At 39.1% G+C, this 61,638-nt stretch overlaps 1 protein-coding gene across 1 annotated transcript; it reads left to right on the top strand.

The window, feature by feature from the left end:
• The first annotated feature begins 14,943 nt into the window (after positions 1 to 14,943).
• Positions 14,944 to 47,919, top strand: SLC15A1 (solute carrier family 15 member 1). Its single transcript, XM_074974709.1, has 23 exons — positions 14,944 to 15,004; positions 16,428 to 16,456; positions 20,535 to 20,619; positions 20,706 to 20,847; positions 23,569 to 23,688; positions 25,097 to 25,196; positions 25,484 to 25,574; positions 26,902 to 26,985; positions 28,643 to 28,725; positions 29,797 to 29,883; positions 31,436 to 31,525; positions 32,176 to 32,220; positions 32,330 to 32,362; positions 32,486 to 32,574; positions 34,935 to 35,016; positions 36,278 to 36,403; positions 40,424 to 40,570; positions 42,483 to 42,532; positions 42,919 to 43,026; positions 43,171 to 43,267; positions 43,749 to 43,895; positions 44,954 to 45,061; positions 47,725 to 47,919. The coding sequence occupies exons 1-23, from the start codon at positions 14,944 to 14,946 to the stop codon at positions 47,917 to 47,919; spliced, it is 2,199 nt and encodes a 732-aa protein (XP_074830810.1).
• Positions 47,920 to 61,638: the final 13,719 nt, after the last annotated feature.

Below are 61,638 nucleotides of genomic sequence, written 5' to 3'. Positions count from 1 at the left end.
GCTAGTCTGTATTGCATTAAATAAAGCTCAAGGCAGATTCCACTTTGCTATTTTATGCTATTTGCTGCAATAGCGCCCTTTTTAATAACTATGCAAGCTAACTCCCACTGGCTCTGGTAACCTTGTGCATGTCTTGCAAAGAACAAAATGCAAACTAATTTTATGGTAGTGGATGACCATAGAAGAGTCCATTGTATCTTCTTTTCTAGTTGTAGTAAAATAATGTTCCCACTCTTTGCTGAATGCATCAGTTGTACTAGAAAGGGTGTCCATTATGTGTAAGGCTTTGTTGGACAAATCACTTAATTTCTCTCTTCTGCTGTTTCCTATCTGTAAAATGGTGACAATAACACTTATGAGGATAAATCCATAAATGCTTGGGGGTGGAGGCTGTTCAGTTATTGCAGTGATGGGGGCCATAGAAATACTTGTATAGATATCCATCGTCACTGCCTATAATGGGATTAGCTCACTGTCCAAATCAGCTATTTAAACAAATATCCTTTCTCTTACAGCACAGCAAAGTGATTTGTCAAACCAGCTATTGCTTACAAAGATAAAAATTAGAAAAGAATCCAGGAAACCACAAGCATTCCCCTACCTCTGTTTGTTCTCAGAACTTACATCAGATCTTGCAAGTGCACCTTACCAATTTACCCCACTCCTTGCCTTGACATTTACAGACCTGGTGTTTTCTCTGTGCTTATTATTGTCAGTTTTTAATCTAAAATGCTAAGTCATAAAACAACTACAGAATCTTTTAAAAAAAATGGAACATATTCTAAAATTATAAGTGAAAACATTACTAACATTACTATCCTCATTTCCTGTAATACTCTTGGATTTATACTGGGACTGACTTGGTCCACCTTAAAATGAGTCAGTCCTTGAACAATAATTAGCACATTTAAAAAAAAAAAAACACTTTACAGATTAACCCCCTCCTCTCTGAAATGTTAAAGTTCCTTCCTGTGATGAGACATGAAAACAGAGAACAATCTTACTGACTTCAATAAATGTTAAAACTGAGTGATATTTTATGGCACCTAATTTAATGACAAACTGAAGTAACCCATCAGTGAAAATTTCCACCCTGCATGGGATTCTGCTTCTCTTTGGTGCTAGCATTCAAAAGTCCTCTCCCAACCTGGGGAGTCATTTCAGAAAAATCTGAGGGACGGGGAGGGCCAAAGATGTGATAGCATCACTGCTTCCACCTCCCCACTGAGTCCGTGGCTGCTTGGGGGTGGGGTGGTTAAGAGGTTGGTCCCATTCTGGAGGGAGGCAGGGAGTTGGCATGCCAGCTAGGGGTAGGGAGAAGTGATGGGCCAGGAAGGGGGGTGTCTAACCGATGGTTGGCCCCTGGTAGGGATTGGGGCCTGGCTCAATTCACTCCATCCCAGGCCACCACTGCTGCTTCATGTCTGGCTTGTGGGACCAAGGGAGTGACCCTGTCCACACAATGAGTAGGAGTCCTGGCACAGCCCAGGCTGCCCCACAGGCCTAGGGAAGACACTGTAGTGCCAGCAGGCAAGCAGCTATGAAAATTCGGGGGTAGGGAGAGCAACTTCCTCCTCCGACACACACCTTATAGCAAATGACACCCTACTCACAACCTTGAAAATGCCCTGCTTTTCTTGGTGTCAGGGTCAAGGCAGGACAAAGTAAAGTTGCTTCCACAATTTTTTTTAATTGAAAACTACTTTTAACAGTATTGGTACACAGTACACCTCTTTGACTGTGTTAAAGGAGCCAAAGTGGGAAATGTAAATCCTTTTAGACCATATTCTGCTCTCACTGAAACTGACATAAATACAAATTAGCTTAGCTCCACAGATGTCAATAGAATTACTTCACAGCTACACCAGCGTAACTGAGAGCACAATTTGATCCATTGTCTGTATAAATCCTACAGCTGTAAGGATCTCATGAAAAAGGGAGTTCTCGGTGTTCAAAGATATCATGAACAGCAGCCCAATGCTCTTAAATTATTAACCAAAAATTGATTTCCCCCAACTCCCACTTTCATTTTCCATAGTTACCTAGCACTTTCAGAAACAAATATCTGAGGAGCTATTGGTTTCTTTGCTTTTCCATAAATTGTATCTAACCAGATGAACCTGGGGTTCCGTACTTCCTATTCTAGTGTGCTTAGAGCCTGATAGAAAATAGTAACAATTATTACTCACCCTTGTTCACATGGAAGAGTAAGTGGCCATATCTAATGGCTGGAGAGAAATTGCATTCCTGATTGCATGCTATTTTTTCTTTAATTTCTCAGAAATGGTACATGATAAATTATTTCTGTATGTGGGTGAGCCTTTAGAGTCTTGGGCATCTCACTTAGTTGGTTGCTTGTTTTGCTGGCTTAGTCAACAAGGCCATGTTAGAAAGAAGTCCTATATATTTTGTTTTCAGTCCACATGTTGCATGAAGCTGTGTCACTTGAAGTGCTCGTGTGTTCTGGCTGCTTTAGATGTAGAAGGAGCCATGTACTGCTCAAATTCTCAGGACTATATTAAATTAGTTTGGGTTTTTATTTTTGAATGCTTTTTCCAGGGATGCATGATATAAACGTCCCATCACTATGCATTCATTCTTTAAGTCTTAATCTGCAAGGTTTTATAAAATGGGTTTGTAAGAGCCCTAGACTGATTGCTTAGGTCATTCAAATGACCATGTGGGTAATTAACATTATGACGGAGTTCAGAGTTTCCTTTCAAGTAGATTACCTCCACACAAACACATGGAGCAATCCATCAGAACCAGTTGAATTAAATCAAGGGTGGGCCTGTACATTGTAGCTCTATACTGTAGCTCACAGTAGCACTCATCTGTAATACCGAGGTGCGTTCTGTAGTTATTGCAGCTTGCAACATACAAATACTCTGTTGATCCAAGTGGTTTGAGACGTGTAATCATCACAGGCTGAATCACCATATTAAAAATGACTGCAGTCTCCTTACTTTATGCTAATTGGGAGTAGCCTTTAGGCTCTTGGCAAGTTGCCTTTGACTGAATAGCTCGCAAGAAACAAACAACTTATTCAAAAGTCAAATAAGAATTATTAAATCCATTCTGCATGAGGGGAAGGTGTGTGTGTCATGCAGAGTTCATAAACTCCACTAGGTTGCAGCCCCACCATGCAGGCCTTCCTAGCCTCAAATGGCAGTTGCCTCCTCCTTCATGAAAATCTAGCACAACATAATCTCTCAGTGGCTCTGTTTCTGTAATCCTTCTAAACACCTTCAGAGTTTAAGGGCCAGGGTAGTCATATGCTGCTTCCCCAGCCTGCTCCTGGTGCTAGCACTACTGTTCAGTGGCTTAGCTCTTGCTAGCAACTTAAGCACATGGTTATTTTTTAAAATATCCTTATCTTCTAGGGTCATGTCTATACATTAGTTGTATTTGGCTTTGCAGTACACATCAGGATATCATATATTTCTATACTAATCTCAACATTCCCACAGAATTACGTTGATTTGCTTCCCTTAAAACTAACTAGCAGTTTATAGATGAGGCTATAGAAGCAGCAGTAACTCACAACCACAAATTGTATCTATAGATATGTCATCATTAAAGACCACAAGCATCAGCAGCCACTAACATGTTTTCATTATTCTTCAGCTCAATACTCAAAGACATTAGCTCAATGCAAACTCCATAGCTATTGTTGAGTGCCAGGAAACTAAAGTAGTTGCAAGTGAGTTAATGTTTTTTTGCACATCTTTCATAAGAACAACATAAGACCGGTCTTATTGGGTCTGACCAATAGCCCAGTATCCTGTCTTCTGACAATGGCTAGGCCAGGTGCTCCAGAGGGAATGAACAAAACAGGCAATCATATCCCCTGTTGTCCACTCCCAGCTTCTGGAGGTCAGAGGCTAGGGACACCCAGAGCATGGGGTTGTGTCCTTGACTATCTTGGTTAATAGCCATTGATGGACCTATCGTCCATGAACTTACCTAATTCGTTTTTTAACCCTGGTATAGTTTTGGCCTTCACAACATTCCCTTTCAATGTGATCCACATTGCATTGTGTGAAGAAGTACTTATATTCTTAATTGACACTATTCATTTTTCAACTGAGAAAAGGGTTAATTTTTTTTAAATGGCCATGATTTTCAAAAGTGACTACTACTTTGGACACCTCAGTTTTTGGGTGGCCATACTGAGACACCTTAAAGAGGCCTGATTTTCAGAGGTTGTGTGATCAGCATTTTCTGAAAATCAAGCCTGTTTCAAGTGTCTCATATTGGGTACCCCTAAATTGAGGCACCCAATCTTGGCCATATATGCCTAATATCAGAGGAAACAGTACAGAAGTGAAATAGTTAACACTTGGGAAAGAGGAGAAGGTTGGGAAAAACAAAACAAAACAAAAAACATCATCATCAATCTCTGGTGCCAGTTTACCCAGGATAAATTAATACTAGGACAAAAAGAACATATCTCTACCTTCCTAGCCTGAGGTCTCTAACTATGGCCAGATTGTGACACCCTTACTATTTTTAATAGTACCTTACACCACAAGTAACTCCACTGAAGTAAAAAGTGCTACTTGTGAAGTATAGTTATGGTACTATTCTGTGGAATTAAGGTTATTGCAGACTGGCTGTTAGTTTTCATATTTCACTATTCAAATGTCATGGTTTAAGCTTTAAAAAGTGAATAGATGCTGGAAGAGAAAGATAGAAAGATTGTGACCAACTGTCTCAGCACTTTCAGATTGAGTTATGCTAATTAAAAGTTAGCTGAGTCAAAAGGACAAAATCAAAGGCAGGTAGAGCAATAACTTTTTAAAAGATAAGACTAACCAAAAGAATATTCAGAAGTGAATGTGTCTCTGTTGTCAAACTAAAGCATAATCTACTCAAATACACATTTTATATTTTCTAGTTCCAATTTCAAAACTGGCCAGGTTGTTGGCACAGGAACTGTTTGTGTTTGCATTTTCTAACCAGGACTGAGCCCCAACATAGTCCCAGTGATCAGTCAACAAGCATAGTACAAAGAAATGTATGTCACTGAATGTGTGTGTGTGTGTGCGCGCGTGTGTGCATGCGTGTATGTGTGTTGTGCATGTACATATGTACATTTGACATCAAACTTTTCATAAATTAAAAAGAATGACTACTTACAGGCTCCCATGTTTGTACTTCCTTTTGTCTGCCAACTCTCCCTTTTTTCTTATTTTCTTGCCAATTTTTTTCAGCGTCTATGTTTTCACTCAGACAAATTTTTGGTTTGTACCATAAAAAAGGTTTAGAGTGTTTTTATCTGCCACCCTAAAATTGTTCCTCTCTCATGTTTCTTCAAGACAGATTTTATTTTGCTTGCAATGTTATTGTAGCCATGTTGGTCCCAGGATATGAGAGAGACAAGGTGGGTGAGGTAATATCTTTTATTGGACCAACCTCTGTTGGTGGAAGAGACCAGCTTTCAAGTTACACAGAGCCATTCTTTACATATAGAAATAGGTCTGACTTTTTCCAGACCTGAAGAGCTCTGTGTAGCTAGAAAGTTTGTCTCTTCCACCAGCGGAAATTGGTCCAGTATATTACCTCACCCACTTTGTCTCACTCAAATGATGTTTTGTAATTCTGCTTCCTCCCTCCTTCTCTTTCTCTCACATGATTATTTTTTCACATTTGAATCCCTCACTTCACTGTTAGTCCCTCTTCCTTTATCTGTCTCCCCCTCTCTATCCGGTTCCCTTTTCACATACACCCGCCTCATCTCTCGTCCTTTCTTCTTGTTCTGTGGCAATATTTCTCCAACCCCTCAACTGCACCAACAGTTCAACCTTTCCACTGCTCTATCCATTTCTCCCTCCTATCCATTATTTCTCCCCATTCCCCACACCCAGCTTTCTATCCCCCTTCATTCCCTCTCTATAGTCTCTCACATTGCCCCTTGATTTGTGTATCCATGTCCCCCCATCTCTCTCATTACTGCTGGGGCTTCTTTTCATTCCTCCTCTTCCTCTAAGGGTCTTCCCCCCACTCCCAACCCTGGGGGTCATTCTCTACCCTTAAAAATATTCGCTTAACCTAATCTTAAGAAGGCCCTAATGTCTGCTCCAGTCTTCTGTGCTTCCCGTTTCCCTTCAGCTGAAGGGACAGAATAAGGGACACTCTCAAAGCTTTACTCTTCCCTAAGCGTTTCCACACTGGTCTGGTGCAGAGTCCTGCCCCCGGCCCTGAGGCTCTGAGTGACTCCTCCCGCCTGGCTCGCTGCTGTGGAGAGACACTGCTTGTACCTCTGCCGCTCCTGCCCAGGTCCTTGGGTAGGGCTTGGCGTCCGGCCAAGCAGAACACTTTTAAAGAAAAGCCCTCGCCATCGCCTCCTTCCCATACCGCACAGGACTTTCCCAGTCAGGAGAGCAGCTGCAGCAGCGCGGGAGCCCCAATGGGTAGGTGGTGGGGGCGGGAGCTCCACAGAACTGGGAGATGAGGAAGGTTGCTGGGGCAGGTGGGCTGGAGGCTCTGCGGGGAATTAGGGTGCAGGGTTATGGGGGAGAAAGAGCCAAAGTCATCCTTGGTGTAGCCCCTACGGACTGGAGTGGGGGCTTTGGGAGGCATTCTGCAGGTTAGTGGCCGCTGCATGTCTCTGCTCTTGGGGGTGCAGGGTTGGGGAGGCGCAGGGGCTATAGAGCGCTGCTCTTGGAGCGGGGGTGCCGGGTTGGGGAGGCGCAGGGGCTATAGAGCGCTGCTCTTGGAGCGGGGGTGTCGGGTTGGGGAGGCGCAGGGGCTATAGAGCGCTGCTCTTGGAGCGGGGGTGCCGGGTTGGGGAGGCGCAGAGGCTATAGAGCGCTGCTCTTGGAGCGGGGGTGTCGGGTTGGGGAGGCGCAGGGGCTATAGAGCGCTGCTCTTGGAGCGGGGGTGTCGGGTTGGGGAGGCGCAGGGGCTATAGAGCGCTGCTCTTGGAGCGGGGTGCCGGGTTGGGGAGGCGCAGGGGCTATAGAGCGCTGCACTTGGGGGATCAGGTTTCTGCTTGGGGATAGTTGCTCTTCCTCCTCCTCGCTGGGCTTGTTCTCCGCCAGCAGCGTCCGACTGCTCAAGCAGTTTATTCTTGTGTGACCCCACTTTGTGACTCCAGTGCCGGCCCCCACAGCGCGCGGCGGGGTGCCCCTGGCAGCCGCACGTGTGCGGCTGTAACACAGCTGTGGCCGGGCTGCTCAGGGAACCAGAGCGCGCCCTGGCAAGGTACCGCCCTAGCCTTTGCTTCACCTGCTGCTTTCAGGCAGCCAGCAGGGAGGCGGGGTGGTGCTCGGACACCCACTGAGGAAAGCTGTGCGAGCGCCCAGGCCCGGCGCTAGTTATTCCAGCCGGGTGGGGATGGAGCCGCCTGGCCTGCTGCTCTCGGTCCTGCCCACGCCAGGTCTTTCGGGTCACAGGGCCACCAGTGATGCAACTCCAAGGTGCCCGCCTTCGGATTCCTGCGGGCGATGCAGGAGGACCCAGGGCTTTCCACAAGCGCAAGGCTGGGTAGAATCATAGGACTGGAAGGGACCTCAAGAGGTCATCCAGTCCGGTCCCCTGCCCTCATGGCAGTGAGTAATAGGGCGCGTGTGTGCCTGGCTGCAGCCAGGGAAAGGCAGACTGAAATTTGACTAAAGAGGAAATCCCTTGGGGCCGCTGTTCGCTCAGTGCTTGTGGCGGGACTGGGGCACAGTCAGCTTTTGCAAGAAGGCTCCTTGCTTCATCGCTCTCCCCTACTTTGTTTAGTCCGCTGGAAGCTCCTGAGGCTGGGCGTGCGGAAAGCTGTGGAGGAAACCCAGCCAGCGCTGCTTGGTACTCCGGGGCACCGGCCCCCCACTGAAGGGCCTAGAGGGAGCTCCGTAGGGTGTGGTGGGGGTGGATTGGAGCTCGCCGAAACTGGGGACCTTGTCTCAATGCAAGGGTAGCTGCTCCTCTTAATATAGTGGCTAAGCTTTCATACCTTGACCAGTCCCTTTCAGAACTAATACAACACAATCAGCAGGGAAAAAATCATAAAAAAATAAAATAAGTGGCAAAGAAATTGAATAAAGAAGTTAATTAAAAATCTCAGCCAACCTATACTGTGCAAATCAGAGAGGGAAATTTTCTGGGGAAATATACTGATGATTTCTTTTTGCTTTTACGACCTAGTCCAGAGCATCCCCGGTGCATCATCTACAATTGGGTGTGTTACCTATACAAAACTACTAAAATAATCCGGAATCTGACCAATCCTTCCCCTCCCCAAGATTTATGTGTTAGGGCTGTGGCTCTTTAATGCAACCGATTGTGTTCAGGTAGTGTAATATGGTAGTAATTTCAGAATGGTTGATGATTTTGCATGTTAATGTATTGCAAAGTTTGGAGCCAATAGGGAAAATTAAAGGACACCGTTTTATTAATTTTTACATAATTTAGATAATTCCTTACAATAATATACATCAACAACTGCTATAGCAATCCTTAGATAGGTATTAGGATGAAAGATCCCATTTTTCTTCTTAATTAAAATGACCTATTGTCTGGCTAAATTAGAATTAATCGCCAAAGAAGAGAAATATTATTCACCTTGACCCAGTCACCTATTAGCTGCATCTGGATCTGAAAAAGATTTCCCAGAAGAAAAGGGTCTTCAGAGAAACATGAAGTTCAAATACCCCAAATGTACAAATTATATTGAAATTTGACTAAAGAATAAGCACTCCTAAACCAGTAATATTAAACTGATCTAATTGTAATTCTGATTATTATTTTTTTTTTACCATTTACTTAGCATTGAAAGCTATAGACACAATACTGAAGATTGCAGGTTCCTTTGCCATAAGCCCCTTCTTTCACATGCTCATAACTTTCTGAAAACTTCACCTTTTCAGATGAACTTTCTTTGTCTGATCTTGACTAAAGGTAGTTTTCTAAAGACAATTTGAGCAAAATATTTTCAGGCATTGTTTAGGTGAGCTTTAAAAAACAAGCAAGCAAAAAACCCGTTTCATATAAAAAACACATATAAATGTAAAGACACATGAATGTTGAATCTTGGCATGTAAATAGTGCTAAATGGGCACTTTATTAAATTTGGGGAAAAAATTAACAAAGTTTGAAAATTAAGTACTGAGCTTTCACAGTGGGAAATCTCATTAAGCCTAGAGGTAGTTTCCTTTAGAAGAAGAGCACTGTGTTTGCATGTATAATTCACGCAGTAGGTGTTTTTTCATAAAAAGTTATTTATCTGCTGTCTCTTAACCTGAAAGCTCCTGAACCCATATACCGCCCACCCACCCCCCACCCCCCGGCCCCAGTGTTGTGTTTGTGTGGTCATTAGATCACACATTCAGGTCAGATTTCTCAGGCTTCCAGGTTTTGCAACTCAAAATGCATTTGGGCCTCCAGACTCCAGGAAATTTAAGTAAAGGATTGGGGAGCAGTTCCTAGGAACCAAGTCATTAATCTGACCACCTCACCTTTCTGACCCTAGTAGGGAAAAGAGTAGTCATTATGCGTTTTGGCCCCCAGCCCTGCTGAGTGAGGGCATCAAGTCTACCTTGCACATGTATTATTGGAACAATTGAAGGTGTGCTCTTTTGTCTACAGTATGAAAATTATCCATAACTGGCACTGATGTTGCTAAACCAGTAACATAGTTTAGCTGAAAGTGAGCAAAAGACAAACCATGTTCATCTCTTGTTATAGAAATCAGCTGAACACAAACTGAACACAATTTCTCCTTGGCTACAAAACTAGGAAATTTAAATTAAAAAAAAAGAGATTACATTAAGGTTTTATAGTCCAAATTTCAAAAAGGTTCACACAGCACTGCTAACTCCCACCTTATATTTATGTGGTACTATTTCTGTTTTTCTTGCTAAATTGGTATGCTGTACCACAAAACATTTGCTGTGGGATGTGCCATGTGCCTGAGTTAATATTTGTTTAAAAACCTTAACTTTCCTTGACTTTTATGTAATCAGTGCAATCTTAATGTTGTACTAGCAGTTTTTTATTTAATTATAGAAAAAAAAATTCAAATCAGGGTCCTCTGCCCCAGCAGTTGTGTATCCAATAGGTATTTCATAGTCAACAAAAACCTACTTTTCCCTATCTAAATTGATTAATACTTTAGGGGGGAAATTATTGTCACCTCATCTAAATCAAATAAATTTAAATTTTCAGTAATTTCAAAGATTTTCTTCTGAGAAGAGCTGCCCATTTCAAATTTGGGATCATGTGATCACTTTGCTCCAAATACCTTCCTTTCTTCCTTGATATATTTTCACTAAGAATTTGTCTCGGCCCTAGATATGTTTAAGAGTTACCATGAGAGTGTAGGGACATGACATCTGTTTCTGATTTGAGTTTTTAATCGTTGGCCCAGAGATTCTAGAAACTTTGCACATTTCTAAAGCAGGACCTAACTTTTTCTTGGGATTGGTCTCATTGAGCCAGAGTACAATGGTCACATTAATGCTAATGGGAGTTGGAATTTTCATGCTTTCCACCAGCCTGGTATTGAATGGTATTGAATGTTAAATGGATACTCCAAGCAGATGCTTGGATGGTGTGTTTTTCTCAAAGGATTAATCCATCTGTAATTAACCAATTCAGACAGATTCAATGCTTAACTAGAAGATTAAAGATATTTCATGTCTTTTTGCTTTAAATAGGTATTATTTGTCTAATATGTTAAAAATATTTTGGCAATGATGAGGTGAAAGTAGTATAGATTGCTCTTTGGGAAATATTCCGTTACAGTGAAAATAAGTTAGTCATGCAGTTCATGTTGCAGAAAATGTGGGAAAAAATTATAGCCACATCGCCATTAAAATAATACATTCCTTTAGCATATTTTACAAGACAGAATCAAGGATGATGATACAAACTGGAAATACTTTCTGGCCTCTTTGGGTCTGACCTTACTGAAAAAATGCCCAATGAGGGGAAAATTTTAAATAGTTAATGAACTTCTTCACACCAAAAGCCAGAGAATCCCTCACCCTGAAAGTAATACTCTGTGCCAGATGAACTGTCATTCATGTCCCCAACAGTTCTGGAAAAGATGGATACACAGTCAGTTTAAAGGAAGTTAGTCTTAAAAACAAGTTAAAGTAAACATTTTTAAAGTCAAGGACAGTGAGGGCTCCATAAAACAAAAACTGATGCCACCAACACATAAGGTGATTTTTTTTTAAAGTGCTGAGCTGCCACTGAAGTCAATGGGACTGCTGGGTGCTGCTCAACACTTTGGAAAATCAGGCCAGTTATTTAGGTGCCTAAATATGGACTTAGTAGCACAACGTTAGGCTCTCATTTTGAAAATCTTTGCTCTGGTGCATTCAAGAACTTGATCAGCTTCCCTGGTGAAGGAGAGTGAATCCCTGAGACTTAGTTTAGAAATGGTCAAGAAGTAAGTCAGAGCCATAAACATTAGTGTTGACTGATTTCCAGAGGTACCACCATGGCCCAGGAAATTCTGCCAGTTTATCTCATGGAGTTTTCCTGACAGCCTTCCCTCAAATGAGGCTTAGGGACTCCACAGGGGATGCAAGGATGGTAGCCTTTCAGGCTTGCAGCTCCCTAGAATCTATAAAGACGGGAATCCCCGTATGGTTCCATAGCAGTAGTCACAGAGAAGACTCAGCAGCCTTATGCTGTCTCCAGCAGAGTGGTCAGCAGACAAAAAGGCCATGGAGAGTGAATTACTGGTCCTGTGCTCCATCCCCCCCTTGCATCCACTGGTTATATACTAGAATTATTTTACCTTTTACGCTTTTGAATTTGAAAGCTAAGGCCTCCTTTCAGTGCCTGTAGAATTCAGAGAGCTACACTTCTTTTATTGTTCTTTTTTCTTCCTATTTAGGTCAAAATATCACAAACATAAATACATATGTTTAAAAGAATAATCATTGCTGGAGATATGGTATAGCAAATAACACAATGCTGCAGGTGTTCTGGAAACATCAACATGTAAAAATATTCAGGGATAATATTATGGACAGACGTAATCTTTAGCATGGATACCTTGATATCCACTTATGTTTCTCTTTGTTTGAATTGCATAAGCGACATTTTTGTTAATTTCAGATATAGCAAGTAAGGGTATATATCCTGAAAGTATCATTAAAACAGCTTTTGGTATAGTTTATACTTATTTATTTTTATAAAGAAAAAATATATCCATGATTTTCATGTGTTGATTTTCCTTACTTTCCATATTCGTTTTATCTGTGTGGCATAATTATTCTATTTGTCAAAATAGATTAAATCTTACCAAAAAACCCTTAAAAATATACTTGTTAGTACATTGTGCAATCAGTGCTAACATTTAGAGAGTGTCCATAGGGCTCTTTGTTTTCAGGTTTTATTTTATTTAATTTTTCCCAGGAATTTATCAGTATTTAACAATAACAGTATTTAACATAACAATAAAAACAGGTGAAAATCAGTGCAAAAACTATTAATAATTTTTCTGGGTAAATATCAGGCTTTATTTTGTTGGATGGAAAGACGGGGGGGGAAGTATTCAGTAGATTAATGCTTTGAATTCTGTTCATCAATGTGGTTTGCTGCAGAACTAAAACAGATTTCAAAACACAATGCCACCTCTGAGTTTAAGAATACAGTAAAAAGAAAAGGAATACTTGTGGCACCTTAGAGACTAACAAATGTATTTGAGCATAAGCTTTCGTGAGCTACGGCTCATTTCATCGGATGCATTCAGTGGAAAATACAGTGGGGAGATTTATATACACAGAGAACATGAAACAGTGGGTGTTACCATACACACTGTAAGGAGAGTGATCAGGTAAGGTGAGCTATTACCAGTGGGGGGAGGGGGGGAGCGGGGGGGGGACCTTTCGTAGTGATAATCAAGGTGGGCCATTTCCAGCAGTTGACAAGAACATCTGAGGAACAGCAGGGTGTATCCAATGTAGCGCAAGTAGAGTAGGGGCATTAGGGGACAAGAGCTGGACACAAATAAGACACAAATGGACACAAATCAGATGTCAAGAATTGTAACATTCAAAAACCAGTCTGAGAACACTTCAATCTCTCTGGTCACTCAATTACAGACGTAAAAGTGGCAATTCTTCAACAAAAAAATTTCAGAAACAGACTCCAATGAGAGATTGCTGAATTGGAATTAATTTGCAAACTGGATACAATTAACTTAGGCTTGAATAAAGACTGGGAGTGGATGGGTCATTACACAAAGTAAAACTATTTCCCCATATTTATTCCACACCCCCCCCCCCGCTGTTCCTCAGACATTCTTGTCAACTGCTGGAAATGGCCCACCTTGATTATCACTACAAAAGATTCCCCACCGGCCCCGCCCCTCTCCTGCTGGTAATAGCTCACCTTACCTGATCACTCTGGTTACAGTGTGTATGGTAACACCCATTGTTTCATGTTCTCTGTGTATATAAATCTCCCCACTGTATTTTCCACTGAATGCTCACGAAAGCTTATGCTCAAATAAATTTGTTAGTCTCTAAGGTGCCACAAGTACTCCTTTTCTTTTTGTGGATACAGACTAACACGGCTGTTACTCTGAAACTTAAGAAACCTAAGAATACAGTATATCTTTAATCCCCAAATAAACATTTGAATAAACAGTTTACTGTTGTAGACTTAAAACTATTAGCCTATAAATATTTACATTTAATAATTGGGATACACCATTTGCAGCGCATACGCTCAACTTCATCCTTTTCTCCTGTTTTTGTTTTTTTTAAACTTTCAAATATTCCTTGTGTTCTGAAATGTATTCTCATATAGATTTTCATTTTCTTCCCATTTTACTGTGTCAAATCTTTAAATTGTTATCTGCTAACAGCTTGAAATGTGTACGTGCTGGGCGTGAGATTCCTCTGTACATTCAGATGCACACGCACTTCAGAGCTCGTGTGCCTGTTTGTTTATTCTGTGTATCTTCTAGACCAGGGGTTCTCAAAGTTCATTGCACCACTGCCCCCTTCTGACAACAAAAATTACTTCATGACCCCAGGAGGGGGGAACCGAAGCCTGAGCCCACCCAAGCCCCACATAGTGGGGCCAAAGGCCAAGCCCCACCACTCTGGACAGGGGGGCCAAAACTGAAGATCAAGGACTTCAGCCCCAGGTAGGGGGCCTGCAACCTGAGCCCTACTGCCAAGGGCTGAAGCCCTCAGGCTTTTGCTTCTGCCCTGGGCAGTGGGACTCAGGCTTTGGCCCTGAGCCCCAGCAAGTCTAAGCCAGCCCTGGCGACCCCATTCAAAGGGGGTCCCGACCCACATTGGGGTCCCGACACACAGTCTGAGAACCGCTGTTCTAGACCAGCAGTTCTCAACCTACGGCTCATGGGCCACAGCTACGGCCCATGTGATATCCTCAGGGCCATGTAGGTGGTATATATATTGTGTGGATGAGGCCCACATAACACAGAGAGAGCTGCATATGCGGCCCACAATGGTAAATAGGTTGAGAACCACTGTTCTAGACTAATATATAGCCTTACTTCAATAGGCAGCTTTGTATATACACACAGACTAATGTATTATCACAATACATATATCTCATGCAGTGTATTGTATTTTCCTAATAAATAAGTTATTTTTATATATTTGAATGATATAAAAGTTGAGTAAAAATTTAAAAAATGAATACTTTTTGTAAAACCTGGGAATTTTTCAGTAAAAACTGATTTTGAACTGAAAGGAAGGGGCTTTTCACAGTTGTTGTCAATACGCTGTGTACATGTGTACGCACACACGGTGAACTATGAACTAGATGCTACTAAAGTAAGCAGAAATATCATTTCTTTTCATAATGGCAATCTGTTATCATTTTGTTTAGTTTGCAAACCAGGATTTCAAAGTACACATCACTGCTGAACTTGAGCTTTATCTTCAAGATACTGAACTTTAACATAAGAAATGCTGACGTCCATTACATTTTTGCATGAACATTTCTTTATCAGAGATGGCAGGATGTCTGTCAGCAAAACTTACTTTGGAAAAACATGCTTCAGAGGCCTGCAGAGGTAGTGAAACCACTCTGGGCCCTGAGCATCAAGGAGTCCAGTCCAGCAAAGAATTTAAACATTTCCCACTGATTTCAGTGAGACTGCTCACATGTTTAAAGTTAGGAACAAGCTTAAGTGTTTTACTGAATCAGGCTGTAGTGCTCAGTATCTTGCAGGAGCAAGCACTGTGAACTACAGAATCAAGCTGAATGGCATTTGCCTTTATCTTGTCTCTACTTCTTACTTTTGCCCTGTCTGTAAAGCAAGCTATAAAGGTAGTGCACCCAGAGCTTAATTTGAAGCAGAACACTACTTTGGGGCTGTTTGATAGTTTGGTGTCACCTGGATTAGTGATGATTTTATGGTCTGAACAAGCTTTACTGTATGTGTGATGCTGTCTTGTGTTGTTCATGATTGTTTTCCATTTGAGCTATGTATGAATCGTGGGACTCCTACATTCTTGTGTATTTCTTAGCTCTCCCCATCTTACTAGTAAACTGAAATATTAGTATTTGTTCCCTGCTGGCTGAAAGCATATTTTAAATTTTTTTTCAGTCTGTACAAAATATCATAATTTTCTTTTTAGAACTTGTTTTCAATTTCATATTCCTTTGCACTGGACTAAGTATCCAAACGATGCCAAATATGAATCTGTGCCAATTACAGAAGTATTTCACTTCTCTCTATTAAACAGATAAATAAAAGGCAACCAAACTTCAAACACTAGGATGATCTGAAGTAAATTCAAATATTATGGATAGTTTCCTATGTAGATACATTAAAACACCTAAGCATACAGACTGCAGCATGGCAAATATTATTCAGAGCTAGTTTTTACAATGAGACTTTCTACAAATAGTAAACAATAAATTTGTGTCTCTATAGTTTCTATTTAATAGGGAGGATGCTTTAGTATGTACTCAAACTTTGCTTAATATTTTTGTTTTCTATTTTTTTTAAATTTCTTATTCAGTTTACTGCCTGCACTTATATTTTCAAAACCCTTCCTTGTTCAAGTTTTTGTATATAGTTAATGCCTCTTAATTGATACATAACCTAAATATCTTAGAGTTTACTAATTATGGTATGGGACTTTAGATAAATATAACTTCCAAGCTGCAATTGCTCTACTATAGATACACAATACAAAAACAATTTCATTTAATTTTGAAACAAGTGTTTCAGAGTATAAAAAGCCACATATAGAGGTCTGAAAGTTTACTTACCCTGTACATACATTTTATCTGTAAAAATGCTTATGGCTAATGAATACTACCAAGTTTATAGTGAATTATTTACAGTTTAAATTAATTAAGATTATTTTTCTTAATAAGAGTATTGTGTTTATTATTTAGATAAGATTATTGTGTTTTCCATTGTCTTGGTAAGAAATGTGATTTCCTAGTTTACATAAATTTGTTTCTCTCTTTTTTTTTAATAGCGAAAAATAAGATGGAAAGAAAACATGGGGTTAGTATTTATTTTTTTAACTCTGAAAAGTGTTTGTTTGTTGTACTCAAGTAACGTTCCCATTGTTCCTAACATAGTACATAGACATGCTGAGACAAAATCTCTGCTGATGTGAATGGACATAACCCCAACTGAAGTCAATTGTGTTGTACCCATTTACATCAGCAGAGAATCTGACTCACTGCCTTAGAGCCTGATCCAATGTCCATTGAGGTCAATGGGAGTCTTTTGACTTACTTCAGTGGGTATTAGGTCAGGCCTTGACTCCCAGCCATTGCATACACCTAAATGTGAGCTAAGAAGAGCAGGGTGGTCTGTGAAGAATCCTAGTACCTGACACTGTGTCACATTTGTTTCAGTTAAAGTGAGAATGTTTCAGTGAGACAAAGTTTGTTTATCAGCAAACAAAGACATATGTATTTATATACGTCATGCAGTTTGTAACCAAGTCTAACACACCTTACGGATTTGGCTTTTCTCATGTTCAAACTGACCTAAATCCGCTTGCTTTCAGCACTGCTTGAAAAAGAGTATCCCAACCTCCCCGGGCCAGACAGAGTGTGCAGACATTTATCTCTACTCCTGATTCCATTCTACTGAGATCAGAGCTCACTTTCTTTCTTTCTGAAGCTCCCAACAATATCTAATTGCAATTTCCTTTAAATCTCAATATCCAATTCAGTTACCAAAAAAGTCAAGTTTTGTGGCCAAGGATAAAAAATAAAGAGAAAATCCTGAAATAAAAATGAAGCAGAATGTAAACACAGCAAATACCTTCACTACAAAAAGTGTAGCTACTGACACATAGTTATGTGATGTAGTTAAGCAGGACGAGAGCTTTACATATTAGGAAGACCTTTGTTCATCTGACTGCTCTGGTATGTCTGCAGAAGGGGTGGTCTGTCTCATTTTTCTCTTATAGAACCCTAATAAGCAAATATATTCTTATGCTCATTTGTTGAAGATTTTATGCAATGTAATACAACAAAGTTTGTCAAGAAACTGTAAAACAAAAAACAAATTGCCTAGAGTAAGTTTGCATGTATTCTTTCCCATCCGTGTGTTTTATCATTTTTTATTATTTCTCTCTCAGTTGTAATCTTTACAGGAATACTTATTTCCATGAAGCACAAGGTTTCTCACTCCCAGCCCATGGACTGCCCTTACTGTATCTTCCATCAGTGTAGTCTCTTGGAAGAATGTCTCATTACCATGCAAGTGTAACTAGCTCTGAACTCAAGATCAGTGTTACAAAATGTCTCAGAACATACCCATCACTGCAGCAGATGTAATTCATAACAGTTGACAAGATACTGACCATCATACTGAGTTGTGTTTTTGTGAATGCCGTGGATTCAAATGTAGTATCACTTTAATATGATAGATAAAAGACACTAGTTTATACTTCCAATGTGTTGGACTCAATAAGTCTTTCCATATCTAGCTTCCTTAATAATTGAGCAAATTGGTGGGAATTTCATTTGAGCTATGTTTAGAGGTTCCACTATTGACCAAAGCTTCTCAATTCACTAACTGCAGGCAGGATTTCCATTGTACAACTTCTTTCAATTGGACCTTTGGGGCTGTTTTTCTTTGCATTGAATTGGATCTGAATTATTAACATTATTGCAATAGTCTAAATATAAAAATTACTGAAATCTCATAACATGAGATCAAACAATATCAAATGCCACTTTTCAACAACAATTAATTCCAGAAAAACTTGACCTCTGGAACAATTGATTTTTTAAACCTCAAACTAAATTATCTCTTATATTTAGCCTGCATATTAATATTGATTGTTTTTTAAAGCCACTATTTGATAATCTTTTTCACTTTAACTAACTGTAGCTGACATACACAATTATGTTAATCTGTGTTCAAAGATCCTTCTGTACTTGATCTTTTGCCACAAGGGTTATATGGCTTAGTATCAAGATTTCCTGTGATTCCTATACTAGCTAGCCTCACAAGACTGTAATGTCCCAGTTTAAGAAGTCTGAACTATGCGATATCCAAAACAAGTTGTAATTTATGAAATTCTTCTCAGAAGTTAGGTAATTTCTTATTGTACACACTAAAGTTTTCCAAGTTTTTTAAAAAGCAAGGTATTAATCACAGAATTGACTAAAGTCTAAGGACCAGATCCTCAGTAGGTGTAAATTAGCATAGCTCCATTGAAATCAAATGAAGATTTTCTTAAGATTTGATTCTGTAAGCTGCAGAACTAATAGCACCCTGCATCTTGCAGGATCAGGCCCATAAACAGTAAGCTATGAATAGTCATGGCATAAATATGAAAGGCCTAGAGCATTCTCCTATTCCCTTTCTTGTTTCTCCACAGAAAACTCATTTTAAAATATAATTTGTGACACTGTTTCAGCTTTTCTATTTTCAAGGCACTGTAGCTGTCTTGTAGTATTCAGTAACAAAAGCTGTACTGCTCTGATAAATTATGATTTATAGCAGAGATGCCCACATTTTGAGACACAAAGGACTGTACTGAAAACTGGTTGGTACCTGACCATCATTCATACATGTAAATCATGTTATCAAAATTAAAATGTCATCCTATCTGCATCTACATTAGAACTCCTAGATAGATTAAGAGAAATTGCATGTTCATTGTCACCAGCAATAAAAACCTACCGCTGATCAGTTTTATCCTTGCCCTGTAGTTATGGCAAGAGGACAAGATGCATTCTATTGAGACATTTTCAAAGTGCCCGTCACATTAGCCTTTAGGTTCCATGTGGGATGCTTTAGGTTGTGTTTTGGCCTTGCATGCAATGTACTGTCTCCTGTTCCTACAGGTTTGGATTCAAACACCTTTTGTTATCCATCTGTTTTCCATTCCCCATTGGAATCCTTTTCTCTTAATTTGGTAGATAGAAAGATTCCTATATTTATAGCTAAAAATCCAGATCTTGTATATTTTTTTCAGTTAGCCCATATTTTAGATCTGTACTATATTTGTGGGACTGTACTGACACTGAGAAGGCCGGAGTTAAGATATGGCCCAGTAGTTTGTGAAGCTAGTGTGCTGTTGCTGCTGAGATGTAGATGTATCTGTTATGATTCATACTACTCTATTATCCTGTAGAGGTACAAAACAACATTTTAGGTGATGGCACAGAGGTACTTGTCAAAGTCACAGTGAAAATATACTAGATAGCATTTCAGTTTGTGTATAAAAGAGCTTACAGGTTCCAGTTTCAGGGCAGATAAAACAATAATGATTATTGGCTCAAAAACGTTAACCATTATGCAGAGCATTTTAGCAAACAAAAGGTTTTTAAAGATCTGTGCACATCTATTGGTTGTATTTGCCTAATTTTGTACTCTGTTGCTCTCACCTCAGTGCTCAGCATGCAACTCAATAATTCATGAATCATCAACTCTTATGGCTTAAAAGATCCAGCATGCAAATACTCACAGTAATATACTCATATATTTGCATGCCTAAACTTTACCTTCACTGGGTGGAAATACTGGGTTCTACAGGGCTCTTTAATCTAGTGGGAAAAGGTACATGAGAACCAATATCTGGAAGTTAAAGCAGACAAATTCAAATCAGAAATCAGGCACAAATGTTAACAGTGAGGGTGTTTAACCACTGGAACAAACTACCAAGGGAAGTGGAGGATTCTGTTTCTCTTCTTGATGATTTCATATCAAGACTGCTTGTCTTTCTGGAAGATTTGCTTTAGTCCAACGCTAAAGGTTCATCATTTGCACCTGACAAGAGAGCTCTAAAAATGTCACTAGATTTTAATATAAAACTGTAATTGAATAATAACAATGTTTTGCATATTTTGGGATACTAGTCAGAACTACTCTAGACATTAGAAGCCTAGCATCCCAAATATGCAATATATGAAGTTTTTATTCAATTACAGTTTTGCCTAGCTCCATTGCAGTCAATAGATCTAACTACACTGGTATGCGATAACTGACCTGTAACTGGTAACATTTGTACTGACTCGGGCTAGAATTACGGATTGTGGCCAGATAATGATCCTCTTTATACATTTCATGGCTTTGTTGGAATTCACATTGTACCATTGTTCCCCTTCAGCCAAGTTGCCTTGGTTTTCCACTCAGCATCTTCTTCATTGTCATCAATGAGTTCTGTGAAAGATTCTCCTACTATGGAATGCGAGGTAACTTCCTTTTCAATCTTCACCTACTTTTGGTTTCAGTTACTGATTATCACCTCCCTAACAGATTGTTTTGTTCCCCCTTCTAGCTGTGCTTGTTCTGTACTTCAAATTTTTTCTCCGCTGGGATGATAACCTATCTACAGCCATCTACCACTCATTTGTTGCTCTGTGCTATTTGACTCCAATCCTTGGAGCAATCATTGCTGACTCCTGGCTGGGAAAGTTCATGTGAGTGCTTATTTAAAAAGCAAAACAATCAAATGAAGGCATGACTGAAAAAAACAATGACATTCCAACTGTTGCTTTAGGGAAAGAGTGTTTTAAACCACCCTCGGGATTCAAGAATACTCTGTCAGGAGCTGGTGTTCATGAATTCAGATTTGTAGAGAGGCTTCAAGTCTTAGTAGGTTTCACTCAGAACTGGAAGTGAGGAAAAGCTTGAGTCACTGACAGAAATATTCATTGGGACAGAGAGAATGTGAGAATGATTCAGGTAGGGCACTCACCAGGGAAGTGGGAGACCCAAGTTCTAATTCTTTTGCTGAATATTTAATTATTTATACACAGTAGAACAGCTTCAACAGGAGAGATCTGCCCCACACTACTACATAGCCCAGTGGTTAGGACACTCAGCTTGGAGTGGAAAACCCACATTCAAATTCTCTCTCTGCCTCAGGCAGAGGTTAGATTTGAACCTGGGTTTCCAAGGTCCTGGGTGGGTGTGCTAACCACTAAACTAAAGGTTATAAAGGGTGAGGGCATCTCTGTTGTCCATGTCTTTTGTGGGGGTTTAGGTGTGCTTTGCGCATGCCTACCTGATCAGGCCCTGAAGGCAAGATAGTCCAGCAATGCATAGTTTCTGGTCCCACTGAAGCTTAGAAGTTAGTTAGGCACCAATCTTCTGGTTGGTGTCAAGATTTAGTCAGCTGTGTGCATGCCCAGCCACTGAAATGTAGGCTCTTTGAAGACTTTAATGGGGGAAACATAGGCATCTATAGGGTTATGTGGCAGCCAAGCAGGAGGTTGTGATTGCCCGTTGCACCTAAATGTTAGACTTAGAGGTCTAAAGTAACACACTGTTTAAATCCCTGATCTTGCAAAGGCTTACTATGAGTTCAATTGGATTACTCCATTGGAACCTGGAACTCGAGTCTTGGCAAGTGGGAATAATATAAAACTTTTGATTTACTTCTAAAATATGCTTTTGTGTCATTTTAAAGCAAAAAACTACTGTAAAATTCATGAGGAACGTTAACAGACAGGACTGTGTGGAGGTTAGCCAAAGTACTAATAATTATAGCATTAATATCATGGTGGGTCAATCCTCAAGTAACCCATCCACTGTACCTGTACACTATCTCTGTGTGGGAGTACCCTCAGGGACTTCCTCCATACTTTGTTGGACAGGGAGCTCTAGTCTGTGGAAGAGGATACATAGCATTTTTGAAATGTGCTGTACATACAAGTAAACTATACAGAACCAATGGCATTAATCAGGAGTGGCCAAACCATGGCTTGTGAGCGGTATGCGGCTCTTTTACAGTTAAAATGCAGCTCGTGGAGCCCCCGAGGTACCCTCCCATTCTCCACCTACCAGATTCAGGGGTGGGGGGAGCTCAGGACCTCTATCTTGAAGTGGGGTGCTAGGGTCGGGGTTTCTGCCCAACAGGAAGGGGTGGGGATCTCAGGGCTTCAGACCTGTGGGGTATGTCTGCTGGGGCTCAGGCTTCAGCAGGAGTGGGGCTGAAGCCCTGAACCCCAGCAGGTGTGCTCCAGCTCTCAAACTTCTGAAGACTGTCATGTGCAGCTCAGAGGGTCAGTAAGCTTGGCCACCCCTGGCATAAATTGTCTCTCTATTGCTTATATAGTCCTCATCACTGTAGTATCTGAGCCTCCCAAATAAAGAACAGCAACAAGATTTTCTCACTGTCAGCTCAGACAAAGTCTCGCTCCTATCTGAAATGTTTTTCCCATTGTCGTTAAAACTAATACCTAAAATTATTATAACTGACAGAGATTAGAGACAAATGTAGGTGTCTGTGGATTTGTACTAAGAAAACATTCAGCAAAACATTTAATCACATGCTTAACTTTAATCACATGTTTAAGTCCCATTGAAGTTAAAGTAAAGAACACGTTTAAGGGCTTTGTGAAACAAGAATGGACATAAGTTTAAAGTTATGAGTTTCTTGATCACACTACAATATGCACACTCAGTTGCCCAATGCAATGGCAAGAGAGAAAGTCATGTTTGGTGCTCGCAGTCGGCACTACGGTCCTGATGCTAGTCTTATATTTTAGTCTTTCATAGATGAATACACTTTAATCTAAGTGAACCAGCTAATGGGCTATTCTCATTATGTGTAGTTTTCATTATTTTCCCACTTCAGTTTCAATGAAGAAAATTAGAAAACTATAAATAGTTATGTACCCAGAGCATAGGTTGAATATTGTAGGTAGAATGCATATACAATTTAAATTTCACAATATATTCCATTTAAATTTCACAATATTACTTTTTTCCTCACTTGGTTATTAAAGAGGAAATCACTGAAGCACTGGTAGATGGTGCAATCACAATATGTAGATGTTAAATAACATGCCTGAATACACACCTTTTTTCTAATATATTTTGTCTCATTACCTTACTTTAATTTAATTAAGTAATATAATTAAATTATTTATTTTGCTTAAGAGGAGATTACTTTTAAAATAAAGTATCAAAAGTATAACTGGTATGGGATAAATTGTTTATTATTCAGGAAATGTATTGATATATTTACAGTATCTTGTGATAAGATTCTCATAGCTATTTCATGGTGGATTTATTCATCCTGTTTATTCTAACCAATTATCTTTCTGCCTGAAACATTCTTGTGAACTAGAAAGAAATCTGAGTTAGCTGTGCAGCTAAAAAAACATGTTTTCTGTCTTCTTCCTTTACAACAGGACCATTGTCTCCCTGTCCATTGTTTATACCATTGGACAGGCGGTCATGGCAGTAAGTTCCATAAATGACTTGACAGACTATAACAGGGATGGAATTCCTGATAACATTCCATTACACATGTAAGTTGCATTACACATTTCTGTCTTCCAGATTAATGCATGATGGAATAATTTAGTTCTTTAATTTACTGTACTTGTTACTTAAATTGTCTAATGATCAGCCTCTCCTTATTTACTGCTACTTTTATAAGGAAGCTGTCATATCCATGTTGTTATATGACCCCTATAATGTGGCAAAGACCACTGAAATTTATATTGATCTGCTGCTTAAAAACCTGCCCTAGAGCAGCTTGAATTTACACAATCAATTTCCCCAAGATTGCACAGTCTTAGAGAAGAGAACCTATGAAGTTCACTACTTAAACAGTTTCTCCCTTTTATTTTTATGCACCTGAAAAGTTTCACAGTATGTGTGCAAAATTCAAATACTGATTTCACTTAATGTAAGTGAGGCAGTCATTTACCTTAAGGCAGACCTCTTTCATTCAAATGTTATTTTAAATCTGAACTCTGTAAGAGAATGATTACAAAGGCAGACTAACTCTATATTGAGTATGAAGTATACATGTTGTGAGTTTTGCTAGTCAGACTACAGATTTTCATCACTGCACAAGGTCTGTGCAAAATAGATTCTCTGAAACTGTGTAGTTAATAAAATATCCTATTTTACTTTCATCTGATTTTGGAGCTGGAATTTTAACATCTAGAAATATATTATGCAACATACGACACCATTCACATTGCTTCATAAAATTACATCTTGATTTCCAAGGAAAGTATATCAGACTCCTGAATAAAATAGAGTATTTCTCCCAGATAAATGAGCCAAGAAAAATATCTTAAGAACAAGCTAAAGTTCATTACTTTATCTTTGCTTTCTGGCACAGCAGAATATCATGTGCTAGAGACTGTCCTGCACTTCCAGCACAGAAAGCACAGGCCAGGATGAGCGGGGGAAAAGATGGTTTTATGCCACCTTTCTACTGCCTGCATTCTGGGCTGCTGCAGGGCCTGAAATGGCCCCGGTATAAGGTAGCCCAGCCCCAAGAGCTGCTTTAACTTACTGCAGCTTTGGGTGAGCTGCCTATAGGCTCTCTGAAGTCCAGAATCCCCATAGTGCTTAGTGCTACAATTGTACCTCCATCCCTAATGCACCACCTTGTGTCCCTGGCCCCAGCATGCCCTCCAAGCTGGTGCATCTAATTGGGGCAGTGTAGGGCTGCTTAACTCAGCCCTATGCTGTTCCTACACTGGGGTAATTCTTCTCCAGCCCATTACATTTCCTTCAAGCCACCCCAGTGGCATATATAGACCAGAAACTGGTCAATGACATTTTTGAATGTTAGGACACAGTTAAGAATTTCTTTGTTTAATGCTCTTGCTATTAGCAAGCATGGGCATTTCTCCTTGTGTGATGTTCCTTTACCTATACTAAAGTAAACCGAGTGACATTTTCCCCCTTCCCCAGTGGTCTGTCTATGATTGGTCTGATCTTAATTGCCTTTGGTACTGGTGGAATCAAGCCCTGTGTATCAGCATTTGGTGGAGATCAGTTTGAAGAGGAACAGGTAACAATATTTTTCAAACATAGTTGGGCTCATATTTCATTTTTTAATAATAATAAATATACATCTTCAGATGGTGCCCATTGCTCTGGTACTTGGGTGTCCAAAAGAAGAACTAGATCCTACTACTGTGTTCTCTACAAATACATACACTGTGTCATCAGTACTAATTATTGAGCTGACTCCAATCCTACATTGTAATTTAGGCCAGCAAAGTCTGATCAACATAATACTGACTAACCATGTTCTAAATAGTTCTTTTAAAATTTATTTTCTTACTCTCACTGCAGGAAAAACAAAGAAGTAAATTCTTTTCTCTATTTTATTTGTCTGTTAATGCTGGAAGTCTCCTCTCTACTATAATCACTCCAGTTCTCAGAGGTAAACTTGCACTGATGTTGTCTACAAAGTGGTTAAACAGCAGAGCAAAAAGAATAAGGCAGCGGGGCTGGATCACTTATTGGATTAGTACTGGATAAGGGTATTTTAGTTTTAGGCAATTACTTTGAGTCCACCCAGAAGTCATTACCATCTGATGGCTTATGAGACATGTTTATAGTTTCAGCTTATTTCTAATGTAGAAATGTCAGTATCGTAAAACCTCACTGTCATAGTTGATGCTAATTGGCATCTTTCTTTGCAGTCTCAGAGAGGCTAAAAGTTGAATGACCATGGAGACTGCACTACTTTCACACCCGATAGGAAGGTGGGGAAGCCAGCACCGTGACTCTTTTGTAGCTCAAAGAAGGCTTTGTTCTACAGTGATATTTAACACAGCATCTTTTAAATCACCACTAAAATCACAAAAAAAGGAGAGGAAAAGAGTATCATTAGATTTCTCTTTTGTGGGGGGGAGGGAGGGGGAAGAAGAAAGGGAGCTTTTTATTCAGAGGCTTAAGGGTATTATAAAAGATGCACACATACATAATATATAGACACATACACACTTAAAATATACAACAAATTAAGTCAAAATTTTACTACTATCAAAATGGAAGTTTTTATGTGTTCTAATTAGGAAGGTCTCTGTGATTTTTTTTTTAATGGAAGTGACATCCTCCTAAATGTAAAGCAAATTCTAAATTCCCAGTATCTGGGTTCATTCCTTAATAAACTGTACATGATTAAATATACTTGTTTTTCTGTCCTTCCTTCCTATGTTTAACTCTGATTATATAGTGTAGTGACTATTCAGACATGCACACGCATACATATGTAAGTGGAGTATGTGTTTTGCTGTATGATGGATTATAGGTTTTATTGTCATGACTTTGGAATGGCTGCTTTCTCAAGAATGGCAAAGCCACAAGTGAATTATACAAATGATCCCAAATAAGCGTAGCTCAGACTTGGACCTTTTGATTTTTGGCATTCTATTCCAGTTCATTGCTGTCATGCTATTATTAGTTAACACAATTTCCTATCCTTCCTAGGATAGATGGCAGATGAGCATATGAAAAAATATACAAGACTCTTCTTTGCTGATATACCATTGAAAATGCCTTCTGCGGTTTGAACAGAAAGAGTCAACCAAAGGAAGAAAGATAGGACTTTATATAATGGTTTGACTAGAAAGCTGACTGAACTGTCAGAGCAAGACAGATTAGTTGCTAGCAGGCTAGTATACTCCTAGGTAAATTTTATAGCTTCAATGTTAGCTGACACTAGTATACAAAACTCCTGTCTAACACTGTTTTGTTTCCTTCAGGTGAAGAATGTGGAATTCACACCAAGCAACAGTGTTACCCACTGGCCTTTGGAGTGCCTGCCGCACTTATGGCTGTTTCATTGGGTATGTTGCATGTTTTCCATTTTATTTACTGCATAAATTATCTTTATTATATTGGCCACTTTTTATACGAGAAGGGCAAATAAGACTATTTGCTTAGAAATGTGGAGTTAAAGGGGGAGGCTGCCTTATTCTTTATAATCCAAAGTTCCTGATGTAGCATTTGCATTACTGCAGATTAACACCATACAGATGAATATATTTGCATGGTAGAGAGCTCCATGTGTTGTAATTGCTTGGGTGTGCTGCTGCAGTCTAGAAAGGGAAAGTATAAACATACATTTATGTACCAACGATCAGGGGTTACATAGCATTATGGACAAGGTTCAAACTATGGCAGAAATATTAAAGTAGAAAATTGATGGAGTACATCTCCTCAGGTTACTAGTCCTGACTCCATCACAACATCCCAAAACCTGATCAGGGGGTAAGAGAGATCTCGTATTAGAGGCACAAATGAAGGGTTAGGCTTGGTACCTTTGCTCTGGAAATAGCAGTCAAATCAAAATCTGACAATTAAGGAGAAATTGTCTAATAAAAATAGTTTTACTATTAAGGGTCAAATTGTGGCCTGGCCTGCGTGGCAGTGCCAGGACTTAAGGGAGTGCAAGATGTGTCTCCATGTGCCCCTGCACCAGCTACCCACATCATGGGTGATTGCACCAGAGGAGAAGCAAGATCCACAGATCTATTACATCCCTCTTCATGCACGTGGATGGGAGTGGACAGACCCTTGTTTCCACCCCCCACAATGTACATTGCTGTGCCAGCATCTCAGGGAGCCTGCTCTGTTCCTGCTATAGACCTGGTGCAGTTTATTCCCTCCCTGGAACAGCGGGGGAACTTCCATGAGAGCAGCTCCAGAGGCAGCACAAGAACATACTGCCCCTTATCTGTGTTCATGACAAAACCTCAAATAAACCCTAAACGTTCTGCATTACACAGTTTGCTTTAGTTTATGTGGTACTATCAGGAGCATTCATGGGCAGTAAATAAATGTGAAAGCTTTAAATAAGGGAGGTTTTTCAAAGCTTTCATCAAATATCCAAAATTAAGATGAGCACAGAATAGAAATAGAATAGAAATATATTAATCAGTAATTGCAGATGCACTGGTGAAATATTGCATTGTCCTTCTATATCTAACCATTTACTTGATTATGAAAAACCACTGCATTTTACCAGCTGCACTGCTCAATGAGCATTGCAGTCCAAAGACCAAGGAATTATTTTGTTATAAGAAGCCTTTCAGAGTTCCATAGAGGATAAAATAGCTGCACTATCCAATACACTTGCTTTTCCAAAATTACATCTTTAATTAGAGGTTGTATTAGTAAAATACAGCAGACCCAGACCTAAGGCCCTATGTGTTTTGTTTTGTTTTTGTCCTTACTCAGGCAAACTTCCTATCCACTGAAGACAACAGATATTTGCCTGAATAAGGACTGCATAAGAATCTGTTTACAAATCTGATAAAGTATATTAGATTGATTAAAAATTAATTGAAAAATATGTTAATAACTGTTTTATTGCTCTTTAAAATGCTGTTTCCCACTCAGACTTGGTTTGTTTTAACCTCTTTGTCATTATATTTTGTATACCAAAGTATTTTCCTCTAGTTTCAGTCAATCCTGAAATGCTTTTCTGTTTACTCATTGTAGTAGTGTTCATACTTGGAAGCAAAATGTACAAGAAAGCTCATCCTCAAGGCAATATAATGCTCCAGGTTTCCAAATGCATTGGAGTAAGTAATGCCAGACTACCTGGAAAAGCGTGGCTGGACTTTTCAAATGGAGTTGGTCTTTATTACCTATCGATAATTTTTATGACATTCATAAACTTTGTAGTTTGCAAACTGTTTATTCCATTTCAGTCAGGAGTAAAATTCCACCATAATGTTGCAATTATTTCTGTCACAATTAATCTGATCTTTTGGTGTAAAAGAAGATTCTGAGTTTTTGATATTCTCTCTGATTTCTATTTGTTTTTCTTAATTGAGCCTAACACACACACACACCTTAAATTATCCTGTGTTGACTTGATTTCAAATCATCCACTTTTAAACAATCCAGCTGCTAAGGTCTCTTAATTTCAGTAAATGTTAGTTACTATTATGTAGTTAGTTAGTTGTATTATCATGATTCCTTGAGGCCTCAAGCAAGATCAGGGCCCAGCTGTGCCAGAGACTTCAGTGGGGCTTAATGCAGGTTCCCTCAATCCTGACCTGTAGTACCCCCCCCCCGTTATTCCAGTCCTGTGCCCCCCACATACAGGTCTGCCAGTATAACTCTAGCAGTAATATTTTTTGTTGGCATGAGGAATTCATTAGAAAATACATATTAATGTTTCATGTAAACAAAATTTATCCTTAAAGTGTAATTCCATTCTGAAGAATTGCTGTGTAAAACTGAAACTATCTTCTTATTTTATTAAACACTGAAAGTGTACTCTGCAAAAACCTGTGTAGACAAGGCCTCAGAGAATTGTCAGCAGCACCCAGTGTTAAGAGGCAATACCTATTTTTCCGAACTGCTTGGTTTCTTCTGATATTGGGAATGTTTTACTGAATCCACAACATATGAGACATATAGCAGAACACTTCCTTTAAGTGTTTAAAACAGTTTCATAGAAACATTTACCTTTTAATAATAATAAAAATAAATTAAAAATAAATTGAAGACTATAAATTGCTCTGAAAGAAAGTTTCTCTTATTATAATAAGTCACTTTAACCTTATAGTTACAAATATTTGTTGCGTCATGTTTAAATGGTATTCAGTGTAATTAATCCAAATTTATTAATGTTCTTTTCACAGTTTGCTGTCAAAAACAGGTTTCAGCATCGCAGCAAACAATTCCCCACAAGAGAACACTGGCTGGACTGGGCTAGTGAAAAGTATGATGTAAGTATCATTTGTGTGTGCACGAGCACATGTGCATGGATAGATAGATAATGCCTTCCTCCCTTTTTTCTTTTTTGTTCCATCTCCCTTGTTCACTAGTTATGCAACCCCATACCAAATACCAGGGGAGCTAATGCTGTGTCTGTCTACAGTAATCGGAAGCTAGTGCTCTAGCTAGATCTTACTGCTCTGACAAGACAGGATGGTTACCATCATGGCTTAATGTAACTTCAGATTGTCCTCCAGGTATCAGGGCTCTGTGCATGATCACATACCGCACTGAGGAAACTCTAGTGGGCTGAACATAATTGTATTTCTCTCAGAACAAATACTTAAAATTACTTGGTAGCAGTTTCAATATGATACCAAGTATTTTATCTCCAATGTAGATTTTATGGCCTTAATATAAACGATCCAGCTTCAAAATACACTTTGAATGAAAACACACAATATATATGATAACACATGTGAACAATGCACCTTACACTAATGAGGATTGTAGTCAATGCCCAGTGGACTCCATGGTCATGAAATTTGTCCACGAATCCACTCCAAGCTGCAGAATTGTGCTCCAGAATCTAAGCTTACATTAAAAAAATATAATAGGGGCAAATCCTCAGTCAGTGAAATTGTCATAGGCTCCTCAAAACCAATGACCTATAACAATTCACACAAACTGAAGTTCCTAGCCCTCATGCTTGTGAAAATAAGCTTGAAAATATGAATCAAGTGTAACCAGAGCAGTAATGTGTTGCTTTGCAGAGGGCCTTTATTATAATATGGCATCCCTTCACTGGTAATCCATACTGAGTTCAAACTCCTTGTCATGGCTTTTAAAGCCCTACAGCTATTCAGCCCCAATCTATGTCTCCTTTTAGGTGGTATCCCGCACTCCCTGATGATTTTTCAATGGTGACACAAATCTCAACCTTCCTTCTGTCTCTTCTCTGATTCCTGCCTACATGACATCTTATATGTAGCCCTCATTCATTGAAAACGCTCCTCAGAACCACCTCATTGTTAAAATCCCTCTTAAAAATTTGTTTCTGCAACATCACCTATCAGAAATGAGATAAAATAATACAAACTAACAAAAACAAAGTCTAGTTCAATGTAACCATCACATATATGTAGAGACCTTACTGAGTAATAGTGGACTTTATTTACATAACCCCTCTTGTCCTTTCTTCACACACACACCTGCACACGTTTTGTCCGTTTATTCCCTTCACCTTAATTTAGGCCCCAGTAGTGCAAAGACTTACACATGTGCTTAACTTTAAAGGACTGTAAATAATTCCATTGAAGTCTAAAGCACTACTCACAATCTGTAAAGTTTAGCATGTGTCTAAGTCTTGCATGATCAGGACCTTTGTTTCTAATATGAATTAAAATATGATATGAATAGCAATAGTATGAGTAAAATATGAATAATAGTCTTAGTCTTAGTGTATATATATATATATATATATATATATATATATAAAAACTTGTGGTTTTGTTGAATTTACCTATTTTTAGCAACTTTTTTATTTACTGTTCTTCACTATAGAAACGACTTATTACACAAACTAAGATGGTCTTGAAGGTGCTTTTCCTGTATATTCCTCTACCCATGTTCTGGGCACTTTTTGATCAGCAGGTAAGGTAGAAAAAAAGTGTAATTTTTTTGTAAGTACATGTACAATTATATTCAGTCATTATGTTGTGAAATCAGTGGGCAGAATTTAAATTGGTGGTAATGAAAAATGGTACTTATGAATTACACAGTTATTCATATACTGTACCTATTAAGTTATTTTATTTATCTCTCCTATTATACACTAACTGCTTCTTGTAAAGTTTTACCTGTATGATCAATTATTTCAAACATATATATTACAAAATAAATCTAAGTTGACACAATGTCAGCAAAAATATTAAAGATAAAATCCTCATCTCGGTTCCAGCTCTTATATGCTGGGTAAAAAAGACCAGAGCAGCATAAAAGGCCTCTAAAAGCCCCAGTTCTGTCTGGAGGAGGATTCCCTGAGTGCAGACACTGTGGAAGACAGCCATAAAGCTGCTCTCCAAAGACCCCATTGCAAGTCCAACATTTTCCTTTAGTAGTTCAGGATCACACCTTTGTCAAAGATTGACAGAGAATAGTAAGGAAGTAATCTTAAGGAAAGTTTTTGTCTTACTTTATTATGATTCCCCACCCTCTCTATTCTTCCCTTTCTAAAAAAATTCAGGAGTAACTACAGCAGATTGCTTTATTGTAGAATTTCATTATGATTTTGTTTTATTAAGGGATCAAGATGGACATTACAAGCCACAACAATGGATGGAAACTTTGTAGGTTACTTTATCTTAAATTTTTAAAGATTTATTTACATTTAATTTGTTCTTATGCATTTTGTTAGTCTTCTAATGTTAAAATATATTTACCTTTTCTTTTCCTTAGGGAGCTATTCAGATCCAGCCAGACCAGATGCAGGTACACTAAACTACATTTGTGATATTTTTAAATACTCCCCAAAGACTTTTTTTTAAATCACTATTTAAAAAAAAGACTTTGGAAAGTCCTTAACTTCTTTTTCTGGATTTTTACATCCAACAGACCGTGAACCCGATTCTGATTGTTATTATGGTCCCAGTCGTAGACACTGTGGTTTATCCTTTAATTAAAAAATGCCACATCAATTTCACGTAAGTTAATTCATATGCCTGATTTAATCTTTCAGTGTATTTTAATGATTTATCTTAAAGTGCTGTGTTGATAATATTGTGACAGAGCAAGCTTTCACTAAGATAAGGAAATCCAAGGTGTAGAACTATTAATAATGAGTTAATATAAAAAGTATTTTATGTTTCTGAACCACTTAGTTGCAATCATATATAAAGCTCTAAGAACAAAGAGGAGAACCCAGCTCCAGGGGGCAAACTACAGAGTGGAGATGAAATCCTGCCCCCTTTGAAGTCAATGTCATAAATCAAACTGACTTCAAGAGAACCAGGATTTCAACCTGGTTTCTTCCTTTCTTCATTCTTTCTTTCTATTTTCTATTATAAAAAATAGACACATAGTTACTCCTATCTTGTGCGAGTATCTTTTTGCCTCAGAAGTGGAAGAAGCCAGATATACTTTCTGGTAGATCTTAGACTGCACTTTACGTTGTGAGTAGAGCTGGCCAGGAATTTTTCGATTAATCACTTTTTTGTAAAAATTGCCAATTCAGTGAAAACTAAACTGTTAGCAAAGTAGGGTCAGGTCCAATAAATTTCCTGACTCAAGTAAATGTTAAGAAAAAAAGTTTGGCAATAGAATGTCAAAGTTAAAAATTTCATTTTTATGGTTCAAAATGACTACTTCTTTCAAAATTTAAACTATTTAGACTGAAAAAAAGTTGCAAAAAAGGGCAAAATCAATCAAAACAAAATAGTTTGATTGATCCAAAATGGTAAAAATTTGTTTTTTTGGTTCACGAGGATTTTTGAGATTTTAACTTTTTGTCCGGAATCAAGACAGGAAAAAATTTTGAACTCTCAAAAATATTAATGGAAGAGAAAAACCATTTCCTCATGAGCTCTAGTTGTGAGTGCTGCTATTTATACCTTCATGTAGCACAATCTGTTAATAGCAATACAGCATGGATAGGAATGCAGTTTGGAAAGATGGAAAAGGTTCATTGGCTGAAACAACTAAGGGAAAAGGGTACTTTTTTCAACTGAGATAGCTCAATCAAGCTGGCTTAATAGGGTTTTCAGGTGTGTTAAGTTAGCTTGATTTGAGTTAACTCAATTGAAAAAAGAACTTTCCCCCCAAGTCTAGATAATTCTATACACTATAAAATGGGTCTCCCATTTTTAGGAGTCATTCCAGGTTAAGACTCAGTGGCACGAAGACATAAAATTAGGCTAGAATTCAGCCAGATGCTCTCTCATAACTGAGTCTTAGGAAAGGGTGATCCATTATAAAGAAGCTACATGAATTTTGTTACTGGAATTTTAAAAGTAATTAATTAATTAATTTTTACAGGGTTTCAAATTAAAGTTCCCTCTTTTTGGTATTTACAATATATTCCTGAGTTCTTTCTCTGATTCTCTTGCTTTCCTCATTGAGTTTATATAAGTCTACAATCCATGTTTCTAGTACTACAGCTGTAGTGTGCCCAACAAACAGTCACAACTGATGTAGGGGAATTATTGATAAATTTAGTATCAAATAAAGCAATAGTAAGAGAAATTTAAAAATCAAATTTCCTGACTGTGTACTGTTCTTTTCTGATCCGTTTATTGCAGTTAGCTTTTATCCATTTATGAAAATTGTTGTGGGAATGTGAAACTCCCCTATTGCAAACCTGCTGGCCCTCCCATCCTCTTCCCACTAAGATTTTGATTACATTAGAGAGACAGAACATTTTATATTCTTTACTGGGAATGAAAATGTTACTTGGCTCCTTCATACATGGGCCCTCCACAGCCATAGTTTGATGCCATAAATAAATAGTTTGCCCTAAACTGACTTTTATTGCCATGGTACTAAATTTAATCATTTCTTAAAATGTCATTAGACCTAAAAACCAAATTTTTTTTTAGTTCAGTACTTTTCAGATTTTAACATAGTGGTATATGCATAATAAGTAATCTTCCTTTTGTACAGGCCATAACTATGCACTTCTGTAGCTATTTTTATTCTTTGCAGCCTTAAATGTGTTAAGTTCCCTTTCTGAGTAAATCAGACTTTTTAGGTCAACTGTGCAAACCTAATAATTGTTCAGATGATGGCTAATCATAGAAATGAGCCATATAGATCTTGAGCAACAGATTATTAAACGGACTAGTGATGTAATTTCACGGAGTCTAGATTTCCCTAAAGGATAACTGGGAACTAACACTGAGATATGTAAGGCATAACAGGGTATCTTCTGTAACCATATCAGTACTCACAGGGTAATAATATACTAACAATGGTTATCTTAATGTTCTCCATAATGGAATGGAAAATCACAGCTGAGTTTTTGGATTAAAACTACTCCTAAAATTCATGTTTTTTGTTGCTATACTAGGCCCCTAAGGAAGATTACAGTTGGTATGTTTCTTGCATCTCTGGCTTTTGTTGCTGCTGCACTGGTACAAGTTCAAATTGATGTAAGTTAAGCCAAACACAACCAAATGATGATATTGCTATTTAGCTTTTTAATTATTATACAGATTTTGGTGAGAGTGCAAATGGTCCAAACCATAGCAATTAATAATTTCTTTCTATATGAATTAACCAAGAATGTTTTTATAAAAAATAGAGGGAAGGGCACGTGTTGGTATATATGTGTTATGGAATGTAATGTGATCTATGATAAAATTAATAAGCTAAACGAGTTCCTCAACAACATATTCATATCTGTCTTTGTTATGGGTTTTTAATTGAAGTTCAAAGCTTAAAATCAGAAGACTTAATTGTTTGGTTTGTTCAGGAATTCTTTTGCATATCTGACCTTTTTGATTTGTTTTGAGTGGAGGGTAAATGTGACACACCCCAGAGCTATGTGGTGTCACAAATTAAGAGTGAAACGCTGTTGATTTAATGTGTGAATCCATTGGAACAGAATGAGTTTTACTTTCAACACTGCTTGTTAAAGATAAGATTAAAGGGCTAGATCTTCACCTGGTGTAAATAGTATAGTTCCATCTTGCTTTATGAATTTCACCCAAAATGATTAGCCACCTATAGAAATTTTTAAAAAGACCAAAGAGCTTTTTTTTATGGTGATATATGCAGACAATGGAAAAGATGATAACATTAAAAGCTAGGTAGGGTAGTACTTGTGGGAAAGAAATTAAAATGCATATGGCTACCAAATCTCAATGCACACAGGTACAGCAGCCATTTTATCCACTAATATGGTGGCTTCTTCTTGTCAGAATAAGTGGGAAGTGAAAATGGAGCCTGGTTTCTCTCTTTGGCCAGAACACAGAGGGTCAGATACCTTCCTGCTGGAGGGTCCCACTTTTGGCTACACCCTGGTTAGTCACCACCTGTTGTAAATGGGACAGAAGATAGGATGAAAGCGAATTCAGAAATATGGTCTGTTGTAGACTGTGAGAAAGCCCAGGAGCCCTTGATGCCTGTACCCTGAGTCCCGAAGGGTCCTGATGTTTACAGCAAACCACAGAAGGAAAATGGATAGTAGGTGTATGGGGTTGTAGAAGTCTTGCTGAGAAAAAGGAGTTCCTTTTCTTAGGCTTTCTAGTATAAAGGGTGAGGAAGCATACAGAAACATGTCACCATATGTGTTAATCACAGGTATTTGTCGCGCAGATGTTAATTTTCTTCATAAGTACCAAGATCATTGTGATTATACATTATATTATATTACTTACTGTTTAATTTATTTCACTCTTTTTCATCAAGAAAACTCTTCCAGATTTTCCTAAAGAAGGGCAATCCCAAATCAAAGTAATAAATTTAGGCACTGATGTTGCAAAAGTTGACTTTGGCTCCGGAGTTGAAAATGTGTCTGTGGAATCTCTGATGGCGGTAAGAAAGAGTAATGATTAGAGTTGGTAAAAAAAATTGAAACTTATTTTCTAAATTTTTCACAAGTTTTTTTTTAAAAGATGTTTTGTTTACTGAAAACCTGCATTTTAATAAATGAAAAAATTGATAACCATTTCAACAATGTTTTTAATAACTTTTTAATAAAAATGTTGGAGAAAAAACTCACTAATCATTTTGTAAAAAAACAAACATTTCTACAAAGTTGACAATATTTCATGAAAAACAACAATAAACCCCCTTTTCATTAGAAAAAAAATTGGTCAGCTCTAGTGATTAATCATCACTTGTACTCTAATCTCTAAATTATATATTTATCTGATAGGGAAGTCTTTCTTCCATCAATAGGTAGCACATGAAAAGTTGCAGACTTTACCATAGTAAAATGCATTGGAATATTATATCGGCACAATATCTTAATATAGAATCCAAGAAATGTAGAGCTAGTAGGGACCTTGAGAGGACATCTAGTGAATCCCCCGGCCCTGAGGTAGGACCAAGTAAACCTAGACCATCCCTTGTCCAACCTGTTCTTAAAAACCACCAATGATGGGAATTCCTCAACCTCCCTTGGAAGCCTATTCCAATGCTTAACTATTCTTATAGTTACAAAGTTTTTCCTAATATTTAGCTTAAATCTCCCCTGCTGCAGATTAAGGTGATTACTTTTTGTCTTACCTTCAGTGGACATGGAGAACAACTGATCACTGTCCTCTTTATAACACCCTTTAACATATTTGAAAACTGTTCTCAGGGCCCCACTCAGTCTTTTTTTGCTCAAACATGCCCATTTTTTAAAAACTTTCCTCATAGGCCAGCTTTTCTAAACCTTTAATAATTTTTGTTGTGTCATCTGGACTCTCCAATCTGACAACAGCTTTCTTACCCACTAGCTACACCTTCCTAGTTTGACAGCAAAACATTGATAACTACTCTTGAGTGTGGTCTTTGTAGCAGTTTTGAAGCCACGTTATAGTAATTTCATCTAAACCACATTTCCCTAGTTTGCTTATGAGAATATCATATGGGACCATGTCAGAAGCCTCACTGAAATGAAGATATATCACATCTACTCACCTATCTACAAGACCAGTAAACCTGTCAAATAAGGAAATTCGGTTGGTTTGAGATGATTTGGTTTTGACAAATCTATATTGGCTATTACTTATTACCCTATTATCCTCTAGTTGGTTACAAATTGATTTTTAATAATTTGTCCCAGTATCATTCCAAGTATTGAAGTTAGGCTGACTGGTCTATAATTCCCTGTGTTTTCTTTGTTCCCCTTAAGGGCCGCCCATGTGGGGGCAGGCAAAAGAACCAGTTTGCCCTAAGCCCTCTGTTGGAGAGGGGCCCCCCAAACCAAGTGGTTTTGCAACTTGGTGCACTGGGTCACAGTGCCACTCAGTTTATGCCCAGCCACTCCTCCCTCATGACAGGGGGTCGGCTGGGCCAAACTTGAGTGGTGCTGCAGTGCCATGCTTCAGATTGCAATGCCTGGTGCAGGGAGCTGAGCCCAGCCCCAGGAGACAGGAGCTGCTGCTACAGAATGAGTGCAGGACAGGCTTGCTCTCCAACTCCCCTTCCCACACTGGCCTCCCTTCAGTGTTTTTGCACTGTTGGTTTAATGATTTCTGTGGCTGCAAATTTTTTGGAAGGGTGGGGGCCTCAGTTTCAGATTTTGCCCTGGGCTCCCAAAAACCTCCGTGCAGCCGTGGTCCCCTTTTTAATGATAGATACTATATTTTGCCTTCTCCAGTCCTCTGGGACCTCACCCATCATCCTCCATGAGTTCTCCAAGATACTGGCTAATGGTTCTGAAATTGCTTCAGCTAGTTCCTTAAGTACCTTAGGTTGAATTTCATCAGGCCCTGGTGACTTGAATACCTCTAGCTTATCTAAATATTCTTTCCCTATTTTGACTTGTATTCCTTCCCTGATGGTAATATTAATTGTGTTAAATATCTGGTCACCATTAACTTTTTTAGTGAAGACTGAAGCCAAATAGATACTAAACACCTCAGCCTTTTGATGTCATCTGCTATTAGCTCTCCTTTCCTGCTAAACAGATGACCAAAAAAGTTTATTAGCATGAGAAGCTGGTGAGAGTTGTCAGAATTTAGTTTATGTTTTCAGGCCATCTTGCTCTTGTCATCAAACAGTCTATTTCTTTCCTGCAAAAAGGGGAATTCACTCCACATCCCTAACTTAGGTCATTTTTTCACTTATATAGAAGTGATATCTATGAAATAATGCTTCTGGAGGGACTGGGTGATTTTAGGGTTTAGCAGTGGGATGGAGAATCTTCTACCTGTAGAGTGTCAGTTCAAATCCAGTTCAGGATAAGTCTGTGGTGAATAAAAGTTATTACCATCCGATGGCTAATGGTTGGTCTTTGTGAAATGAGTTTGTCCTCTCAGTCCAGTTCTAGCTGACAAATATCCATATGCATTACTATTATTAATTTATATTACAGTAGCACTGTGAGACTTTAACTGAAGTCAGGGCCCATTGTACTTTACATATAGTTAGGGCCCTATCAAATTCACAGCCATGAAAAACACATCACAGGCCGTGAAATTTGGTCTCCCCTGTGAAATCTGGCTATTGCAGGGGAGACCACATTTCACAAGTTGGGAGGCCGGAGAGCAGTGGCTGCTGGCCAGGAGCCTAGCTCTGAAGGAAGCAGCAATGCCAGAAGCAGTGCAGAAGTGAGGTGGCATGGTATGGGTGGGTCGTCACTTTGGGGGGGCCAGGGCTGGCCTTAAAGGTGGGCGAGTGAGCTATTGTGCAGGACCCCATGGTTGGGGGGTGCCGTGGTCAACCTCCCCTGCACACACACACAAAGCCTGCACAAGGATACTTTAATTTCTAAGCACTTGGCTCCTGCTGCTAGTCCTGGAGGGGCTAGGGAAGGACAGGACTTCTTCTTCCTCTGCATGGGCCACTCCCAAGACTGGGTCAGACTCATTTCCGGGAACCTTCCCCGGATGCAGGAAGCTCCATGGTTGCTGGCTGGGAATCCAGCTCTGAAAGCAGCGCTGCTGCCAGCCGCAGCGCAGAAGTGCGTGTGGCACGGTATGGTATTGCCATCCTTCCTTTTGCTCTACTGTTGGAGGTGGTGCTGCCTTCAGAGCTGGGTGCCCGGCCAGCAGCTGCCTTCTGGCTGCCCAACTCTGAAGGCAGCAGCACAATATCCCCGACAGCAGCCCCCCCAGTATAGGAATTCACATACTTGGTTCATTTCTTCCTTCACACGACTTCAGAGTACCAAGAATTTCATTCACAGCAGTACGTGGAAGTGCTGATAATTTTCTCTCTATTTCTAAGTAAATTTGTTGCTCCCACCAGATGTTAAATTGATACAGAGGAGTGAAGTCCTCTGTTTAACCATGGTACAGGTACAGCACTAACAGAGGCAATGTAGGATTTTCCAGTGCCAATGTGCCTCAACCTTGCTCTGGAGGAAGCATTCAAGGATAGTGCAGCCTCCATACCATTCAGTCTTTGGATTGTCTGCTGAGACTTTCAACAAGGATGTTAACCAATACCAGTTCTCATGGAGGTTTAGCAATGCAGAGATACTACCTTTCCCACACTCTATGAGTAGGGCCCTACCAAATTCACAATCCATTTTGGTCAATTCATTGTCATTGGATTTTAAAAATCATAAATTTAATGGCTTCAGATATTTAAATGGTATTGTAAACGTGGGGGTCTCAACCGAAAATGGGATTGTTTGGGGGTGGAGAGGTCTGTGTGAAGAAAGAAATGAACCAAAACCATTTATGGACAAAATGATTACAGTGGTTTTTAGATGCAGAAAACTAAACAAAAATCTGAAGTGGGATTTATGAGACATATATGAAGTACCAGAGACCATGTGCAACATACCTAATAAATTTCAGAACTCTTGAATCAGCAGGATCCTGATAAATGCATAGACAGAGTCACAGTTATGTGAATATACATGGCAAATGTTCTTTCTTTTTTTTTTTATAGACAAACTATATGACATTTGACACTACTAGCTTAACAAGAATGAATATAGCCTATGGAAATCAAACCTTAAATCAGCCTCTTAATTTTCCGGGAAAAGAACGTCATACTCTCTTACTAAAAAATACAGGTGGCATCCAAACTGAATTGGTAAGCTTGTTTAATTCCTAGTTAGTATACCAATCTCTTAGCTTCCAATCTGCTTAAATGGAGAGTGTTTAATTTCAAGTGAAGTTGAAAAGGCCAGCTCTGTGTGACTCCTCCTTTCTGGGAGAAAAAGTACTATGGAACTAGGGGGAACCATAGAGAGAGAGGTGGGAAGATGATATGTATTGTTGTATACCTATACCTTATGTTATATTAATGTGTAAGCAGCAAGGAAAGATGTCATTTAATATATAGTTTAAACATTTCTGGATAAACATAAATCATTTTAAATGGACGGTCTTAGTTTCATGCTTCACAACAATCACATATATTAACAAAACTCTAAATATGAGACTTGGGGGCAGGTCCGCAAAAGGGACTTATATTTAGGCCAAGTCCACACTGCAGCTATTGCAGCACAGCTACGATGCTGTAGCTATGTTGCTGTAACGCCGTAGTTTAGATTCTTCCTACGGTGATGGCATGGGTTTTTCCACTGGTGTAGATAATCTACCTCCTTGAGCAGTGGTAGCGAGGTTGATAGAAATATTCTTCTGTTGACTTGCTCACATCTACCCAGGGGGTTAGATCGGCATAACTATGGCAGGCAGGGATGTGAATTTTTCACACTCCTGAGTGACAAAGCTATGTTGATCTAAATTTTCAGTGTTGACCAGGCCTCCATGTTACAGCACCTAGCACTGAGGTGCCCTGCCACCTCATGGAATCCACAGCCCTGAGTTAAGCAGCACATGTCCCTATCCAGTGCATAGGGAAAGTAAGACCCCAAGAAAGGAGTTCACAAAAGTAAGCAAGCTGATTGGGGTGACTGGGTGGGTTGCCCAAGCTAGTCAATAGGAAATGCCAGAGGTAGGTGCCCATCTCTGGAATAGCAGGAGGCATCCTCTGCTAGGGATTCACAGCCATGAACCATCTCCTCGATTTAGGTGCTTAAGCCAGTCCTTTTTCACAAAATAAATAAATAAAAATTAAAATTAAAATAAAAAAGGAGTCAGTAGTGCCACCTTTAAACCCAGTAGTTAGACCACTCACCCAGAATGTGGAAGCCTGGGGTTCAATTCTCCCTCTCAGCTTGAGCTGGAGCAGGGAACTGAACGTAACTCTCATACGTTCCATGTGAGTGCCCCAACCACTGAGCTATAGACTATACTCTTTTCTTGAAGCTTTTCCACTTTTTATGAAATACTTAGCCATTGGAGCAGCGATTGGAACCAAGGTCTCATAAGTGAGTGCCCTAGAGAGTCATTGTCACTCTCTCTCTCTCTCTCTCTCTGGCCCAATTAATATTTAAGTATTTCAGACAAAGTGGAATAGCTTCAACAGGAGAAAAGCCCACCCCAAAATATTGTATAGCCCAGTGGGGTGGGAGTCCTGTGTTCAATCCTTGCTCCAACTCAGGCATAGTGGGGATTTGAACCTGGGTCTCTCCCATATCCTGCTTTATTAAGTGTAAGGGAAGCACTGGAATCACCTCCTCTTCTGTTTTGCTTGGGGTCCAACCTGGTAGACAACCTCAGAGAATGCCTACCAGATCAGGCCCCACAGGTGAGATATGTGGGGGATCTTATTGGGGCTGAGGTGTGAGCTGAACATTAAGATTAAGGTATCTTAGCAGGTGCCCACCAGCAGAAAGTTAGGTGCCATGGGGACTTTACCAGTGGAAATTTAGTTGCTTACAGAGTTAGATGGCAGCTGAGGATATGAGGATTTAACTTGCATATTTAGGCACCAAAAGTAGTAGTTAGACACTGGCCTAACTCTGTGTATGGATCTACCGTTGGAGGCTTATTCTGAAGTAAGAGACCGTGGATATTGGTACATAATAGTGCACATCATAGCATGTCAAAGATACCAACACAAATATTTTATTCATGATAATTGTCTTTTCCACCAGCTGCTTGATGGCCTTACATCAAAGTCAGAAGATGGAAAAAATCAAATCAGGTATTGTTAATAAACATTTGCTTTACTTCACTTCAGCTGAGTGTTAACATGGCATCTTTATAGTCAATATCTTGTTTCTGCTTCCTGTGCATCTTCAACCTGAATCTTCATTTGTTACTGAAAAAAACAGGTTTTAGCTTATTGATTCATCTGGAAAGGGAGATGGATTCTGTTTTGCTTCTTGCATTAGCTACACATTTTTAAAGAGAAGAGAAAATGTCATTTAAAAATGATCAAAATCTATTCAAATGAGATGGAGAAATAAAATGATTTCAAATATCTGTTGCATTGCCAATATATAATGTAAAGAATGTTAGCTTTGTGTAAGTTTTACTTATGTTGTCTTGTTTTATAAGCAAGTATTGTATTCTTTTTGTTTTGTAAAGATTTATAAACAATTTGGCTTCAACCATCAACATCACAATGGGTGGTACTCATCTTGGAGATGTGAAGAATTTTTCTGCCACCAATTATACATCATTTACAAAAGGCGTGTAAGTATTTTGCTTTACCTTAATCCAAAGACTTCCAGGAAAAAAATATTCTTTGTCCTCCAAAAAAGTACATGGAATTCATAGTATTATTATGTAAGTATAATTAATTCCAGAGTTATTTAGATTAACTTCTTTGTTTTTCAGAAAAGAGATTGTTGTTTTTGCAGACAATTCACTGACTTGCAAAAATCAGTCAATATCATTTGGATATGGCAGTGCATACACTATTGTAATTCAAGAGGTAAGTTGTCAATGCTGCTAGAAGATGCAGAATAACTTTTGTGTTACACTACTTTTTAATTTTTCCCATTGAACAAATTACCTACTTGCTATTGATGAAATATAAAATAACTACATGGACTTATATATTAGAATATTTTATCTTAATGTAGTTTTAATAAACTATAAAAATAATAATGGATGTAATGGGTTGCATTCTGAATCAAAATGCATATGGTGAATCATGTAGGGGTTCTAGTTTCTGCCTAACAGACTTAAAAACCTGGAGCCTGGTCAGATACCCAGGGCTTAAAGGTCTTAATATGGATTCAGTCACAAAATTATCACTAATTTAAAATTCTCTATGCACTGTTGATTTATTTTAACATAGCTGAGAGGGTTACTCCCTGATGAAAATCTCATAGCATATTTTTATCTTTAGAAAACATGCAGCATTTTCATTATTGTTTTCTAATGTACCATTTTCATTATTATAATTTCAGTGTAACAGCAACACACTAGCGCTCAAATATGTTGAAGATATCCAACCCAATACAGTTCACATGGCTTGGCAGCTCCCTCAGTACTTCATTATGACATGTGGTGAAGTGGTCTTCTCTGTCACTGGACTGGCATTTTCCTATTCTCAGGTAGGAGATTTCTGCCAATTACATTAGTATTCCTGAGATGTGTCTTTACCTTTTACTGATGAATGTAATGGTCTTACCAAGCAAACAGAAAAACAGTTAGACTATCATTAAAAAAAAAAATCACCATCGCCATCTATGTGAATTAAAACAGTTGCCAGATTTTTTGTTGGTGTAAACTGGCATTTTTCAATGACTTCTGTGTTGATTTCATCAGAGCTATTTGATTTACAGTAGCTGATGATCTGACCATTAGTCTTCAGGTCACTCCACCATAGAAAGTGCCTGCCAATGGAAACTCTTGGCACCAGGGGTGTACTGCTTCTTGTTATGGAGCCAACTCTGGGTGGGGAAAAGCTAAAAACAGAATGAATAGATACTGAGACCTTGTCTACACATGTTGTGCTGGTTTAATTTAAATTGCTTTTTAAACTCCTGTGTGGATACTCTTATTTCAGAGTGGTTTATTTTGTTTTAGCTTCAAAGTGTCCCTCGTCAATTTAAGCTAAATCAAAACAAATTTGATTTAAACTGAAATAAGAGCTTTTTGCATCAGTTTAATTGTGTACCTCTTTGTATCACCTTAAATAATTTCTCTCCCCTTATTTTTAAGACACTCCAATTTGTCTCACATATTACCATGAGTGCTTTTTTTTAATGTCCATTTCCTTTCATTCTGATGAATAGTATACGTACTATAACATGTTGTGCTCATATACTGTTGTGATGGGTACCTTATAAGTACCTAATTTGATTTGTTATTGTGAACTCTGATTTCAGCAACAATTTTGTACCCAGTGAGTTTGAGTTATATGTAAAATATGCTTGTTAATCACTCATTGTACACAATATGTGCAGTATTGTAAGCAATACTGGAAATTTACTGCTTCCACAATCTTTCCCTGCCCTTCCCACAATTCTTTAAATAAAAAAACAACAGCATTTGAGGTTAATGTTAGGAATCAGCTAAACTTTAAAGATCGAACATGAACCTACATAATCTACTTTTATAAGATGTGTTAAAATGCAAAGCAATTCAATTAAATATCTTGTTTCTGTAGGCACCTTCCAACATGAAATCGGTGCTTCAGGCAGGCTGGCTGCTGACTGTGGCTATTGGTAACATCATCGTTCTTATTGTGGCTGGGGCATCAAAACTCAGTGAGCAGGTAAACAGACGTTAGCACAAAACTGTACTGGTATACTGTATTCTTATTGCTTACTATATCAGTTCAGTATCAGTATACTATACAGCTATGGTACAGGGGAGAAGAATCATAGATAAGCCTCATAAACTTCTTTTTGCATCACTTCGTTACTATGGTGGATTTGTAGTTATAACAAGACAAGAGCATGTGATTTTTTTTTTTAAAAACAAACCACTAGCTGGAGTAGAGTCATTGAAACCCACAGTCAGCCAGGCAGAATTACCATTTACAATTGAGTGACCTCAGTTCAGATGTAAAGGCCTCACTAGACCATATGAAGAACACTAAGATAATTGGGTAACTAACATTATCACACAAGCTGCTGTGACCTATTTAGATAAAGTCTGATGTGTATACTATACAGTATACAGTGACCAGGTTTTCTGGGTGCAATATTAAGGTGCAGTTCTGAGGAGGGGCTCCTCCATATCCTGGGTCACATACTATGAATAGTCGCTTTCCTTACTACTGTATATGAAACAGAGATGGTTGGTGGCTTGGAGTTTGGAGCACCTTCTTAAGATTCTGCTGGAACTCTCTAGTTCTTCCAAGATTCATTTTAAAACAACTCTTCTTTAAAAAAAAATCTTATTAGGAGTTCCTGCCAGCTGTGTCCCCCAAGCTTTTTCTACTCCTAATTCCTGCACTGTTCATGAAACAGGCTAGTTCAGCCCCTTTGAAAGTTGCAAATCATAGAAGATTAGGGTTGAAAGAGACCTCAGGAGGTCATCTAGTCCAACGCCCTGCTCAAAGCAGGACCAACACCAGCTAAATCATCCTAGCTAGGGCTTTGTCAAGCCGGGCCTAAAAACCTCTAAGGATGGAGATTCCACCACCTCCCTAGGTAACCAATTCCAGTGCTTGCCCACCCTCCTAGTGAAATAGTTTTTCCTAATATCGAACCTAGACCTCCCCTACTGCAGCTTGAGACGATTGCTTCTTGTTCTGTCATCTGCCACCACTGAGAACAGCCTAGCTCCATTGTCTTTGGAACTCCCCCTTCAGGTAGTTGAAGGCTGCTATCAAATCCCCCCTCACTCTTCTCTTCTGCAGACTAAATAAACCCAGTTCCCTCAGCCTCTCCTAATAAATCATGTGCCCCAGCTCCCTAATCGTTTTCGTTGCCCTCTGCTGGACTCTCTCCAATTTGTCCACATCCTTTCTGTAGTGGGGGGGGCCCAAAACTGGATGCAATACTCCAGATGTGGCCTCACCAGTGCCGTATAGAGGGGAATAATCACTTCCCTCGATATGCTGGCAATGCTCCTGTTAATGCAGCCCAATATGCTGTTAGCCTTCTTGGCAACAAGGACACACTGCTGACTCATAGCCAGCTTCTCATCCACTGTAATCCCCAGGTCCTTTTCTGTAGAACTGCCTCTTAGCCAGTCGGTCTCCAGCCTGTAGCAGTGCATGGGATTCTTCCATCCTCAGTGCAGGACCCTAACAGAGAAATTACTACAGTGACCAGGAGGAGGGGGAGACTACTCCTGCAAATGGTAGAAGCACAGCTGGGCTAATGGGAGAATAATAGGGCAGCCCATGAAAAACATGTTTTTAATTTCTACCCACCAGGGTTCCTCTCCTATCCACAGGTGAGGTCCACAGAGTCCCCTTCTGCCCTCCCATTATTTAAAAACCTCTACCTTCAGCACCTGGCATCAGAGTCACTGTTCTTCTGGCCAAAGAGGATTAGGCAGGATCCCTTCAGAAAGTATCAGTGCCACTCTTTAATTAGAAGGCTTCAGTTCAGGGAGGGAAAATGACCCCCTTCTTAGAAGTGGGCTTTTATGACATTCCTGACCCCTGCTAGGCTGAGCAGCAAGAAAACAAAACACGATTAATTAAGGTTTTCCCCTCTTGAGTACTTATTTATTTAATTAATTTGTTATATATTTGTATGACTGTAGTGCCTAGGAGACTTAGTCATGACCAGTGTCCTATTGTGCTAGGTGCTGTACAAACACAGAACAGAAAGGTTGAGTGAATGTGAGGGTTCAAGTTGCACTCACTGCAATCAGTAGAAGCTTTGCCATAGACTTCAGTGGGAATAGGATAATGCCTATTTAGCTCCCAATAGGGCAGTAGTTTTCAACCTGTGGTCCACAGACCCTGGGGATCCACAGACTATGTCTAAGATTTCCAAAGGGGTGCGCACCTCCATTCATAATTTTTAAGGGTCTGCAAATGAAAAGAGGTTGAAAACCATTGCACTAGGGTAAATATCATGGTCCCAGTCCTTCTAGACAAAGAGAAATGTATAGAGATTCATCGGCAGTCAATCAGTAACTCCACAGCATCACCTGGAACAGACTGCAGAGCCTTCTCAGCATGCCCAGACTTTAAACTTTGGTTTATTTTTAGATCTACATGAGATAGCTGGACATAGCTCAAAAGTCCAAAGTGCATTAATTTGGGTACCTAGTCCCTTCTAAAACCACATCATAATTCTTTGTGTGTGCGTGTGTGTGAAGATAGATAGATAGATAATGATTTTATCTAATCTATCTAATCTATCTATCTTTTGAACCAATTCAGGAATGTCTGCTTGTTTACAATAAAATATCATTATTAACCATAGAAATGCCTATAGATAAATAATGTTAACATTTGTTTCTTTACAGTGGGCAGAATATGTGTTGTTTGCTGCTTTACTGATGGCAGTTTGCATTATATTTTCCATAATGGCTTATTTTTACACCTATGTGGATCCAGTTGAGATTGAAGCCCAACTTGATGAGGATGAAAAGAAGAAAATGGAAAATGTGAAAAGCATTTGTGAAAATGGAACTGGGGCTATCTCTCAGAGTGAGCTGTAAAGATGAATTCAGAGCTGAATGATGTAAATTTGTGGCATCCCATTAACTATAGCCACAGTAAGAGAAACTGGAGTATCCTTATCAACCATTGGATGGGCTCTCTCATAGGAAGGGGGGAAAGAGCATTGCTCATTTAAAATGCAGACCCTCCTGAGGAGCAAAATCAAGAGCTTAGTCTTTTGTACAGAACATGATACTCTAAGAAAACTCTGGAAACTTGCTCCCTGCAGAATTTGCACTTTGAAAATGGACCTGAAGCTTAAATCCCAAAGCATTAAAATACTGAAATTGCACTTGACAGTGTTGAAGAGTTCCTGTGATGAAAAGATGTATTATTTTTATATTGTCTTGTAATTTTATATTGTGAAAAGGCAAATACTGCCAGGAAATAATAATTAAAGCCAAGCCGTTTGCACAGCCCCAGCAGCCCACTATTATTCAGGAGCAACTGGTCAGTGGAGTTTTGAAAATCCTTTTTAAAACTGCCTTACAAATAATGAATGCAAAAATGCACAGCTTAATTACAGAAAGCTGTACATACTGAATATGTTACCAGTGTTAGTATTACACTACAGACCCCTCCAACCCACCTGTGCACTCTATTTACCCATTTAACTGCTGGTAACGTTAACCAAATATTTTAGACTCAGGTGGCCACCAAGATGAAGACAAAGGCGAACAGAACTCTGAATGAGCAGCAGCATCTAAAATAAAACTCACATAGTAACAAAATATTGTAGTTTGAGATGTTTCTTTGACAGGGAAAAGGAGTTGAAAATAGTGTTTCATGCTAAGGAAGAACTTTAGACCCTACCTTACTTGGAGTGGATTTGTCAAGACGTTACGACAGGCTCCCTGCCAGCCTTTCTTTTGCCCACTAAATTTACAGACAGAAGCAAATAGTTCCCAATGAGGACAACATCTTCTGCCCAAAGTGTTGTCCTTAACAAATATAGCACTTATTTGCAATCTGTCAACTCTTTTTTTTAAGTAATAGGTAGGAAAAGGTATATACAGATAACTATACACAGGTACATCGTATGCTACTCTAATTGGCATGGAGGTAAATATATGGGGAAGCATTCAAATAGGATTAGAGGGATAAATCTTCAGAGAATATGTGAAGATTCAGCATTTTTTGCAATGTTTGCAAATTGCCCAGAGGACTAATGAGCGGGCTTCTTGGTTATTTGGTTCTGAGGCAGATGATTTATTTTTAACTTGCTTTGAAAATAAAATATAATATTCCAAGGCCCATTGGCAAAAGTTGTCATGCTCAGGGTGGGAGTGGGGAGAGGAAGAGTCTTACAATACAGCAGAATGTTCAAGAAGGTAACAGAAACTTGCCTCATTATCTGATCTCAAAGATCTATGCAAATCCCATCTAAAACATAGAAAAATTGCAGCATATTTTTCATTTCCATAAAATACATTTAATTCAGTAAGAATCGTGTACATTTTAACCCTATTCTTCTGTGAAAACATTAAGTAATCCAAGTTCACTTCCTTATTTAAATTAGAGATGAGTTGACTTATACAACAGTTATTAGCAGGAAATTTTCAAATAGCTTGTTACACTCACAACTATGACAAACAATGCAATTAGAATTTACATCAGCCACACAACATTTACTACACTACAGTAACTTAATTTGAAGTATTGCTGAGTATCTCACACAAATGTTTTCCCTGGTGGTGCATCAGCTATATATATCCTAATAATTTATAATAAAAACAGAATAAAAAACAAAAAACACTTCTTTTTTCCTGTTCTACCTTCCCTGCAAACTCATGTCATAATGACTCTCTAGCTCCGGGGTGGCCAACCTGAGCCTGAGAAGGAGCCAGAATTTACCAATGTACATTGCCAAAGAGCCACAGTAGTATGTCAGCAGCCCCCCATCCGCTACCCCCATCCAGCCCCGAGCGCCACCCGCCAAATGGCAGCCCCACCAATCAGTGCCTCCCCCTCTCTCCCCAGCTGTTTTGCAGTGCGCAGGAGGCTCTGGTGGGGAGGAGGGAGGAGTGAAGGTATGGCAGGCTCGGGGGAAGGGGCAGGGGCCTTGAGTAAGGGGTGGAGTAGTGGCAGGACCTGGGGCAGAGCAGGGGGTTGAGCAGAGAGCACCCCACAGCACATTGGAAAGTTAGCATCTGTAGCTCCAGCCTCAGAGTAATCGCCTATGCAAGGAGCCGCATATTAACCTCTGAAGAGCCCCATGCAGCTCCAGAGCCCCAGGTTGGCCACCCCTGCTCTAGCTGATAAAAGAGATCTGGATACGAGGCTTTGGATCTAATCAGTATTGCTGCCTAAACATCCAGATGAGTCACTATAATGTGACTCTGCCTCCACAGGGATTGACTGCTCAGCCCCTGTTATCCAGGTTAAGAGTGCAAGAATGATTTCTGAAGTTGACTTGTCTTGTAGAATATAATGCTACTTAGACCACCAGTCTACTTGGAGGGATATTAGGCTTCATATATATTTTTTATTGAAGACAGGATATGCTCATATTAATCAAGTGACAATATGATACGTTGAAGTTTGTCATAAGTGCAAGGCTGATTATAAAAATCTACTGTAACTTTGATTAGAAATGAAAACTGTGTACGTGCAGATTGATTTTAATCTTGATGTACAAATTTATATTTCCATATGCTGCTAATGTTATATATTACACAACACAAAGTTCTGCTATATGTGACAGGGTCACACCAGATGGCTATAGGAGAGTAATAGAAGGCAGCTATATTAGCCCCAGGCTAAGTAGGTCCCTTTTCCCTGGGTAAGGTAACAGGGAAGGTTCCAGAACAATCAGGAACCTTCTGGAGACAATTAAGACAGGCTGATTAGAACACCTGCAGCAAATCAAGAAGTTGCTAGAATCAATTAAGGTAGGCTAATCAGGGCACCTGGGTTTTAAAAGAGAGCTCACTTCATTTTGTGGTGTGCGTGTGAGGAGCTGGGAGCAAGAGGCACTAGGAGCTGAGAGTGAGAACGTGGACTATTGGAGGACTGAGGTGTACAAGCATTATCAGACACCAGGAGGAAGGTCCTATGGTGAGGATAAAGAAGGTGTTGGGAGGAGGCCATGGGGAAGTAGCTCAGGGAGTTGTAGCTGTCACACAGCTGTTCCAGGAGGCACTCTAGACAGCTGCATTCCACAGGGCCCTGGGCTGGAACCCGGAGTAGAGGGCGGGCCCGGGTACCCCCAAATCTTCCCAACTCCTGGTCAGACACAGGAGGAGTTGACCTGGACTGTGAATTCAGAAAAATGGCCAAGCTGAGGGCTGCCGTGAAGCTCCAAGGCGAGCAAATCCGCCAATAAGCGCAAGACCCACCAAGGTAGAGCAGGAACTTTGTCATATATATTATTCTGAAATCATCTGGCTTATTTAAATGAGAATCCCAGACTCCACTGGAACATTTAGAAGTTTACACTCAACATTAAAGTGTCTTATACAAAGTCCTTGCTACTAGGCATTCTTGTCAATCCTCCTGCTGTGTCTGACATCAACATACTGCTTTGAGGTTTTTTTATTCTGTAGGCCTCATTAGAGTTTTGAACTAATAAAAGGTTAAATCATCTATAGAAGGGAATACTATATATCCACTGCATGTAATTGCAATGTCCTCATTTAACACCATTAACTAGTGCAACTTGTCTATTATAAAAATCAGAGGTTTGCTTTTATTTGTATGGTGCTTATCGTATCACTGGCCCTCTTACACAGGATAGGGTAATGATGACAAAACAGAGAACTGCCTCCAGTGGCCATGAAAGAACAGGCCAATCTGTCATCAAAAACAAAAGCCGAGCCAAAAAAGAAATGCAAAAAACGAGGCCAAGCCATCAAACGCAAACAGATCCCAACAAGTCTTGAAGATAGTCACAGAGGCAAGGATGCACAAAAGGAGTTAGGCATTGCAATGCTGAGTGTCACAGCACCTAACGTTTAGGTGACTAGAAAATCACTGGAATTCACAAACCCTGAGTTAGGCGCTTAGTTTCCCTATGCAATGCATGGGGAGAGACCAGCACCTTGGAATATGATTCACAAAATCATGCTAGGCAGGGATCTGTCTAAGCTAGCTAGTGGAAGATGCCAACCGGGTGTGTGGAGGAGGAGGAGAACCTCCCTTATAACTTTTAGTGCAGCGGGTAGGGTACTCACCTGAGATGTGGGAGACCCCACATTCAAGTCCTCCCTGTGCCTGAGCAGGAAAAGGGATTTGAAGAGGGATCTGCCACCTCTCAGGTGTGTACTCTAATCACTGGACTATGGAATATTCTGATGCAGTGCTCCCTCAGTCTCTCCTGTTGAAATTGCTGCACTGTAAATAAATAATTACATCATCACTGGAACATGGGAACTGTGTCTCCCACATCCTTGGTGAATATTCTAATCACCAGGCTCAGGATCCTGTACAAACACACATGCCTGGCATTATGTGTGCAAATGTGTGTACAGCCCATTCCCTGGAGATAGCTATGTGCTTAACTTGATGTTTCAAATCATATACATGTGTTTTAAAATGTTTTATAAATAAATATAAGCAATCCCCACTGGCATCTACCTAGTCATTATCATCTGGCAATTTCCTGTAGCCATCATGGTAGAAGTAAGTCTTGGGGAGGGATTTAAATGGGGAGAGGGCTGGGGCTTTATGGACTAGTTTTGTGAGAGTGTTGCATGCATAAGGGATAGAATGAAAATAATTTGTTTGAGAAGGAGACCAGCAAGGGGTCAAATCTGTCATCACTGGTGAAGCAGGGAAAGGACACAAGATATAAGAGCAGACAAGTAAGGAGGGGCAAAGTTGTGAAGGGCCTTAAAGTTAAGAACAGCTGGCTTGGAGGGCAATAGGAATAGGCACAGCCAAACACCTTGGGCCCAGATAAAGGATTACTTCAATGAGATGTTGAATTGAATCCACAATTTTTTCTGCAACCAGGACAGCCCATGGAGAATGAGTGTTTTTGTTTCCCTTCACCCTACATACAAAAGCGCATAAACAGCCATATTCTACATACAACAGTCCCTGAATCAATTTCAAAGGGATCCCAGTCACTGCAGGAATAAGTTTACAATAATCGTGCCTTTGTCAGTTTTCAGTTGGAATGACCACAGTCAGATCTATATTAGAAAGAAAAGGGCAGATGTTCCACACAATGCAGCAATGTCAGTACATTTTCTGAAGTGCCATCATAACACTGTATTCCATGCTGAAAGAATGACACAGAGCGATCCCTCAGCAAATTCTGGACAGGAGTGTCAGCTCTCTTCTTGGAAAAAAAGAAAAAGAAGAAAATAGAAAGAAAAGGGAGCCTCCGTAGTCAAACAAAAAGAGAAAACATGTTTGTAAGACTATGAGAGGGAAATGGTGCTTGAAAACTCAACGGTTACAGTGATCAATATCTATTTCTGATTCTGATCATTCCTTTCACAATTAGAGGCAAGTAAATGCCCAAGAGATGAAAAAGGAACCTAGATTTCCAGCTGTCTGCTTATATGTATTCTATGTTTTTGCTGCTTTTGCACTTCTTGAAAGCCTTAACTGACTGTATTGTACCTCCTTGTTTAGATCTCTCCCCACTTTTGCCTTATCTGGTAAGTTGTTGGTTTTTTTTATTTCTATGGAACAATGAGGACTAGATTACTTTAATTCTTGTAAGTTCAATTTCTTGAAAATCAATACCTTCACAGAGCTGTGTTCTAGTTCTTCTGTATTGGTAAAAAATAGCTAAGGGATGGCATATCCTTAGGAGGGAGATCCTATTTTGGGGGGTTTTGTCTTCATAAGAAAACTGTATGCGGAAGCACTCTATGTAGAAGTAAAGTCTGTCATTTCGACCGTCAGGAGGAGTCCATGCAGAATTCTTCTTCTTCTAGCATAGTTGCAACCCCCTTGGGTGGACACTTTTATTTTGCTTCAAGAGAGTGCCTTATATTGATTTAGCTTACACAGGTTCCTTACTAACATAAGATGAATTGATAATATAAGGTAGTTTAAAACCGAAATAAGAGTGTCCACACATGGGGGTTGCATCTATTTAACTAAAATGAATCAGTTCAACTTTTGCATATAGACAAGGCCTGGAGCACTGAATAGGCAGAGCTACCTCAGGAAATACAGAATGAAAGTGAATGGGGAGAGATAGACTGCATCACTGTATTATTTCTTCCTTCATAGGACTCAGGCTCTGTGGGTTCACAGAAGGGTAAGTGATCAGCATACTACAAGCCCTTTTCTGCTTCAAGAGGCAGCAGATAATTTGTCCTTATGGTTTCACACCCCCTCCCTACTCTAGGGACAGAATGTACCCACAAATGTTAACATTAACATTCCAACTGTAAGATAACTCCTACTCACTTATAGTTTGTCTTCTTTACTTCTCTGACTCATTGCAGGCCTGGTTCATCCTTGCTCTGCTGACCCAAGAAAGCTGTAAAGCAAATGGATCCAGCAAGTGAGGAATTATCCCAGCATAACAGGAGTTTCTGCATGATATAGAGCTTGTGTACTGGCTCTACGTCATCCCCGATCACAGCACCCCCCCCCCCCCCCACACACACACACACCAGTGTAGGAGGCAGAGCAAGAGTGCTGCTAGCATACTGCTATTCCAAACTTCTGGGACAATGGACAGATAGGAACAAGTCAGAGAAGCCCAGATGCTATTTCACCTCCACTGCAGACTGCTTCCAAATGCCTTCAGAACAGAACAGACCTATGGCTTAGGGCCTCTTGTTGTCAGGGGAACCCTATTCACAAGAGCTGTGCCAAGTAAAGTTTGGGAGCATCAATTAATCATGGCTTGAAGTTGTGTATAAGACATTTAAGTATATTTATTTTAAATTCTTATTACAGTTTTTACCTTGTGCAGCAGAGATTCCCTTCTTTCTTTTATCATTAAAATTGACAGCATTGTATATGTCAGATGGTACAGTTTTCAGTTAAAACTGTCCCAGAACATTAGTAGTTTTACTTGTATAGATACAGAAAGGGATCTAAGTATCATTGTTCAACCACTAGGTGGCAGAAAAGCACATATTAATAAAGACTTTAAAGGGGTAGCGTCATTGGATTTGATTTATCAAAGGGCTAATTGCTTAGATATTTTTTTAATAAGGACTATCATTCACAATTATCACAAGCACTATCTAATTATTAAAATTATCTAATACATAAATATCACTAATTGCAAGTGAAGATTACAGAATTTCTATATTTCTAGAAAAGCAACATCATTCTGAATGCTTGGTTCAAAGGATACCCTCCAGCAACGATGTTGGCAGCCATCTCTACATAAAGCTCGGCTCTCAAACAGTAGCACAAAAATTATGAAAAGTGGTCTTGTTTTCAAATAGAAAATACTAAAGTACTTATCAAAGACTAAAGCTGACCACACTGCAACACCCAACACTGTTATACTAAGAAATGTTAAAATCACATTAAAATTAATCAGAGAAGGACCCAGACCCAAGAGATGTCTGGGGCCAATTAATACCACTTCAATTCAACTAGATTATAGTTTATTAAAGTTCTTTACCTTTCAGCCCAGAACATCACACAGCAAGTTAAAAACCTGTGGTTGCACTAACCTGGCAAATAAGAAGTGCCAAATAACTATGCAAGTTATCAGCTTACAAGTGCAACTCTAACTTGTCTTTTTAAAAATAGAATTCATTAGCAATATATAAAACCACTGAAATATAAATCACAAAGCTGAATTTCTTCCATGATTGAGTAAAACTACAGTCAATCAAATGCAAATATGGTAACTAAACCACATGCAGATGTATACAGACAGTCCTACAAAAGACTGCAAATACGTTTATTAAAAAAACACATAAATATTATGCTTGAATCAAAAATAGCCCTGAGGTGGAAATAAAGAAAAAACCCGACTCAGCCACATTTACAAAAATACTATAAATATTTAACAATTCCATTTCAGTATTACAAGGTACATGAAATCCAGACTGATATTTATCCAGCAAATCAAGTTGCATTATATAGTAATGTAAGTAATAATTAATACTAACTGTTCAAAGACCTAGAAATAGGTAAAGATTGAACTGAACTACTCTGGCTGCAGAGTTTCTGTGTTTCTCCTGTAAGAACTAATGCCATCAACCACATACAGAAGAAACTTGAACTCTGGTACTGGAAGATTTAAAAAAAAATCCCTTTTGTTTTACTTCTAAAATGTGTATGCAGTTCTGAGGCTACATTTCACCGCAGTCTAGCATGCTGTTTGATAAATTTTCTAACTGATATTACTCACTAACTATAACAAGTTCGCTCAGGTCTCCCAGATCCTCGACTAATCCACTGACGACACGAACATTTTTCCTCTGCTGCAGTTTCCACCTTTGGCCATTAGAGTGGGCAGGCAGGGTACCCGGTCCCTCCGTCTCTGCAGGGTAGAGCCTTAGCACAGGCACTAGTAGCAAAGCTACCCACCTTCCAAAGCTCAGCAGCAGGCATCCTCCATCCGTGTGGGAAGTGTGGAGGTTAAGACAAGAGCCCAGAGAAGCCCACTGCCCTGTAGTCTTGAGACAGGGCAGCTACTGTCCAGGGGACCATAGGAGTGGGAAGTTGCAGGAGTTTTTTGAGAATGAGCAAGGGCTACAGGAGCCTGGTATGGGGACTAAGAGACTGGGAAAATGTGAAGCTGCTGGAGCCTGCTAGGATAGAGTGGGACTGGCGGCTGAAGGAACTTGCTGGGTGACCTGCCAGTGGGGAGCAGAGGAATGGGAGGGAGAGGAGATAGGGAGCAGTTACACAGGGCCTGCATTTTTGTGTGTACATATTTGGTATGCATTCTATGTTGAATTTTCAACCTGTAATTGTCACATATGCATTGTCGGGGTAGCTGGGGGGAGTTCACAAAGCTGAACACAAATCAAAAACCATAATTTATTCTCTTTTTGTCGGTTTCAGAGTAACAGCCGTGTTAGTCTGTATTCTGCAAAAAGAAAAGGAGTACTTGTGGCACCTTAGAGACTAACCAATTTATTTGAGCATAGGCTTTCGTGAGCTACAGCTCACTTCATCAGATGCATCCGATGAAGTGAGCTGTAGCTCACGAAAGCTTATCCTCAAATAAATTGGTTAGTCTCTAAGGTGCCACAAGTACTCCTTTTCTCTTTTTATCAAATTTTTAGGTCAATCTCATGGTTCTGACTCATGATTTTTGAACTCCTGGAGATGGAAATTTTGCAGATTGCTGGCACTAAAGACTGAAGCCCACTGTTTAGCTACTGAAAAGGTTTAATTCCAACAGTACAGGCATTCCTACACTGCTCTGCTGTGGTATCTCAACTGTGCAGGTGTAAAGGCAGGTAGAGAGACAAGCTTTTGAGCTTACACGGAGCTCTTCTTCAGGTCTGGGAAAATATTATTAATTATTATTTTTATTTTATTTTATTATTTTTCCGAGACCTGAAGAAGAGTTCTGTGTAAGCTTGAAAGCTTGTCTCTTTCACCAACAGAAGTTGGTCCCATAAAAGATCTTACCTCGCCCACCTTGTCTCGCTAATATCCTGGAACTGACATGGCTACAACAACATAAAGGCATACATAAAGGCAGGTAGGTGAGTTTATAATCAGTCTTTGGTCTCCCTGCTCAGACTGAGGGTACTTAGTAGTGCCAGTTGTGAAGGTGGACTGTGTGATGAGAACTACATTGAAGCTACCAACCCATTTCACATAGAACATCAAAAAGCCAGCAGATGGTAATATCTTTCAGTTGTTACTACTGACCCAGAGGGACTCAGAGCAATGACTGAGAGGTATAACTATTTAAACTTACAAATGAATTACCAGGTGAGTATAGTGCTAAAATATTACTAAACAGTGCAGTTCATTATGCAAACCAATTTAATTTGTAACTTTCACTTGACCAATACTTGCCACAGTTTTGTTATCCAGTCATTGTAGGGCAAGCCTCTATTCAACTTACTTCACATGGGCCATAATACAGCCAGCAGGCAAATATTTTAGATCTGTGGTAAAACGTATTGTCATGGGACACACTTTTAAGTTACTGCAGCTCATCAGTATCACTGGGTCAACCTTAATGGATACATAGCCTGTGGATTGTGCTATCCTGTGATGGACATATTTATCAATTTGAGAAAAGAATTGGTGTCCTCATTATAAAAATGAAATATGAAAAATATATATCATTCTTTTTGTGTGTTTTTTTGTTTTAAATAAGAAACAAGATTTAATAAAATCAAACTATTTGGGGAAAAGATGCTAAGCAGCATAATCAGTCTCATGTTTCTTAATGAGTTCTAGGTCCCCATCCAATTTTAATTGTCTACCTGGAATACTAAAATACTTCCAGGCACTTAGATTGTGCACATTATTAATAATAGGCATACCATATAATAGCTTTTTGTTCCATTTCCTGTTAGATCCCACTGCTCATCCATTATAATTCTCAGTGCTGTTATTAGTGAACTTTCTTTAGTTTGTAAGGATGTCAATGAAACTGTAATTTTACTTGAAAATATACCATTGAAGGAAATTAGATATATATAGAATGCATATTGTATATAAACATACCAACATACTGTACATTTTCTTTAGGAGGGACACACAAAATCTAGTCATTTTTTTTCAGCCAATATTAATGAGATGTAAAGGATAACAAACTTTTTTACCGGTAAATTGTGTTTCTCCAATAGACAAGGTCAGTCTCTAACTAGATGGCTTGTTTTTTATGTCATAATTTGGAAACGCACAAGCAATCATTGTAATTGAAGAAGCCAATTGAGGTAATCCTGAGGTTTGTGGATGCTTGCTTAGCCATGAATAGTTGATAAAGTATGGTTACAAGCTGAGAGATGAGAAACAACATTTGGCTAGAGTGAAAAAGATGAAGGAAATTAAGTCTACATAAGCTTAATTGAAGAGAACAACTTTTAACTGAAAGTGCAAACTATAACACAGAGAGTCTGTTTCCAAAGAGAACTACATTTCAGAAAGAGGACAGAAGAAAATAGATGTAATTCTGTGGATAGCATTAGAATAATCCCAAAGGAAAGGCATTAGAGACTGACTTGATTGGAAAAATTCCATTTTACAGGAAGGAAAAATGGTCTATTCTCAGACTAGGCAGGATTTGTCTTGTAACTAGTTGGGATCTGTGCAGCTTTCTCTCAGTACAATATGATAGATGGTCATAGGAACAGAAATTGTAAGTACCATAGCAAGGGTTTATAAAGAATGAGTCTTGCTAAACAAACGTGCTTTAAAAATAGAATTACAAAATTAGTATATAAAGAGAACACAGTCCATATCATTAGAATCCATTCCTGTGCACTTAGGAGTCCTGAATGACAGCCCCCACATCAGTGCAGTGCTTCAGACCTTTCTGCCATCCTATCTCTGATTTCTGAATACACAGATATTCATCCTTACAGCCATCCTGAACCAGAAATGTCCTACTGGAGGACAGTTGTGATCATGTTGGTGGCACATATATAGTGGGTGATGATGCATAAATTAGAATGGTGAATATAGTACAGCATAGCCGGGGCATGGGTCTCAAATTGTGGTCAATGTTGAAGATGAATGGTGTAAAGGAGATATGGGATGGAATTAAAGTTGTTTAGGGTACCTTCACTTTGCCTTTCCATGCAGTTGGTTAAGGAAAAAGTCAACCTTATGCTTCTAACTTATAATTTAATTACTTTCTAATGTTTATTTTTGAAGGTTTATATTTGAAGAATTATAATATTCTTTTAGTTACTGGCAGGCACGGATAGCCTTAACTTCACTTTAACAAAGTTATTTTTTGTCTTGGAATATAAATTAACTTCAATAGATAATAGGAAGTCCACTAATCACAGTTCTTCATTTGAGTTTTGTTATGAAAGTTTGCACGTTTATGTAGGTCTGACTCCTTAGTCTCAACCATCCTTCCTTCAGGCAGAGACACAACTATACAACAATAACTAATCTCGAAGATAAACTATGAACTGATGGCAGTTTCCAATTTCACATATAACTAACTAGTAGATCATATAATCAGCCTTAAAACTCATGAGTGCAAGTGAGGTTTTTTTCTGATATTATGCACTTATAGAAAACTATTCAGCTGTTTTCCATTTAACCAAGACCAAAAAAGAACCTGAATAATTTTCTTAATGTCTGAAACACACCATTTGCCCCCATGTTCCAAGAACTCAAAAACAGGTAAACAGATTTCCTTCTAACTTACAGAGAAATTCACCTTTAGCCAGAGAACAAAGGCAAGAAATTTCACCTAAAATTTTCCTTTTGAAAAGTTGTAAGTGCCTTCTCAACCATAACTATTGGACCATTGCTATAATATACAAAGGGTCTGATCCTGCTTTACAATTCACCCCAAACTTTGATGGAAAAGTACCAGAGTAAGGGGAAGCAGGAAAAGGATATAACAGAAATTTCAAGGGTTTCTTCTAGCCATCTTGAACAATAAAGTCATGACAGTTTCTTTATTTTAGTTTTATAGATTTTGAGTCTGATTCTTTTTGTTTATACCAGTACAATTCCACTGACATCATAGAAATGTTGTTGGACTGCAAGGGACCTCAATAGGTCATCTAATCCAGTCCCTGCACTGAGGCATGACTAAGTTTTATCTAGACCATCCCTGACAGGTGTTTGTCTAACTTGTTCTCAAAAACCTTCAATGACGGAGATTCCACAAACCTCCCTAAGTAATTTGTTCCAGTGCTTAACTATCCTTACAGTTAGGAAGTTTTTCCTAATGTCTAACCTCAACCTCTCTTCTTACTCTCATTACTTCTTGTCCTCAGTGTTAAGGAGAACATTTTATCACTCTCCTCTTTATAACAACCTTTGATGTACCTGAAGACTATGACGTCCCCCTCCTCAGTTTTCTCTTCTCTGGTTTAAACAAACCCAATATTTTTAATCTTTCCTAGTAAGTGGTTTTCTAGACCTTTAATTGTTTTTGTTGCTCTCCTCTGAACTTTCTCCAGTTTGTCCATATCTTTCCTGAAGCGTGGTGTCCAGAATTGGACACATTACTCCAGTTGAGGCCTTATCAGTGTTGAGTAGAGTGGAAGAATTACTTCTTGTGTCTTGCTTACAAGACTCCTGCTAATACAACCCAGAAGGATGTTTGCTTTTCTTTTTTTGTTGCAACAGCATTACACTGTTGACTCATATTTAGTTTGTGATCCACTATAACCCTCTTTCTCCTTCCAAGTACTCCTTCCTAGGCAGTCATTTACCATTTTGTATCTGTGCAGCTGATTATTCCTTCTTAAGTGCAGTACTTTGCATTTGTCCTTAGTGAATTTCATTCTATTTATTTCAGACCATTTCTCCAGTTTGTCAAGATAATTTTGAATTCTAATCCTGTCCTCCAAAGCACTTGCAACCCCTCCCAGCCTTGTATTACTCCTCATTGAGTAACAGACCTACCCTGTCCTTGGTTTTCCTCAAGCTTCTAATGTATTTGTAAAATATTTTCTTGTTACCCTTTATGTCCCTAGCTAGTTTAATCTTATTTTGTGTCTTGACCTTTCTAATTTTGTCCATACATATTTGTGTTGTTTTTTATATTAATCATTTCTAATTTGACCTAGTTTCCTCTTTCTGAATGACTCTTTTTTGAGTTTCAGGATGTTGAAGATCTCCTGGTTAAATCATAGTGGTATCTCACCACGCTTCCTATCTTTCCTACG

The sequence above is a fragment of the Natator depressus genome, chromosome 1 (genome assembly GCF_965152275.1).
Source record: "Natator depressus isolate rNatDep1 chromosome 1, rNatDep2.hap1, whole genome shotgun sequence".
Lineage (NCBI taxonomy): Eukaryota > Metazoa > Chordata > Testudines > Cheloniidae > Natator > Natator depressus.
Note: the sequence above shows the minus strand (reverse complement) of the source record. Positions and strands in the feature narration are given on the sequence as shown.

Bases quoted from the DNA above. Each gene is read 5' to 3' on its own strand.
- SLC15A1 (XM_074974709.1), top strand. From the start codon at position 14,944: ATGGCAGGATGTCTGTCAGCAAAACTTACTTTGGAAAAACATGCTTCA. The intron at 20,848-23,568 runs GTGAGTGCTTAT...CCTTTACAACAG, and splicing joins TCCTGGCTGGGAAAGTTCAT to GACCATTGTCTCCCTGTCCA. The intron at 32,221-32,329 runs GTAGGTTACTTT...TCTTTTCCTTAG, and splicing joins CAACAATGGATGGAAACTTT to GGAGCTATTCAGATCCAGCC.